The sequence below is a fragment of the Etheostoma spectabile genome, unplaced genomic scaffold (assembly GCF_008692095.1).
Source record: "Etheostoma spectabile isolate EspeVRDwgs_2016 unplaced genomic scaffold, UIUC_Espe_1.0 scaffold00007403, whole genome shotgun sequence".
NCBI lineage: Eukaryota > Metazoa > Chordata > Actinopteri > Perciformes > Percidae > Etheostoma > Etheostoma spectabile.
In genome coordinates, this window is record NW_022603489.1 from 2567 (window position 1) to 74655 (window position 72089).

The 72089-nt window shown below is 41.0% G+C and overlaps 1 protein-coding gene and 4 non-coding genes across 9 annotated transcripts; 2 read left to right on the forward strand and 3 right to left on the reverse strand.

Annotated features, from left to right (window-relative positions):
• Positions 1–24422: 24422 nt before the first annotated feature.
• Positions 24423–35972, reverse strand: LOC116678455 (NLR family CARD domain-containing protein 3). 5 transcript variants are annotated; one of them, XM_032508379.1, is made up of 12 exons: positions 35953–35970; positions 34896–35077; positions 32382–32486; positions 32060–32170; positions 31518–31625; positions 30058–30136; positions 29223–29451; positions 26885–28682; positions 26622–26795; positions 26315–26488; positions 26052–26098; positions 24426–25092 (listed from the first exon to the last, which is right to left on the reverse strand). In XM_032508379.1, exons 3-12 carry the CDS (start codon positions 32468–32470, stop codon positions 24566–24568), a joined length of 3336 nt encoding a protein of 1111 aa, XP_032364270.1. In that variant the 5' UTR covers positions 32471–32486; positions 34896–35077; positions 35953–35970; the 3' UTR covers positions 24426–24565. The 5 variants fall into 5 exon arrangements, with proteins under 5 accessions (XP_032364269.1, XP_032364270.1, XP_032364272.1 ...); XM_032508381.1 differs by lacking the exon at positions 34896–35077 and having other exon boundaries at positions 24427–25092; positions 32382–32483; positions 35953–35972; XM_032508380.1 differs by lacking the exon at positions 35953–35970 and having other exon boundaries at positions 24427–25092; positions 32382–32483.
• An 18878-nt stretch (positions 35973–54850) lies between these two features.
• trnae-uuc (transfer RNA glutamic acid (anticodon UUC)) lies at positions 54851–54922 on the reverse strand. Its single transcript has one exon. It is a non-coding gene; the product is annotated as a tRNA-Glu (tRNA).
• Positions 54923–55392: 470 nt separating this feature from the next.
• On the forward strand, positions 55393–55464 carry trnaa-agc (transfer RNA alanine (anticodon AGC)). The gene has a single exon. It is a non-coding gene; the product is annotated as a tRNA-Ala (tRNA).
• Positions 55465–57954: 2490 nt separating this feature from the next.
• On the reverse strand, positions 57955–58026 carry trnaa-ugc (transfer RNA alanine (anticodon UGC)). Its single transcript has one exon. It is a non-coding gene; the product is annotated as a tRNA-Ala (tRNA).
• Positions 58027–58504: 478 nt separating this feature from the next.
• trnae-uuc (transfer RNA glutamic acid (anticodon UUC)) lies at positions 58505–58576 on the forward strand. Its single transcript has one exon. It is a non-coding gene; the product is annotated as a tRNA-Glu (tRNA).
• The last annotated feature ends 13513 nt before the right edge of the window (positions 58577–72089 follow it).

Here is a 72089-nt window from a genome sequence, read left to right on the forward strand (position 1 = left end):
CACACACACAGAGCACAGACACACACACAAAGACACACACACAGACACACACACAGACAACACACACACACAGAGACACAGACCCACAGAGACACAGACACACACACAGACACACACACAGACACACACACACACACACACACCACACCAGTACACACACCCACACACACACACACACACACACACAGTACACCACACAGATACGACACACACCCATTGTAACAGTGTAACTTGGTAACCTCCCTGTTATTGGTCATCATTAATTTACCTGTTGTCTGTCACCCTGCAGACCCCCCCGCTGTTGGGTGTACCTGCAGCCCCCCCCACAGTGAGCAGGAAGTGCGTGTGCAGCAGCCGGGTCCCGTCTGCGGCGAACACCTCCTGGATGTAGTCCCCGGCGTCGGCCGCGTGACGCGGCTGAACCTCAGCGAGCCGTCGCTCTGCATGCGGCAGCGGCCGTGGTGGCACGCCGTCACGTTGTTCAGGGAGGACAGCAGCAGGCGGGGTGGGTCCACCGCACGTCCCCTCTGTCCTCCAGCCCCCCCCGCACCGGGGGACAGCAGAACCGCCTCCCCACTCAGGCCCTGACAGTCTCTGCAGAGGCAGCTGGGGTCAAAGGTCAGAGTCACACACACACACCACACACCACACACACACACACGGCAGAGACTGCATTTACATGGTTATACTCCACTATGTATTATGTATACTTATATCTATATGTGTATATATGTACATATATTTGTATATACATACTGTATATGTATGCATATACTATATACTGTATGTAGACATACTATATATATGTATACATGCAGGGATGTAGTGGAGGCTTATTCCACGTAAACGCCGTTTATGCACCTCTCAAAATTCTGAAATGGCGTTTCCCCACCTCCGAAGTGCGTTTATCCACCTCTGAATAGCCTATCGTCCCAAAGCCGTTCTTAATTAAGTTTGTGTTGTTTTAGTTTCATATTGTTCATTATTAGTTTCATAGGTTGTTAAACCTGAGACCAAATCTATCATATTGCGCTGCATTACTGTCAGTGTTGACCAATCTCTTGCGGTGTTCGGTGTATAGTGTAAGGTGACCAGATTTCTCAGACAAAATCCGGGGACATTTTCAGCTCAGAAGCATATTTACCTCCAAAACAAGTAATGTTTGCTGTTCTTATTAGGGGCAAGGTCTGATCCTAGACCCCCCCCTCCCCAGGTCTGATCCTAGACCCCCCCTGCTGCTATCCTACTCCACTCCACTACACCTCAAGATAGAAAGTCCTAATTTTCAAGATAAAAAATCCTAATATTCAAGATAGAAAGTCCTAATATTTCAAGATAAAAAATCCTAATATTTCAAGATAGAAAGTCTAATATTTCAAGATAGAAAGTCTTAATATTTCAAATAGAAAAAGTCCTAATAGTCCTAATATTTCAAGATAGAAGTCCTATATTTCAAGATAGAAAGTCTCAATATTTCATATGTTGTATGTTTACTGAACTACTGTCAGCTTTTGCTTTATTGCTCAAGGCTTGTTTCTGCAGCAGCTCATTGAGAATCAGATACAACAAAACACTCTGAGGACATATTTTCCTCTGACATTGATGCAGTATTAAACGAGATCGCTGCAATGTAAGTTATAGGATAATTGTCCAGGTTGTATTTACGTTCATAAAGTGCTTGTTTAGCTGCTAACAGCTCAGATTATATTCTAAGTGTCTGACAACATTATGAAAGGATTTCTAAGGAGGTCGACCTTTCTGTTAAAGATTAAGATCATTTTAACACATAAAAGTCCGCAAAATTGCGTTCGCTAAACCCCCAGACTCCATGTAAATAATCAGTGATTTTAGCATCGTAAAACACGGCTTCTAAACCTCTCTGAGCACCGCTGGCTCTGGCTGCCTGGAGCCTGCGTTGTTGGGTGTGCGATTATCGGCTATGGTTTTGTCAGTTTTTTCTTTCTTTCATTCCAATTTCGGTCTTTCAGTCACAGTGAAACCGGGGACATTTCCGGGGACAGATCCAGCCGGGACAGGTAGCCAAAATCGGGGACTGTCCCCGGAAACCGGGGACGTCTGGTCACCCTAGTATAGAGCCCCCGACTTCACCTTCAGCAGGAAAGCAGCGCTACCTGGGTTGGTTAATGGTTGGGTGCATAGACATATAAAGATGTTTATATGTTTATTATGTTTGTGTGTCTATGGTTGGGTGCATAGACATTTTAAGAGGTTTATATGTTTATCGATTTGTTGGTTTGAGTAATTTTTAAGACCAAAGTAAAAAGGTCTTTGATTCCAGCTTGTTAAATGTGAATATTTTACAAAAAATTTTGTTGTCTCTGTTTTGTCATTTAGTAAACTTCATAGATTTCAACCATATAATTCCTTCTTGAGTCTTTTTAACAAGAACTTCAGTTAATGTTTGAACTGAATACTGATTGTGCGACCTATGAGGGAACAACCATCGATAACTGACAGCCTATAGCAATGTCATCAGGGTCACATCGTGGTCCTCCTGATCACAGAATTTATAGTTTACCCACCTTTTTTTACCACTACACCTCTGTATATATGTGTGTATGTTTATACTGCATATACATACAGTGTATACAGTAAATATGTATATTTATATATATACTGTAAATAGAGTTTGTGTATATATATATATATATATATATATATATATATAATATATATATATAATATATATATAGAAATATATAACTAATACACTAAATGTTGGAAATAAAAAATCAAACCGCACTGACCGTCACTCTTCAACCTCATCATCGTCGTCAACAGGATCAATAACCAGTTCAGGACCAACATGGCTGTAGTCTGAAGCTCCGCCCCTATCCCCACCCTCGAGTGGCTACGCCCCACTGGTGACCCCGCTCCTATGATGGCTCCACCCTGCTGATGGCTCCACCCCTCTGTTGGCTCTGCCCTTGTGATGACTCCGCCCCCTGGATAACTCCGCCCCTCTGAGGTCCCTCCCTGTGAAGAGTGTTTGGGATGTGGAACTCTGTAAACCACCTTTCACTTTCTACAAGACTGGAACCTATTCAGAACAAAACCTGATCATGTGATCTCATAACTCACAATCAGCCATGCTCTGCATCTTTCTTTAAAATGTCAAACACACTTAAAGTACAATTTGCTGAAGTTCTCTGACTGTAACTGCAGGACTGGGAACAGAGTAATTGTACTTCCTGTACTTCGTGTACTTTATATTATTGCTGTATATTAATATGTGAAATGAGAGAGAGGTCCTACCTGTCTGATGGAGGGAACACCTGGTTCACCTGAAGAGAAGGACACAGTATTATAATAATAATAATAATAAGAAGAAGAAGAAGAAGAAGAAGAAGAAGAAGAAGAATACTAATATTAATAATAAGAAGAAGAACCTGTGAGAGCTGAGAACAGTTGAACTCTAAATGACGGCGGCTCAAACCAGATAGAGGAGGAAATGAGAAAAGAAACCAGAGACACACACACACACACACACACACACACACACACACACAGACACACACAGAGAGACACACACACACACACACAGACAGACCACGGGGGGGGGGGCAGTGGTTTCTGTTAGATGAACTATGTTAGAAACACTTTCATTTCAACTCTAACACCTCTATTTCTGACTGGACTTCTACATTACCTTAACCCTTATTATTAATTAAATGATTAATTATGTTATTATTACCCTATAATTATTATTATATTATTATAATTATTATTATTATATTATTACTATATAGGTATTATATTCTTATTAATTATATTATTATTATGTTATTATTAATATATTATAATTATATTATTTAATACATTTAAAGTAAGTTAGCTAGTGATGATTAACCTGGAGTCCCCGTCTCAATAATCATATTATGGGATGTTGTAGGCCTGTTGGCAGACAAAATATGAAGACATGTCCTCCATGTCCACTGTAGCCAACAGCATATGAAGACATGTCCTCCATGTCCACTGTAGCCAACAGCATATGAAGACATGTCCTCCATGTCCACTGTAGCCAACAGCATATGAAGACATGTCTTCCATGTCCACTGTAGCCAACAGCATATGAAGACATGTCCTCCATGTCCACTGTAGCCAACAACATATAAATACATGTCCTCCATGTCCACTGTAGCCAACAGCATATGAAGACATGTCTTCCATGTCCACTGTAGCCAACAGCATATGAAGACATGTCCTCCATGTCCACTGTAGCCAACAACATATAAATACATGTCCTCCATGTCCACTGTAGCCAACAGCATATAAAGACATGTCCTCCTCGTCCACTGTAGTCAACCGCATATAAAGACATGTCCTCCATGTCCACTGTAGCCAACCGCATATAAAGACATGTCCTCCATGTCCACTGTAGCCAACAGCATATAAAGACATGTCCTCCATGTCCACTGTAGCCAACAGCATATAAACATCTAGACCTGCTTGATCTGTAAAGTGTCTTGAGATAACTCTTGTTATGAATTGATTCTATAAATAAAATTTAATGGAATTATTTGAACTATTTCACCGTATCATTAACCTGTGCTGTATTAACGCCTCCCCCCTGACTGATGTCGCCTAGTTCATGTTTTGCTGCTGCTTGTTACTGCTTTGCGTGTCTGAAGGCTCGGGGCGGTGCTGCTGGGCTGGGTTCTGGGTTCTGATGCTTGCATGGCTTCTCTATTTTTATCATTCTGTTGAGGGGACATTGTTCAGACCATGTCAATAAGCTTACGGTTGATCGGATGTAACTTTATGAAATGACTGAGTATTAACCTGACCATTTTAAAGATGGTGGGATGTGATGAAAACATACTGTGTCCACCAGATGGGGGGAGGGGGGGGGGGGTGAAATAACAGGATACTCTGTGTAATGTAACATGGAGAATAATAATATCACACGTTTCAGCTCATTTTAATGAACATTTTATTTGAATACTGAAAAGCCTTCATTACATTCATCACATGACATTATTATATTATTATGCATTATAACATCACATGACATTATCATTATATCATTATACATTATAATATCAACCCATGACATTTAGGTGATGCCTTTATCCTTTAAGTTCATTAAACCATGAAGTTTAAACAGAAAGAATCACGTGCAACTAAATATGTTATTAAATTCTGCATCATCCAACCATGATACAAAGATATTCATTCCCATCCTAAGAACATTACAACCTCTCTTAATGATTTCTGATTGAAACTCTTCAATACACAAAGAGAATAAAGAAGTTGAAACAATAAAAATACAGAAAACCCAAAGAAAAGGTGAACTGTAGACTATATGATCCCATTCCCTTTAAAATAATCTTGCAAGACGTCAGCTATAAATACATTTCTTAATACAAGTCCATTACTTTTGAATCATTTCCTGTTTCCAAACTACCAAACTGTAGTTAATGTAAAGAACATTTATTTAATTTCTCATAACTCTTCATTTCATTCACATTCACATCCAGTATTTAGATATATATTATATTAATATTCTCTCAGTGTTGGCTTTGCGTTGCAGACTAAGATCCCCCAATGGTCCCAGAGTCTCCCCATGACGCCAGAGACTGAAACATGGCCCGACGAGCCCTGATGCTGCTCCCCCCCCCCAACCCTCGTCACTATTCCCACAGCTACTGAAGAGCTGGGAAACATATCGCCATTATACTATATATAAATATATATATATATATATATATGAGCACAATGCCAATAAAGATCAATCTGTTTACATTGTTAGAAAAGTCTGCAGAAATACGGTGTTAATATGAAGGAATTTTCTGGTGTATTTCCACATTTGATTTTTTTTAATTAACAGAAATGTCTGTTGAAAGGCCCCGACGATATTCTGTAAATCTCCTGGCGTTTTCAGGTTTTTGATCAGCAGAGACATCCGGGACCTTAATGGACAGGGTACTGGGACATTTCTGCCGGGACATTATCTGTTTGTCTGCTGTTCTCTTCCTTACACCGGGGTGTTCAAACCCAGCGCCTTCTCAAATACCTTCTGTCCATCGTCAGCCAGCATGTCGAGGAACATGTTAAGAGATCTGTAGGTGGAGGTAGCAGAGAGGGCCATTGCTGCTGGGTTTCCAAAGAATGGAATAAATCTGAACCATTCCTCTACTGCCATTAATGAAGAGCTCAGTAACTTCATAATAAGATCTTTGCTTATTTCCTGTCCAGCTAGTGGTGATGTCATCACTGCTCTAAGCTCATCCAAAGGCTTACCTACAGTCTGAGGAAGACGCTGCAGTCACTCACTATCAAGACCAAAGGTAACTTGGTACTCTCTAATGGTTTTAACGTCCTTGCTAAATTAAAGGGCCCCCGCCTGGATCATGGAACCCGGAGGCAAGGCAAGAAGCTTTTCTGATTTTACCCCAGACGTCCCCTACTGACGAGCTTTGGTCCCCCTGTATATGAAAAGCACTGTCCGAGGGGATCTTTACAACCAATGATTTTTCTTTAGTCCTCATGGTCAGAACCGTTCCTCCCAGGGTCCTCGGAGGCCCCTCCTTCTCGGTGGCTCTGACCGGCAGAGAGGATGGGGAAATGCACCCCCACTAGGAGATAACAGGAAGTCTGACTGTCAACGTCAGTCCCCGCTGGGTAGCAGCCCCCCCTGAGATTAAAGAGGAGTCTTAACTAACCTCGAGGGAAGGAAATCTCTGCCCTCGGACGGCCGAGGTGAGAGAGAGAGAAATTTAATGACTAAAATCAAGGAATACAAGTCTTTTGGTCCCCGAGCTCACAACGAGCTCAGGTGGTTTTAGTCTTTAGTGAATAATCAAAAACAAGATCAAAATACAGTAATAATTTTTTCCTTCCTGCCCTAAAAGCTAAAAGTGTGCCAAAGGTCACACAGCACCTATGTTATAGTTTTTAGCTGTTTTTGATATTTAGTCCATAAACAGACATCAAAGCAAAACAAATCATTTAGCTGTGGGTTACATACCACACTTTAAGCAATATATATATATATATATATATATATATATATATAGTAGCTGTTATTATTGGGTTTTGTTCAACACTGTACAGCACTTTGGTCAACGTTGGTTGTTTTAAAGCACTTAACAAATAAAGTTGGATTGGATAGATTCTCCGAGCTACTGGTTCTGGTTCAGCAACAATGAAGGTCTTCATGGTTTTAGACTGAAAAAGTCAACGCAGACCCAATCTTTCTTGATCTTGAACCAAAGAAGTCACTGCTCTGCCTCGGATTGGCTAGTTCTCTTCGTTGGTTGGATTTGTGAGGTTTAGGTTGAGGTCAGAACACCAGGGTTAGCCAATCAGAGAAAGAGTTGGGGTCCTGCCTTTGTCATAACAGGAAAAGAAATATCGCTGGAGGAAAATCTGACCTGGGTTATGATCCAAAACATGAAGTACTTTTCCTCTGAAAAATATTTATTTAATTTTCAGTGTAGTCAGTGAAACTGCATCCCCCACTGCTACTAAAGGCCTTTGCTCACCAGGGGTGAGACGAATAAAGGAAAATAATATGCAAAATAATCACAAAACTATTCACAGAGATGCAAGTTAGCGACGGTTTTCAATACAGGTTTTGGATTTTGGCCCCAGGTCATCATCAACGTTGGTGGGACGGCAGAGAGAGAGAGGAAATGACGGGAGATGCAGAGAGAGAGAGACAGAGAGAGAGACAGCCTCCGTGTTGTATGATGAATTCATTAACAACACAACGTGATTGGTTGATGTTTGGAAATGAAATTACGCGGCTTTATCATTGCATTATATTCACGTTCTTTGGGAAAATACTAAAATAACAGTTTGAAAAATATATTGACATGCCAATCATTTATTGTTGAATTAATCGCACGAAGAAAAACGCCCCGGTGTGGGAAGACCTTAAGACTCGCTCCCTCACCACTATTTAACTGAAACTAATCTATTTTATAGAGCTCAGTAGTATCTGTTTGAGTAAGAACAGTATACCCATTGCTTCTTCTATCAAGTTTCCTGAGCTTCCGTTTGAACCACTCACCGATTTTATGCCATCTTATGGCAATTTTCACTGGGATGTTTGGAGCATCCTTGAACATCTCATCAGTGTAGTGTCCTCCACCGTTAGCTTCTACCATCTGATCTATTTTATCCAGAAGGTCTCCGACCTGCACCCTGTTTCCTTTCTTTGTGTTGTCAAACACACAGAATCTACCCCCACACATGGAGACCAGGGCAGAGACATGTTGGTTGGACTGGATATTATCATCCATGGACCTTCCGCTGAGTGCGTCTCCATGAGTGAAAAGGACCATCATATGTTTAGAAGCATCTCTGGTGAACAGCTTTGTCAGAATCTTAAACAGTTTGATTTCTGCTTCAAAGATCCTACCAAACTTTACCACGATGATGAAGGCATGAGGTCCTGGACTGGCCTTTCCTACTGCCTTCATGATCTCTTCAAACAGCTTTCTTGGAGAAAGAACCTGTCCAGTGAATCCTGGAGTATCGACCACTTGGACCCGGCGACCCTCCACCCTGGCTGACTTGGAGGCGGTCTCAGTAGTGCCTGAATTAAAGCCAGCGACTGATTCAAACCATTCTGATCCCAGGATGGTGCTTCCTGATGAGCTCTTTCCATGTCCAGGGAGACCAAGCAGCACCATCCTCCTTTCCCTCATTTCCTCCCCCAAATCATCAACTGGATCTGAAACACAAAATATAAATAGAATTTAAAAATGTTGTGTCAGCTTGACTGGCTCTAGTGGCTGTAGTTCTGCACCAAGGCTTAATTTCGGGAAAGAGACTTCAGATACAGTATTAGGGGACCACTAAGGTCTATATAAAAGAGACTTCAGATACAGTATTAGGGGACCACTAAGGTCTATATAAAAGAGACTTCAGATACAGTATTAGGGGACCACTAAGGTCTTTATAAAGAGACTTCAGATACAGTATTAGGGGACCACTAAGGTCTATATAAAAGAGACTTCAGATACAGTATTAGGGGACCACTAAGGTCTATATAAAAAAGACTTCAAATCACAGCCCAATGGTCCCACTGTCCAGTGGGCGTCTGTCCCTCACTCACTGACAGCAAAACTCAGTAAAACTCTGGCAGATCAGCTGATCTACTATACACAGTCATTAAATGTTTCTGTTTGAGATCTTTACTCACCGTTTCTGAGGTGGCCTGACATCTCCAGCAGCTCTCTGACTTGTTCCTGGGTTCCATTTTTATTGTTGAACAAATTATATCTCCTTTCAAACTTGTTAACAAGCTTTTTAAGACAACTTCCTGGATCTTCATTGATGAACTCATCCAATGACGTCTTGTCGAGGTCATCTCCTCCGGTGAAGAGCAGGTGACAGTTGTGTTTCTCACAATCTCCAATGGCACTGAGAGCTGCATCCACAGCTTTCTTATGATCATTTGTGAATTGATCTGGTTTAATTACTATCAGGAACAAACGAGGTCTGGGGAACTTCAGGAGGTCCTTGCACAGGGTCTGAATCTCCCTCGTAGACCCGATTATTTCTGGTGTGTCGATCACTGAGATCTGTTTTCCAAGCACAGGTCCACTTTGTGTAGAGATCTGTGTTGTCACTGATTTGGTGGATCGTTTTGACACAAAACCTGGTCGTCCAAGGATGGTGTTCCCTGAGGCAGATTTACCGACTCTGGTTTGTCCCAGAAGCATGATGGTGAGATCTGGACGTGGACTTGGACCTGGATCCATGCTAGAGCAACAGAAAACCTGCTGCAGACAACAGAAAGAAGTTAGTAGTCTGTGAGTTAAGATCTGAGTTCTGTAAGCAGAGTGACATCCTGGAAAGAAGTTATACCAATTTAGAGAGTTGATGTGCTTCAATGGCAACATCCCCCCCCCCCCCCCCCTCTTTGGGACCGTGCTGTATCGCCATATTTTAACGTAGAAACATGATTACAAGTTTAAACCAAAGACAAGACTTTGGCGTTTATTGGGCTGAATGGAATCAGATATCAAGCACTGTTTCTCCCAAATCCCAGTTTACGTATCGTCCCGTTTTCAGACGGCTCAGATTTTCCAATGAGTGTGTATGTGGTGGAATGGAGACAGTTAGAGAGGAGCACGGGGGGACAATGATGAGAAAATATTGAACAATTTGCTCTCTCTCCCATAGTTTTCACATTTTACATCATTCAGTGTGTTTAGATGCAAAGCCGTAACCGGGGTATGGTCTGCCTCCTGTCGGTGAGTCCCGGATTCTCCCCGTTCTCCCCCCTCCCGTACATGAGTGGGGGAGAATGGGGAGGAGGGTGGAGTAACTTTACCTCCGGTACAGCTCAACCCTTTTTCTTCTGGTTGACAAGACTCGACATTACACAGACTGATCACTAAATTAGTCAAATTTAAAGGTTACGCCCTGTTACACCAACCTGTGTCTACTTGCATGGTTTAAAATCTGTGAGTGTGAGTGTGTGTTTTATGTGACCTCTACCTGTAAAATTATAGAGCGGTCTAGACCTGCTCTATCTGTAAATTATAGAGTGGTCTAGACATGCTCTATCTGTAAATTATAAAGCGGTCTAGACATAATCTATCTGTAATTATATAGTGGTCTAGACCTACTCTATTTGTAAATTATAGAGTGGTCTAAACCTGCTCTATCTATAAATTATAGAGTGGTCTAGACCTGCTCTACCTGTAAATTATAGAGCGGTCTAGACCTGCTCTATCTGTAAATTATAGAGCGGTCTAGACCTGCACTATCTGTAAATTATAGAGTGGTCTAGATCTGCTCTATCTGTAAATTATAGAGTGGTCTAGACATGCTCTATCTGTAAATTATAGAGTGGTCTAGACCTGCTCTATCTGTAAATTATAGAGTGGTCTAGACATGCTCTATCTGTAAATTATAGAGTGGTCTAGACCTGCTCTATCTGTCAATTATAGAGCGGTCTAGACCTGCTCTATCTGTAAATTATAGAGTGGTCTAGACCTGCTCTATCTGTAAATTATAGAGTGGTCTAGACATGCTCTATCTGTAAATTATAGAGTGGTCTAGACCTGCTCTATCTGTAAATTATAGAGTGGTCTAGACCTGCTCTGATTGTCAAAACAAAATTTAACAAATAAAGTTGAATTAAAAAATAAATTAACAATAGAATAGACAAAGTGCTGTGTAATTACACAGTTGTAATTGTTAAATAATTTTATCATTTGAGATAAACCAACCAACCATGTAACTAACCTTAAAGCAAAGAGGAGGCTGTTAGTCTGCTGATGTCCAGACAGAAAGTAAAAGCATTCGCTGTACTCGTCCCAGATCAGTCCCTCCCTGAACTCTCCTCCCAAATGAGATCTGCAGAGATCTGAAGCTGAAGGTCACAGGATTTCTCAGATCAGACTGCGGTTTCTGCTGACTCACGTATATTAACTTCCTGTTATATCAATAAACCCTAAAATAATAACCAAACCAAAACTAGAGACACACTTCCTGTTTCACTGCAAACCTTCTTTCTTTCTATCATTTACAAAGCTCCAACCGTTCTAGTAGTTTCCTCCGGAGAAAGGAGGAGTGTGACAGTGGCGAGGAGAAACTCCTTTTAGGAAGGTACCTGGGACACACCCAGGCTCCTGGTGGGTGGAGTCTGACGGGGCCAGGTGGGGGGGTGTAGCAGGGCATAGCAGGGCATATCAGGGCATAGCAGGGTGTAGCAGGGTGAAGCAGGGCATAGCAAGGCGTAGCAGGGCATATCAGGGCATAGGATGGCGTAGCAGGGTGTAACAAGGCATATCAGGGCATAGTAGGGCATAGCAGGGTGTAGCAGGGTGTAGCAGGGCATAACAGGGCATAGTAGGGCATAGCAGGGTGTAGCAGGGCAAATCAGGGCATAGTAGGGCATAGCAGGGCATAGCAGGGCATAGTAGGGCGTAGCAGGGTGTAGCAAGGCATATCAGGGCATAGCAGGGCGTAGCAGGGTGCGGGGAAGGACCACAATGACAACCAGGATTTAGGAGCCACCCTAATCCAAGAAAAACTGCTGGGTGGAAGAACATAAGGACTCCCCAGAGCTTGGTTAGTGACAGGCATTCTGGGACATGGAGGCACACAGAAGGGAAAGAGAGAGGAGCTCAGGACACACACACACACACACACACACACACACACACACACACACACCACACACACACACACACATACACACACACAAACACACACACAGTCACACCCCTGAGGGCTGTACCATGAAGAGATAAGTGAGACAGCAAGGTACAGTACCAGATGTGACTTCCCTGCTGTCTTTCTTGCCCCCCCCCTCATGTGTGAGACAGAGAAGAGATTAAATACAACTTCTTCTTCTACTGCGTTTTGTGGCGGGTTGCAACCATAAAATGACCTAAAACTTATATATATATATATCCTTCCTCTGTGGGACTACTTCTTCATCTCAGATATCCTTCCTCAAGTGGGCACACCTGCCACACTGGCACAAAGGCGGAGGTAGCGGTCCTGCTGCTGGGTTGTTGGCCCCCTACAACCTCCTCCACGTCTGGTCTACTGGCCTGTCTCCTAGTTTGTGTCCCAGGAGGTCTTAGTCTACCACTACGTTCTATAACCCTACCAGTCAGATTACCACAGGAGGTAATATCTTCTGCAGCTCTTTTAAAGACTCTACCATAATACCTGCTGGAGATGCCAGGTCCTCATACATGTAAAGCATGAGCTCTACCACTGAGCTACATCCCCTGAAGATTTTTAGATTTTCTGACTTTTTTCTGAGATAGACTTAGACTTATCTTTATTAATGCTCTTGGGATGACTCTCACAAAGACATTAAAATATCACTGAATAAAAGAAGAAACCTGGGTAAAACATGTAATGTTAATGTTGTATATGGCTTCAAAACCTTTGAAGCCTTCGTGGCTCGTAATCAAACCTGGGCAAAATGATGATCCAATGAATTTCTAGTCCATTGCCTTAACCACTCAGCCACAACAACCTGAAAAGTAGTGCCATACCTGTTTTGGACAAATGTTCATAAACTTTTCAATTGGTTAGTAGTAGTTACCCGACACTGGCAATCGTAGTGCATTGCCTGTGTCTGTGGATCCTCGTGGAGGCAGCTTGATTGATTGATATGCTCCCTAATTTGTACCATAACAGAGATCTAATATTTTATCAAATTGGGTTGGGAGAGTAACCTTTCTGGTTACTTCTTAACGAATAAAGAAAGTAACCACTCAACAAAAGCTACTGCGATGGTTGGGAATCAAACCCAGGTCAACTGCTTGGAAGGCAGCTATGCTCACCACTATACCACCATCACTGGACAATGCAATTGTTGTCCTTAAAGGTTGGATTTTTCCTTTTTAATTCCTAAAGATTGATTTTTTAAAATTCCTCTTTTTAGTCAACTTTATTATGGGTTCCTAAACGCATGCACACCACTATATGCATTTATACCTGCATGCATTTCAAAATGTAGGCCAAGTATGTACGTGTCCAAACTAAATGATAAGAGGAAACTTGGAAGACTACTTACTGATGTTTATATCTGTACTCACAACGCCCTGTTTTTAAAACACCTGCCAATCAAAAGTGTTACATGTGAATAATCAATGTGTGAGTAATCAGGAAGCTCACATAGAAGATAGTTGCAAGGTCTACCAAATGTTTTGACTTTGCAACCCGTAAGCTGTTGGAACCTTGGTCCACCTTTCGTCAAAATGTGAATCACTGATTTTCCAGTCCCAGACAATAAATACCAGAGCAGAGTGGCGCATTTTGTTAATGGCAAAATTGTTAAATAATTCATACAATAACACTTTTGAAGGTTCAGTTATTGACCTCCAGCTGTCAGCTACTGGTTTCTGGTGTAAATGCGCCCTCTGGTTTACTACAAGCCGTAGTAAAATAATAATAATAATAATAATAATAATAATAATAATAATAATAATAATAAAAAATTGTATTTAAAGAAGCCTTTCTTGGCACTCAAGGATGCAAGGAAATAAGTTTAATAACATATATATACAACCATAATAACAACAACAATAATTAGATCAGATTCTTTATTCATCCCATTGCGGGGAAATGTCCTTGTTACAGCAGCAAAAAAAGAAAATAAACAAACAAACAAACAAGTAAACACACAAGAAAAACAGGCAAACAACAGACAATGAGCAGAAGGTGGACTGAAAGTAAAGCGGCGTCAAATAAAGGTATTGTAAAGTGTGGTTGCCATAGTACAAGAATCAATATTGCATTAAATTGAATATGTAATTAAAGTATTAAAGCAGAAGTAGCCATAATAAAAGTTATATTTACCTGTGACTATAAATAATGTTGAAAAAAATGAGTACTTGTAATGGAAAAATATAAATACAGATAATAAAGATATACATAGAGTGTGTGGATTAGATGAAAAAAACAGGAACAGAAACTACAACATTATCAGGTGGTGCAGGTGTTGTAGAGTCTGACAGAGACCTGCGGTACCTCTCCTTCTTACACGGGGGGGGGTATCAGTCTGCTGCAGAAGGAGCTGCTGAGGGACAGTGTCATGTAGGGGGTGAGAGGTGTTGTCCATGATGGATGTCAGCTTGGCTAACATCCTCCTCTCCCCTACTTTCTCTATGGGGTCCAGAGGACAGTCCAGGACAGAGCTCGCTCTCCTGATCAGTCTATTGAGTCTGTTCCTGTCCCGGTCCGAGCTGCCCCCCCTCCAGCAAACCACAGCATAGAGGATGGCAGAGGCCACCATAGAGTCATAAAAAGTCCTGAGGAGAGTCCTGCACACTCCAAAGGACCTGAGTCTCCTCAGCAGATGGAGGCGACTCTGGCCCTTCTTGTAGAGTGCTTGGGTGTTATCAGAATAATGACAAGAACTATAACAATCATACTGGTCTGGGTCTTATTACCTCTCAAGGAACATGTCATTTATTTTTAAATAATTTTGTTCATCAACACGTTTGAAAAAAATATTCCAAGTCCTCTTGGTATTGAAAGGTAATTAGAAAGTCATCCTTTCCCTTTCCATCATACAACAGACTAGCATTAAATTAAATCAAGCAGGCAAACAGTAAAAATATCAATGAAATACTAAAATGATATTAATGATGAACATAATGGCAACAATTATGTTATTAATAGTATGTATATATTTATGTATATATATATATATATGTCATTGAGGATTGGGAGCTTGACCTGGTTACATACCCAAGTTGAAATCAGAAATAAATCAACCACATGCAGTCATGAATGCATTTAAATTGTTCAGTTTGGATAAATGGCTTGTTCTCAAACATGCTCTAATGAATGGGTGCAGTTCAGCGTCATTTCATTATTATTTGCACTTTACTGACCGAAAGGTTTTTGGAAGCTAGGCTCATTATTGCTGTGCACATGGATTTTTTTGTACAGTCGTCAACAAATTTTCACATTGGTTAAAGACTATCTCAGTAATCATGACAGCATACCTGTGCTCTTTGATTTTCACATCTACTTTTCCTGTTTTTTGCCATCTCCTCTTTAGAGCTATGTGAGTCAATAATATCCATTCATTATACAACACATGTAATATACAGTGGTGTGAAAAAGTGATTGCCCCCCTTGTTAAAACATACTATAACTGTGGTTGTCCACACCTGAGTTCAATTTCTCTAGCCACACCCAGGCCTGATTATTGCCACACCTGTTCACAATCAAGGCATCACTTAAATAGGAGCTGCTTGACACAGTAAGGTCCACCAGAAGATCCTTAAAAGCTACACATCATGCCGAGACCCAAAGAAATTCAGGAACAATTGAGAAAGAAAGTAATTGAGATCTATCAGTCTGGAAAGGGTTATAAAGCCATTTCCAAAGCTTTGGGAATCCAGCGAACCACAGTGAGAGCCATTATCCACAAATGGCGAAGACATGGAACAGTGGTGAACCTTCCCAGGAGTGGCCGGCCGCCCAAAATTACCCCAAGAGAGCAGCGACGACTCATCCAAGAGGTCACAAAAGACCCCACAACAACGTCCAAAGAACTGCAGGCCTCACTTGCCTCAGTTAAGGTCAGCGTTCATGCCTCCACCATCAGGAAAAGACTGGGCAAAAATGGCCTGCATGGCAGAGTTCCAAGGAGAAAAACACTGCTGAGCAAAAAGAACATCAAAGCTTGTCTCAATTTCTCCACAACACATCTTGATGATCCCCAAGACTTTTGAGACAACATTCTGTGGACCGATGAGACAAAAGTGGAACTCTTTGGAAGGTGTGTGTCCAAGTATATCTGGCGTAGAAGGAACACTGCATTTCATAAAAAGAACATTATACCAACAGTAAAATATGGTGGTGGAAGTGTGATGGTCTGGGGCTGTTTTGCTGCTTCAGGACCTGGAAGACTTGCCGTGATAAAAGAATTCTGCTGTCTACCAAGAGATCCTGAAGGAGAATGTCCGACCATCTGTTCGTGTACTCAAGCTGAAACGAACTTGGGTTCTGCAGCAGGACAATGATCCTAAACACACCAGCAAGTCCACCACCGAATGGCTGAAGAAAAACAAAATGAAGACTTTGGAGTGGCCTAGCCAAAGTCCTGACCTGAATCCTATTGAGATGTTGTGGTATGACCTTAAAAAGGCCGTTCATGCTCGAAAACCCTCTAATGTAACTGAATTAGGACAATTCTGCAAAGATGAGTGGGCCAAAATTCCTCCAGGACGCTGTAAAAGCCTCATTGCACGTTATCGCAAACGCTTGGTTGCAGTTGTTGCTGCTAAGGGTGGCCCAACCAGTTATTAGGTTTAGGGGGCAATCACTTTTTCACACAGGGCCATGATGGTTTGGATTTTTTTTCACCTTTAATAATAAACACCTTCATTTAAAAATTGCATTTTGTGTTTACTTGTGTTGTCCTTGACTATTGTTTAAATTGGTTTGATGTTCCAAAACACTTAAGTGTGACAAACATGCAAAGGAACAGGAAATGAGGAAGGGGGCAAACACTTTTTCACACCACTGTAATTCTCATTGAGACAATTGATGTTAAAAATAAAGTGAAGCCTTAATAATTTTATAGACACTTACATCATAGGAAAGTTTTCCAGGAGAACTTTGCACCACCATCTCCGTATTTGTTCCCCAAAACATAGTTTAGTTCTGCTCACAAAATGAGACAGAATATTTCACAATTCTGCTTAATTGTTTTAAGTTTTCAACCACACTGCCCAACAGTTTGAATCAACGATAACGTCTGCCATGTAAAACAAGACTGGAGTTATTTCCTACCAAGACAAGCTGTTACTTTCGTGTAATAGTTCATGTTATAAACATGTTTTTTTTTTGGGGGTTTTATTCCCTTTATTTAGACAGGATAGGTATGTAAGTGTGAGAGAGAGGGGGGAGCGACATGCAGCAAAGAAGCCACAGGCCGGATTCGAACCTGGGCCCGCCACATCGAGGAGCAAGCATGGGCATCCGCACAGACCACTACGCTATCTGGATGCCCGTTATAAACATGTTTAACAAAAGCAAATAAATCACATTAACAAGCTCTAAGGCATCACTGGCCATAACAAGAGTAAACCACAAGGGAAAAAACTTGTCAACAGCAACAGCTGATACAGAAACGCGCCTGCAGCTCTGTAGCGTTATGAATCGATTATTTTAATCCATATATCTCATATAACGACATAATACAATATAGACAGATCGCCTTCACACACCTTACTGTTCCTCTGGCGGTCCTACGCAATAAAACTCGCTAAAACAGAAGACCAGTTCTCACTGAAGACAGATCTCCACTGAAGACAGATCTGCACTGAAGACAGATCTACACTGAAGACAGATCTACACTGAAGACAGATCTGCACTGAAGACAGATCTACACTGAAGACAGATCTGCACTGAAGACAGATCTGCACTGAAGACAGATCTACACTGAAGACATATCTACCCTGAAGACGGAGCTACAGGCTATCATCCACACGCGAGTCAGTGGCACTAGCACCTGCACTGGTCTCGCTAGTCGCGCTAGTCCTGGGGTGGCAGAGACAAAGATGTGCTAGGTGTTGTGGATCTGAGCTCTCCTTTATCTCCTGGTTGCAGATGAATCAGAGACCGTTCATGCACATAACGACTCTAACATTGTCCTTCAATAGAAATCATTTCCACACTTTCAGATTACTTGGAGCTAGCATAGACAGTTAAAGAAGGGAGCTAGCCATCCAATCCGAACCTCAGCCTGCTCAACTTGTGCAAAAACATTAAAAGCTTTTTTAATTGTTTTTGAAAACTAAACAAATATAAAAGTCACACTGACTTCCAGTATTTACTGATTAAAAAGGGCTGTCCAAAGCGTGGGTGCATACCGCTATATTCACTCTGATATTGCAATGAAATGACAGGGTCAAATGCTGGAAAGTGGGCGGGGTTGAACATTTAACTTCGCCCACATTGAGGTCTGCGGTTCTGCAGTCAGGGGTACATGGAGCCGGCCGGGGACAGGTCACCGAAACCTGGGACGTCAGGTTACCCTCCACACTGACTTTAGCTTGTGCTATACTAACTGCTAACAATGATAACAGCCGTTGGTAACCTTTACAAACTGTATGGGTGTAAAACAATATTAAAACACACACAGACACACACACACACACGTATGTTTTACATATGTTTACATATGCTTTTTATGTATGTTTACCTTCTGTCCGGTTCAGTGAGTGCAGCTAATCATCGTCTGGTAAAGATAACTGATTCTCTTCATCATCACAGATAATGTCGTGTAGGGCTGCACGATTATGGCCAAAATGATAATCACGATTATTTTTATCAAAATTTTGATCGCGATTATTCTCACGATTATTTGTTGATTTTAACCAAAACAAATTTTATTGTCACGTAGGCTATTTATAACCGCGAGAGGGAGTGTGATGGATGCTACTCACAGAGAGACTGCTGATCATTATGAACGGGTCCAGCACGGTTCGAACGGCGGACACACACGTCGTGTGTATGAAGCTGCATTTTTATGAACTATGATATTCTGGCCATGGGTCACATCTCTGGTCCAGACTTCGGTACAGCAGCTCCGTCGCACGCTGTTACTTCACCAACTGAAGTTAGTTGCATTCAATAACTTCTTCTGTGTTCTTCGCCGTGGCGGCCGCGATAGCACAGTTACCCGCAGAAACACTGGTACAAATACAGGTTTGCCCCTCATACTTAATATACAGTGTGTTAATAAAAAATTAAAACTGTAGACTAATGTCAGAAGTGTGGACCGGCGGCCGCTGTGTGGCGGGGCGCGGAGAGTAAGAGGAGAAAGAGTAGGACGAGAGAGCGTAGAAAGATCCAACACAGGCACGGCTTTACAGAAGAAATGGGTCATGTAACGTTAAATTAAACCATATCCATATAAACAGCATTGCAGCGGATGCGAGGACATTAGCACCGGTGCGTCCTAGAGGAGCTAACAGCTAACAGACACTATCTGACTAGCACTGCTCACCGCTGTTGTCGGAAAAACAAGAGATGGGACAAAGTGTTGCGTTTACTGGTAAACTGGTAAACCTTGAAACTGACGTATTACCGACAGCTATCTGTTGAGATTTCCTCACGCTACTCTGTCGTCTAGGACTGTCTACATCTAGAAACTTAGCTGCGCGGTGCAGTGAACTACTCTGACTGGCTCATGAGCAGACGGCTTTACGGAGCTGGAGATGGGCTTTGCAAAAAACCCGGAGCGTTCTATGAAATGAAGCTTTATAAAAAATAATCGCTCGATCACGCAAATTTGATCGTGGGAAGTCCAAATCGTGATCGCGATTAAAATTCGAATAATTGTGCAGCCCTAATGTCGTGCTCCTCGTCACCGCCGAAGGCCCGCCCCTTTGCCCTCACATTAACAGCTGATTGGACGGGAAGTTAACAACAACACATAGAATTAAAGTAGGTCAAGATATTTTTAAAAACTGTATTTTATACACTGAACACATTCAAAATAAATTATTAAACGGTTACAAAAACAACGGAAAAACTACAAAAAAATATGTAATATAAAGTATACATAATTAAATCAACCTGATATGTGTGTAGTAATAACAATTTTTGCATGACATCATCAGTGTCTTTACTTTCAGTCTGAATAGACCTCAACAGATTTAAAACCACATTCAGTCACAGAAAATATGAAATGTTAGACAAAATTTATTAAATGAAATTCCACAAAGTAGGAAAACATGATGTTAAACTACAAAACAACAATAACTGGAGAGTGTACAAGTAACAATGGCCAACTTCTAGTATGTTTGTAATGATGAGAGGACTGTTTGGACCAATTTAAAAAAATATTGAATTTGCACTTGCAAAGTTTGCACTTAAAGGTTATAGTTTTTGTTGAATTTTGAGAGTTTAGAAATATATAAGGGTGACAAAAATCTATTCCTAAAATGAAAATTACAATGACTTCCTGTCAGCAAATTTTTTTTGTATGTTTCTAGAGATGAAATGAAAGTTTTTACAAAATAAAAACAGCTTCAAACATGTCTACGTTTTCCAACCAAAACATCTTTAAACATCTTAATGTTTCTCCTTTGGGCCTTCTCCTTCCCACGGTGGGTACATTGTGGTTAGGGTTGGGTACCGAAACCAGTAAATGTTGCTGGTTGTCTTTTTGTGCTCGTTTAAAAAAAAAAAAATAGATACATTTAAAAAATATAATTTTTAAAAGGATGGGTTCAGGCACTGATTCTGGTCCCTAAATGGTAAAGGGTTCTGAGGACAGGCAGAAAACAGTCCAGCTGATCCACAATAACATACATGTTGATCAGAAGATCAAGTTACTGCTGGTCAGCCTTCAATGTGGAGAGAAGATCAGAATATAACAACACAGCTATCAGGGCATGAGGAGGAGGAAACAGCTTGGCTCTGAAACATGTTCACAACGAGGCAGTGTGAATGTGCTGGTGTCTTTTAAGGTGACTACTCCGAGAAAAGGTTTCCCCACATTGTTCACAGCTGTACGGCTTCTCTCCAGTGTGAATGCGTTGATGGCTTTTTAGGGTACTCTGTACTGGGAAAGCTGCCCCACATTGATCACAGCTGTACAGTTTCTCTCCAGTGTGAACTCTCTGATGAATCTTTAAATATCCTGATGTGAAGGATTTGTCACACTGCTGACAGCGGTGACGTTTGACTCCTCTTCCTCTCCGTTTCTATCAACAGAGAAAAACCAAGAGAGTGAGTTAGTGAGGTGCCATGCTGTAGAGCTCTATCTTAAACTAGAAACAACATTTAGAGCATGTCTATGGGACATTGTTTGACTGACTCTTAATTATCTGCCAACATCACTATTATGGAGTTGCATTATGGGAAATGTAACATCCAGTGTTGGTTAGTTTGTGATAAATAAACTACTTTTGATCAATTTATGTGTGGCCTCCATTTTGTTGCCAGCCTTTAGCCAGCCGGTAACAAATGGGGGATCATCCGGGATTTTAGTGCCGGGAAAGTTGTAAATGTAACATTTTCCCACCGATTTTTAGCTCTCACTGGTATCTTTAGGGGTTACCGTGTTGTCTTCATGTTGCTGGAACAGCTATACTCCAGTAAAGTAAATTGGAACCATTGTTCCTGATAGGCATTAGCAATGAGGGCCCCAGTTGACCTTTGACCTTTTGTTTTAGGTTGTTTTTGCTAAATCAAACTTGTATAGCAAGCAGTATTGTGTAAGTAAGTAATATGGTAGTGTAATGTGGTATTGTCCACACAAGCTACATTTCCTCAAGCATTTCTGAAGCTCATCAGAGCTTTCTGCTGTGCTCTGGAATAAAACTGCTGAGCATCACTGACCCTTCTGAAAAACACAGGCGCATATGTCGTGGTCATGGATGTTTAAAAAATAGCTTTGATGTACAGTTGTGTTCAAAATAATAGCATCACTAAACTCAATCATATTTTTTGGTAAAAGTGATATTTCTACATGGCATATCATTACTAGTAAGTGTTGTAGAGTCCTAGAAAACCAACAGTCATGACATGCATGCTGCTCATTCTGTGGAATTGAATCTGTAATTGAAAGGAGCATGTTCAGACTAATAGCAGTGTTGTGGTCAATTAGTGAGCTGATTGATTCTGTGAAGAAACAGGTGTCAGTTATGGCCCATAATTAATCTATATACTGTATATATACATATTTAAGGAAGGAAGGAATCACATGTTGTACATGCTGGTTATAGTGCATTTCACACTGAAATACTCAGCAAAATTCTCAGCTTGATTAAAAAGTTGATATGAGAGGGGAAAACATAAAGAAGTACAGAAGATTATAAGCTACTCTGTGAAAATGATTTCAAATAAATTGAAATGGCATCCAACGCCTGACCGACGTGTCTAGACCTGCTCTTTATCTTTATGGAAAGCGCAAAGAGATAACTGTTGTTGTGATTTAGCGCTATATAATTAAAATTGAATTGAAGTGGCCTTTTTGTTGCCTAACCCTGGTTGGCACTCTGTTTCTTAATTAGATCAAAAATAAAAATTTGATCCCAAAAAATACCGTTGCCGTCCTTGGTGACCGCCTCCGTTAGTCCCTGTTAAAAGACAGTTAACACAACAACAAGATTGAACGGGGCTAGTGAAGTTAACACGGTGCAGTGTTACCTCCCGTCTACAGATACAACCAGTGATAAACATACTTTCTAAATCTCTGCTAACGTTACGTATATACGGTAACGGCATATAAAGAGATGAACATGCCACCGTGCATTAAACTTTACAAAGACAGCAACCTAGCTAGCTAACAGCCGAATGTTAACTGACAGGTTCAGTTAGCTAACGTTAGCTCGGGGTGTATCTACCTAATTATTATAGCAATTTGTACAAGCTTTAAAGCGTTAAGCTTGACATTGATGTAAAACATTAACGGTGATAACAAATGTACACTAAAGATACTTACATTTAAATTATAACTTCACCGTCAGCGATGCCGCTCGAACTCCCGCTTATGTCCGCTCTTTTTTCTTTTTTTTTCAACGAGCCGTCAAAGGCTCGCGCTTAGGATTGTGGGTGATTTGGGACCGCGAAGGATACACATATGCATCCTTCTCTGTCTATGGGAAATTTTCTGAATGAAGGACTCCGTCCTTGGAGGAATTCGGAGGATGCTCGACATTGGAACAATCCTTTGACGGACGTCGATGACGTAGCGTCCTCCTCCTGGTTTTGGGGGATCCTTCCGTGACTTTAAGAAACGGCTGCTGATTAATCTTCTACATCCCAACAGCATAATTTAACAGCACAGTTAACACTTCCACAACCATTTCATCCAGAGTTTTGAAATGCAGCAAAAAAATTAAATGACGCCAGCCCGCAATGACGTGCACTTGATAGCCTGTTCCATTGTACATGTTCTCCAAATGCTAAGGAGGACTCTGACCTGCTCCTGAAGGATCCTTCCTTGGTAGGACGAGTCCTACCAAGGAAGGATCCTTGACATTGAGAAACACCCGGTATCTCTCCAAGTGGCCTCTGTGTGACATATTACTTTGATACTTTAACCCTTGTGTTGTCTTTCCGTCAAAATTGAACATCAACACTTTTGTTGACTCTTGTATCGATGTTTTTAACTTTGTTTACGTCCTTGTTGCTTTTTCAACACTTTTGATGCTTTTTTTCAATGTTTATTACTTTTTTTTATGTTTTCAACACTATGTAACACTAACTTATTAACTTTAGTTTTACAGTTGTTTTTGGAATTTATGGTCAATAAACCTAATTTATATGAAATTATACCTAATGTTTGAGTTAGAAAAGCAGAATCTAGGAATTCTTTTGACTAAAATTAAAGGAATGGATGTTGATGGATAATCACAGACTGGAATGTGTCAACTTTTACTCAATACTATTTCAAAAACATTTTAATTTGTTTTCAAATGCTATAAAATTGAATAAGATGCCCCAAAATTAATGAAAGTAGAGAGATGTTCCTTTTAGGCGTTTTATTGTAATAAAGGATGGGTTTGAATGTGTGTGGTTCTGAAACAGAAATACAGGCATACATCAGTAAATGTAGATAATATGAGGTTCAAATAATGAGTATATGCCTATCAGGTATAATAAACAAACACAGTTAAGATGTTAAATTATAATGCATAATAAAGGGCTTATTACTAAATGCAAAACTTAGCAATACATTAGTATACTATATCCCGTCAAAGCTTAGTTTGCTGCACATTAACTGTAACTATACATAACATGCTAAATTCAGCTTAACACGTTATTATGAGCTGCAGAAATCCTCCTTAACAAACGTTACACATTGTGTAGGAACATAAAGAGTTCAATAGAAAATGTAAGGCTTGCAATGCAACACCTCCCTTAATATGCAGCGTTCTAAACAAACACACGGGCTCTACGAGGCTCCGCCATGATACAAAACAGCAACGTGCTGCAACATTATTGCCGTGCAATAAACACTAAGACACGGGTAAGAAACGATTAACAACATCAGTATTACTTACTGGTAGTTGCACGCACACAATGTAGGAGCTTAGCAATAATTCCAGTAACACTGTATTATTTTATCTTTCTATATATATATATATATATATATATATATATATATATCTGCACAGTCTTTTGACGTCAGCTCTCTTCCAAACTTTCCCGAAAACAGGTGGATCAGTGAGTCAGAGGAGACTGTGTAGAAGGACAGAGAACCAGCAGGAACGTCCACATACACTGCTACTCTGTTAGAGACAGAACAGGAAGTGAGGTCTGTTCTTCTCTCATTGTGCAAGACGGAGTAACCATCTTCATCAGAGCAGTTCAGAGTCCAGGAATGATCATTTTCTCCAAACAAACCGTCTCTACTCTTTCCTTTCCTTCTGATTCCTCCGTAACTCACTGATATATTAACCTCTCCTCTCCTCTCGACCTCCCAGTAACAGCAACCAGTCAGACCATCTCTACACAGCAGCTGAGGCCAGAAGTTAAATCTGTCTGGATGATCAGGATATGACTGACACTCCTCCACACGTGTCACCTTCCTGTTGTTGTCAGACAGTTTGAGTTCTCTGTGTACTGTGTTTGTGTCCAGTTCCAGTTCACAGATATCTGATGGAGAGAACAAGACACAACACAGCTGCAGGTTATCATCTGATCATTTATTAACAACTTTACTGACAATAACTGAAAGAAAACCCTTTAAACGTTGATTTAGTTTTCAGCTGTGATGGACGTTTAACAATCCAGTTCTACCAACATGAAGAGTTCCTGAACATGAGAGTCAACATGTCAACAATGTCCAGCTTCTTGTCCTCGTGTTGACCCGGTGAGAACAGCTGATGATCCAGATCTGAATAAAGTTTCACTAATAAAACTGTCCCATCTTCTTCTACTGCAGCACAGAGCACAAATATCACAATAACAATAAAATAATAATAAACTATTTTCCCATTTCCGTTTCTTAATTCTCAACTGTACGATGTAGTGTTTGAGACAGAGGGTGAATACAGGTCTATGCAGACAGACAGTAGGAGAAAATAAAGTGTGTTTTTACATTAATGGGGCATTCACACCAGAAATAGAGAGAGAAAAGAAACGAGCGATGCATAACGAGTGCTTTGTTGTTGCAGGAAACAGTCAGCTGTTCCTCAAACTCCCGGGCAGTTCAGAGCTCGTGTTTGGGGTTGTTAAACTTTCTCGTGGCAGAGATAGAAGCAGTGATGTTTCCTGTTTCCTGTAGGGGACTCTCACACCGCCTCAAACCACAATGACAAGTCTGATCTCCTGATACATGATTGGCCAGTGTGAGTTAAGTAATTCCTCAATGGAAGCACCATGCTACTGCTTCGTGATTATTCCTTTACAGTTGTTTTTGTCTATAATAACATCCACTGGTGAAGGGAGATTTAGCCAATTCACCATCAACTGCTAAACACTCAGTATCCTGTTCAGTAAACATTAAAATAGTAGGTAACCTCGTCTAATATTATACTTCCAGTGCAGGGAAGGGGTTAAACTAGTGTAACACACAGCAGAGTTCTCTTAGAGCAAACTTAAAACACACTCACACTTCCTCAGACCAGGTTTCATATTCTGCGGTCCACCATGGTCCACCCTGCAGGAAGAAACAAAGACACAATCAATATCATAAATAAAAATAAAAACAAGTACTTAATGTGAATGTACTTTGCTTAAAGTATAAAGTGAGTTGATTAGATCTTATTTTGTTAATGTCAATTGAATCGTTCCGGATCAATAAATAAAATCAGATACACCTTTACTCGGATCATCCATTCAACATAAAGCAGAGTCCCTACGTGACTGTCCATACCTGAGAGTGTCCAGTCTGTTTTCTGGATTCTCCAGTAAAGTAGAAAGCAGCTTCACTCCTGAGTCTCCTGGATGATTGTAGCTCAGGTCCAGCTCTCTCAGATGGGAGGGGTTGGAGCTCAGAGCTGAGACCAGAGAAGAACAGCCTTCCTCTGAGATCATACAGCCTGAGAGACTAAACACACACACAGACACACACCAAGATAGACATTCACATTTATCCACTATAAATCCAAGACAGGATTTATAAAAAAAATTAGACTTGTTGTTTTCAAAAATTGTTACTCAGATTCTAACTGAAAAACAACCTGAGAGTTTCCAGTCTGCAGTGTGGACTCTTCAGTCCAGGAGACATCAGCTCCACTCCTAAATCCCGCAGGTTGTTGTTACTCAGGTCCAGCTCTCTCAGACTAGAGGACTGGGAGCAAAGAACTGAGGACACAGCTTCACAGCTTCTCTCTGCCAGGTTACACTCCCTCAACCTGAAAAAACATCAGCGATACAGTACATAAAAAAATTGTTTTTCTCTAAATAAAAATGTAAATGAATCTGGATAGATATGTGCACGTACAGTGCTTTGTTGGAGGCTTTGACCACTGGCAGCAGCCTCAGAAGAGCCTCCTCTGAAGCAGAGTATTTCTTCAGGTCAAACACGTCCAGATCTTCTTTTGATGACAGTAAGATGAAGACCAAAGCTGACCACTGAGCAGGAGACAGTTTATCTGTGGAGAGACTTCCTGAACTCAGGGACTGTTGGATCTCCTCCACTAGAGAATCATCATTCAGTTCATTCAGACAGTGGAACAGATTGATGCTTCTCTCTGCAGACAGATTCTCACTGATCTTCATCTTGATGTACTCAACTGTTTCCTGATTGGTCTGTGAGCTACTTCCAGCATAGGTCATCAGACCTTGTATGTGTCTCTGATTGGTCTGCAGGGACAGACCCAGGAGGAAGCGGAGGAACAAGTCCAGGTGTCCATTTGGGCTCTGTAAGGCCTTTTCAACAGCACTCTGGTAGAATTGTGATGAACCAACTGCTCTGGTTTCAGTCTTCTGGGACGTTGATTTATCTTCTGCCAGCAGGTTGACTCCAGAGTTGGTGAAGGTCAGATGGACATGAAGAGCAGCCAGGAACTCCTGAACACTCAGATGGACAAAGCAGAACACCTTGTCCTGGTACAGTCCACTCTCCTCTTTAAAGATCTGTGTGAACACTCCTGAGTACACTGATGCTGCGCTGATATCGATGCCACACTCTGTCAGGTCTGATTCGTAGAAGATCAGGTTTCCTTTCTGCAGCTGTTCAAAAGCCAGTTTTCCCAGAGACTCAATCATCTTCCTGGTCTCTGGACTCCAGTGTTGATCTATTTCAGATTTCCCATGATATTTGACGTTCTTCAGTTTGGACTGAACCACCAGGAAGTAGCTGTACATCTCAGTCAGGGTCTTGGGCAGCTCTCCTCCCCCTCTGGTCTTCAACACCTTCTCCAGAACTGTAGCAGTGATCCAGCAGAAGACTGGGATGTGACACATGATGTGGAGGCTTCGTAATTTCCGAATGTACAAGTTGATTTTGCTGGCCTGCTCCTCGTCTCTGAATCTCTTCCTGAAGTACTCCTCCTTCTGAGGGTCAGTGAACCCTCTGATCTCAGTCACCATGTCAACACACCCAGGAGGGATCTGATTGGCTGCTGCAGGTCGTGTGGTTATCCAGAGGCGAGCAGAGGGAAGCAGATTCCCCCTGATGAGGTTTGTCAGCAGCACACCCACTGAGGTGGACTTTGTAACATCAGTCAGGACCTCCGTGTTGAAGAAGTCCAGAGGAAGACGACACTCATCCAGACCGTCAAAGATGAAGACAACCTTGACCTCTTCAAACCTGCAGATTCCTGCTTCTTTGGTTTCACTAAAGAAGTGATCAACAAGTTCCACCAAGCTGAACTTTCTCTCTTTCAGCACATTCAGCTCTCTGAAGGTGAATGGGAATGTGAACTGGACGTCCTGGTTGGCTTTGCCTTCAGCCCAGTCCAGAGTGAACTTCTGTGTTAAGACTGTTTTCCCGATGCCGGCCACTCCCGTTGTCATCACGGTTCTGATTGGTTCATCTCTTCCAGGTGGGGTTTTAAAGATGTCTTCACATCTGATTATTGTTTCTGGTCTGTCTGGTTTCCTGGATGCTGTTTCAATCTGTCGGACCTCATGTTCTTCATTGACCCCTGCAGCCCCTCCCTCCATAATGAAGATCTCTGTAAACATCTTATTCAGAACGGCTGGGTTTCCTGCTTTTGCAATCCCCTCAAACACACGCAGAAACTTCTTCTCCAGGTTAGACTTGAATTTGGGGCGGCATCCAGCAACACAAGCTCCTGAACAAACAGTAAACTATATCAGAGGATCTGAACATTTGTATCTGTCTGTATCTGTATCAGTTTCAAGAAAAATAGCCTCTGATATGATGCAGATGTTTGCAGTATAAAAAAATCCCCCTCTCACCCCTTGTTTGAGGGTTCTGCGCAGTATCTTAGCTGTTCCTAGGACAGCACTCTTCTGGACAGAGACCTCTGATGTTTTACCTGGAATCTGTGGTAATCTGTGATAAAAGTTGCAATCTGTGATAATCGGAGCTCTGGGGGCTGTGACCCCTAAACTGGAAGAGTGGCTCCAGCAGATACCAGGTAAAACATCAGAGGTCTCTGTCCAGAAGAGTGCAGTCCTAGGAACAGCTTAGATACTGCGCAGAACCCTCAAACCCCCAGGCCTCTGGTAGAGGACCCGAGCTTGAGGATGACACATTCCACCCCATAAGGGGTGAGAGGGGGATTAGTTTTTTTTTTGTTTTTATTTTAGTTTTTCCTATATTTAGTTCCTTTCCTCTTTCCATCATGTTCAATTTGAAATCATCTTACTGCTCTGCAGACAGTCAGCCAGCTCCTCCTGCTTCATTCTCCTCAGGAAGTGCAGTGTGATCTTCAGAAATGCTTCTCTGCTGCTCCTAATCTGCTCTTCATCCTCGCGGTCCAACACACACTCACCCTTCTTCTGGCCCTCTAAGAATTCTGCGTAATCTTGATTGAGAGCCTTCTGGATCTTCTTCAGTTCATTCTTCACAAAGGTGACAATGTTCTCCTCCAGCAGCTGGAACAGAACAATAGGCTGAACATTTAATGTAAAGAACTAGGAGTGTGACGTCACACACGTATAGTATCAAATCATAACAAGAGTTATCTCAAGACGCTTTACAGACCCAACAATACCTACAATTTCCCCAAAAGCAAGCATCTGGTGCAGTAGTGTTGAGGAAAAATGTCCTTTTAGGGAGAAACTTTTTTATATTAATAATAATCCAAAAACAACATAAATGCGACCAAACAACAGCATACCATATGTGGCTCCTACAAACACTTCTGTCTTGTCAGTAAGCAACTTCCACCTGTCACACAAGTTACGCATGAAGGTACAGAAATTTGGCAACGATTAAGTTAAAGTAAATTGGTCCTCGGTAGTACCGATGCAAGTAATTCTGCACTTGTTTCATGATATCACTAGACAACTTTTAACCTCAACTAGACATATCTTAACGTTTTAATCTTGCGCACACCTCTATAAAGAAAACAACATATGATTCATCAGGCTGAAGGCATGCTGGTCTGATCAGAGCAGCATGGACTGTTGGGATCTGAATGGTAGTTTAGCATGTAATCTGTAATTAATAGTAAATACTGAGTTTGCAAATGTACACACCATAAATATGGAATCCAGGTCTGTTTGATGCCGCTGGGCAGATTGACAACCGAGGCCCTCTGAACTCTCCTGGTGAATTCTGTGGAGTAAATGTCAAGTGTAAGAACATTTAATGAGTAAAATCTGGAACCTACACAGATGGCTGGGTCTTCCTCCAGCCTTAGCAGCATAGAAACTAGATGGAAGGAGGAACATTCTTCAGCTTCCCAAGACAAGCCTGAAACAAAGAGTTCATTAACTTCAACACAAGAGGTTCTGCATAACCTGGAAACCCATGACTGATGAATATGGGGTACAGGGACTGCTAGACCATGTTGATCAGCCAGGTGGGAGGAAAGTGTCTGGTTTGATGACCTCAGGATTGCTTCTCTGCTAATTGCAGATTTTGTGGTTCTGTTGGCTTCTTCAGACTGTGATCTACAGCGTGTGGAATGAGGTTCCGCACCTCCAAGAACCTCCTTGGGGTCCCCAGGAGCAGCTTGAAACCGTAGCTGGAGAGAGGGACGTCTGGAATACCTTTCTTGACCTGTTTAGCAGATGAAAATGGACTTGTAACTTTACTTGGACCAGTTAATCAAGACTGACTTGATATCCTCCCAAAAGCCTCAAGGTTTATAATGACCTTATTATTCATTATATTCTTATTGAAAAGTAAGTCACCTCTTCATTTTCCGGAAAACATCAGGGACCTCATGTATAAACTTTGCCTTCAGACAAAAAGGTTGGGTATGCTGGTTGTCAAGCACACGCTATCAGGAAGAAACGCAGCGATCCTGTGGACTATGTGTAAGTAAGTGAACAAGGTAATTAAATTAAGTAAAATAACCCCATCCACTGAACACTGGACCAATGCAGCAGCTTTACAGTGCTGTTTGGGTGTCATAAACAGAATAAGTGAATAAGTGGCAGGATAACTGGCAAACATGTTTTAACCAGGTCTTCCAAGGATTTGCTCATGTTTTAGAACGTTGCTTTTTCATTAATCTTGCACATATTTCTACGTATATACACAGTACATAAATGTGGTGTTTTGGTCTCTTTTTGTAGTGTTATTATTATTAATATTACATCCAAAAAAGGTTCTATGTGTGCTCTTCACACGTTCTCATAATAGGCCGCTCCATCCCGAAGTCCCGGGACAAATTGTTGTCCCAGTACATCCCTGAAGACCACCATTGTCCCTGTCCTGTCTGCAAACAGACCAAAGCCCTCTGCCTGGATGACTACCCAGTAGTCTCACATTGCCAGACCTTCCTTCACAGGGCTGCAGAGGAAGGTCTGACTAGTCACTAACACATTCTGGAATGGAAAAACCTTCTTTGTCTTTGGTGGCGCTAACCTGACTGGTGGTTCTGGTCCCGGTATAACTGGGCATCAGATTAAAACCACATTATGTCAAACCTAGACCATGAAGCTCTGAGAGAGTCTCATAATAACAAGGTTCACTTTTAAATTCTTACCTTCCATCAACATCTTGTCCATCTTTAAAGTTATAAGGAGGCTCCATAGACCAGTCACTCTTCATGGACACACAGCTGGGTCGAGGTCCAGGTTTCTGCTGCTGCATCCTGATACAAACAAAGACAATGGATGAGTTACTATTGTGTGCTCATCTCAACTCATTCTCAAAAACCAATGTTCGTGGCTGGTTAGCTCGGTTGGTAGAGCAGGCGCACATATGTAGAGGGTCAGGGTTAGAGTCTGACATGGGGCGGTCTTCCCCCTCTCTCTCCCCTTTCATGATCTGTCCTATCATTATAGGCAGTATTGTCCATCAAAGAATCTTTAAAAAATAAAAAATTAAAGTAATCTGATCAAAGATGCTGACTCATCTCAGTCGTTGGCTCTTATTTGACAAATAAAGGAAGAAGTTGTAGGCATACACTGTGATGTCACTGCTGACATGATATACTGTTGAGTCCTACATGAGACTACAAAGATCTGGATCCAGACCTGATTCTTCTTCTCAGGAGGGTCATTAAATTAACTTTTAAATTCTTACCTCCCACCAGCAGCACCTTGTCCATCTTTAAAATCAATAGGACGATCCATAGACCAGTCACTCTTCATGGACACACAGCTGGGTCCAGGTCCAGGTTTCTGCTGCTGCATCCTAATGAACAAAGACTGTGGATGAGTTACTATTCACCAAAATGTAATCTGATGAAAGATGGCGTCTCATCTCAGTAGATAACCAGTGGTTGGCTCTTTGTTGTGTATTCTATTAAGAAGTTCTTATTAACTAGATATTGAGGGTGAATCCTGATGGAGGAGTGATGTGAGTGCTGAGCTCTAACATGGAGAAGAGTCCATCATCATCTCACCTCTGAGCTTTGGTCTGGCTGTCATGGTCCCCACACAGAGTGGTTTTTGAGGGAGGGGCTCCCTCCTCTCTGTCCTCACACTGACTCATAGCAGAGGCACACCTGCTGGGAGACATCACCTCTGTTACTATGACAACCTTTTCATCACAGGACACATTAGTCTCTCATTCCTCTCTATCATGTCCCCGATTCTGTAGAAAACAGTGAGTCAGCTGATCTTTCCTTCAGACACACACAAACCAAGTCGGTCTCAGTAGTTGGAAGATGGCTGTGGTTTGAATGCAATGCATCATGGATCTAAGTTATTTGACAAGTTCTGACACATCCTTCATTTTTCACCAATGATTTAACCCTCCGGTTGTCTTTGGGTCAAATTTGACCCCTTTTCAAAAAACATTTATATCAGAAATATGGTTTTCTTTCCAGAAATGAACATGGATGGTTCCATGTAACCCTCTTCTCTAGTAAAATGAAGGATCTGTACACTACTTTCATTGGATTTTGGTTGTTATATTCAGTTGTAAAGCATATTTCAGGTTTATTGACCCTGAATTCCAAGAACAAGTGTAAAACTCGTATCAGTTGGTAGTAGTGTGAAAATATTGAAAAACCATAACTTAAAAAAAAAGCCTAGGGGAAAATTATTTTTGATGAAAGTGTTAATTTCTTTACCTGGGAGGACAACACAAGGGTTAAGCTCACCCATCAGATGACGAGTTCTACTATTTGTCCACTAGATGGGGCTAACTGACCATCTAATGAGCTAAAGATCAGCAACATCAACTCTCTGCTGCTCACTTGCCATGTCGCGTCCTTGTGATGTTTCCTGTTACCAGAGACTGTAAAACAACAAGCTGTTACATAATGTCTAGGGCTTAGAAGAAATGGAAGAAGAACTAATGACTGTCAAAGATAAGGTGACCAGATTTCTCAGACAAAATCCGGGAGGATTTTCAACTCAGAAGCGTTTATACCACCAAAACACGTCATGTTTTTATTTTTGTAAAACTTAAAAGGGGGACACTAGACCCAGAGCTGTTCTCATTATGGGCTGAGCCCCCGCCCCCCCCCAAAGGTCTGATCCTAGACTCACCCCTGCTGCTACTTCATACTCCACTCCACTACACCTCAGAGAGGAATGTTTCAAGATAGAAAGTCCTAATATTTCAAGATAAAAAGTCCTAATATTTCAAGATAAATAAAATCCTAATATTTCAAGATAGAAAGTCCTAATATTTCAAAATAAAAGTCCTAATATTTCAAGATAAATAAAATCCTAATATTTCAAGATAGAAAGTCCTAATATTTCAAGATAAAAAGTCCTAATATTTCAAGATAAATAAAATCCTAATATTTCCAGATAAAAAGTCGTAATATTTCATAATGTTGTAATGTTACTGAACTACAGTTATCTGACAGCTTTTGCTTTATTGCTTCAGGCTTGTTTCTGCAACAGCTCATTGAGAATCAGATACAATAAAAACTATTGAGGACATTTTTTCCTTTGACATTGATGCAGTATCAAACGAGATCCCTGCAGTCTGCAGCAGAGAAACAAGCTACAATGGAAGTTAATAGGATAATTGTTCAGCTTGTATTTACGTTCATAAAAGTGCTTGTTTTGCTGCTGACAGATTCAGATTAATATTGTAAGTGTCTGACAACATTATGGATAGGATTTCTAAGGAGGTCGACCTTTCTGTTAAAGATTAAAATCCTTATTTAAAGCCCCAAGGCCCGTCAAAAACCCTAAGGCCTGTCAAAGGCCCCAAGGCATGTCAAAGGCCCTAAGGCCTGTCAAATCTGACTCCACAATTCAATAATAATTCCTGCGTCTTCTTTTATCGGATTTACGTTTGCCAGAACACATGGTTTAAGTTACATAACACAAACAATCGTGGGTACACCGTCCAAAATGTGTTCCCCAAACTGACCATTTCCCTAATGTTTGATACTCTCTAGCTTGAAGGATCTCCTCCTCTCCCTCCTCTCTCCCGGGAGATGTTCCTCCAGCACACACACATGATCCAGCCTCCCCATGTCATGCCTTCATGCTGCATAGTGGAACTTTCCTGGACTAATATGGTGATCATGCTTTCTGTGTGTCTTGGACTATGGTGTACACATACAATATTATAATGAGAGTACAGTTTACACAAAACACATTCCTTTATATGGGATTCCCAATTTGAACTGACTAACTAAATGTCGGCCTATACATTGACATAGAAAAGGAACATACCCTCCATTTCTCATGACATTTCACAGACTTTAATACTAAGATTCACACATCTAGACTTTCTCCAGCTTTTACTTTGATACAGTTAATGCATTTAGCTCATAATACTTGCGTAGTTTTATCTCAGTAGACCTTTAACTTGTACTGTTCTGACACACAGCTGTTGGGATTAATCACTGTTACAGTTAACCCTAACCAAGCTCAACTCTACTCCCACAAAACACATGTTTACAGTTTAATGAAAGATCAAAAATCAGCTGAAAAGTGGAACTTACCAGATGTTTAACGTGGGGGAAACATGTGCTTCACAACAAGACAAAGTAAAAGGAATAAACTACTGCCTCACAAAGAGCAGGGCGTTCACCAGTGAGAGAGAGAGGAAATGAGGGGGGACGGAGATAAGCTGGATTCTGTTCCACAGTCTGCCACATAGTTTAACTTAGAAGCCTGTAGAAGCCTACAAATAAAACAGCAACACAAAATATCAATATATGCTATAATACAGTAATACAGAACACCTTCAGTCCTGTCTCACTTTGTCAGCAGAGCTACATTTGACTTCTTAACCCTTGTATTGTCCTTCGTGTCACGGGGACTTATTTAGTTTATTTAACAGGTTTGAGTGGAGGACGGGTCTCGGGACCCTGGCCGAGGCCAGAATAGCGGAGAAATACGACTGAATGCAGGACGGGTCTCTGGGACCCCCGGAGGACAACACACGGGTAAAATGTGGATTTAGAATTCACTCCATCACGGTCCGCTCCTGTTAAAGTAGATGGTGATTGTGTTTGTGTTAACCCTAACACCCCTAACCCTACCCCCCTAAACCCACTAACCCTAACACCCCTAACCCTAACACACCTACACCTAACACCCGTAATACCCCAAACCCTAATCAGTTTGATTTGCTAGGTATGTATGACACATACAAGGAATTTTTCTTTGGAACATTGTTGCTCACAATGTGCTTACACATACAAAACAACCAAAACAAAATATACACACTAATATATACATACTCTAAACAGAAACACTAGACACACACCCTAATCCTATTCCCCTGACCCTAACACCCCAAACACCGCTAACCCTAACACCTCACACACACATCTAGAGTTTCTACAGCTTTTACGTTGATACAGTAAATGCATTTAGCTTATAATATTTGCATAGTTTTAACTCAGTAGGCCTTTAACTTGTACTGTTCTGACACACAGCTGTTGGGATTAATCACTGTTACAGTTAACCCTAACCAAGCTCAACACTTCTCCAACAAAACACATGTTTACAGTTTAATGAAAGATCAAAAATCAGCTGAAAAGTGGAACTTACCAGATGTTTAACGTGGGGGAAAAATCTGCTTCACAACAAGACAAAGTGAAAGTGAAAAAGTACTGACTCACAGGCAGGGGGTTCACTAGTGAGAGAGAGAGGAAGGAAGGGGGAGGGAGATAAGCTGGATTCAGTTACACAGTCTTGACCAGAATGCATTGCAGTAATCTCATATCAAGTATTAAATCTCACAGGGGACATTTTACTGCCCTGAGAACTCTTACATTAATACAGTATGTCAGTATATAGAGTATAGAACAGTGTAGCAATAAAACATAGTTTAACTTCAGATATCATTTAGAAGCCTACATCATAAAACAGCAACACAGAATATTAATATCCAGGGGTTTACTCAGTGCTTAATAAAGTCTATCCCCCGGTTACAGTTACCTGGAGAGAGCCTGCAGCACTGGTCGTGGTGGTGGCCTCGCTGTCAAACACCGACAGAACTTGGAGCTGTTCCCCCTCCCCCTGCAAACACTTTCCTTATTTGAATCCCTTGCATTTAAATGTAAACCCCCCTTCCCCATGACAATGCTCCTCATCTACCGGCCCCCCAAACCCAACTCAGCTTTCATCTCAGACATACACGACCTTTGTCCCTCATGCCATCAGACTATACAACTCCTCACTAGGGGGGAGGAGGAAATAGGGCAGAGAGGAAAATACATACATACATACATACATACATACATACATACATACATACACACAGTACACATACATACACACAGTACACAAACAGACATACATACATGCACACCTGGACTTCTTCCTCCTGGTTCTGGCGAGAGCAGTCGTGTTTTTCCTCCTCTCCCCTCTTATCTTAGCTTGGCTCCTATTCTAGTTGTCTACCTTGTTGTGTGGAACTTTTTCTCCTTTCTCTTTGTCCCCTGCCTGCGGTTTTCCTGGAACATTCAACATGGAATTGATTAACTGGTCACTCAACTGGTCGCTATTGACAAAAAAATTTCACTCAAGCATGCCTTACCGGGTGGGCTGATCTGCCCCAGTGGGACATTCCCTACAGGCTACGCTCGTGATTCCTGGGAGAATTGGCAAGCGGTCTGCGTGGACGCTCTCACTGTGGAAGACGTTATTTGGATAATTGGAATTCTGTTGGTGGGGCTCCTGATCATCGGCCTTGGGGTCTCGCTGGCCTATCGTAAAATTGGTAAGACAGCCGCCAGCAAATTCACCCACCAGCTTTCTGGGGAACTTAAAGAGTGCCTACATGGAGTGATTGAGAGGATGAAGGTTTTACATCTAAGGGCTGACCAGACCTGTGAACTGTCTCGCAACATCTCAGACCGGTCTGGGGAAGCGCAGAGGGCACTTCATGAATTAGATGCACGTATGACGCTGAGGACGAGTGTAATTGATTGACGGACATTGATTTGGACAAATTTAGCCAAATCAACCTAAATTGGAGTGAAATTGTGGTCTATGCCCCCCCCCCGTCCTTCACCCGAGCGGATAAACAGCCGGCAGCTGCACTACTATCAACTCCTGTGCATTGTCTTATCTCCTCAAGGCCGAATGAACTGAACTCTCTAACAACTTGGACAGTCTGACGCTTCATATTACACACTTACACACACACACACACCTCTCACTCCAGCAGCAGTTGCAGTGCTCCGTCTTTGTCTTCTTACTACTGGTGCTACTGTGACACAGAGTTTCCCTTTGGGGATTAATAAAGTATTTCTGAATCTGAATCTGAAATTCACACCTGGTCACTTTATCACTTCAACCCTGGACTCAACACTGACACTTTAATAATAATTTATGGTCTTTTCTTTGTTTATTTGACGAATGTTCTTATTGTTGTTATTATTATTATTGTTATTTTGTTGTCTTTATACTGTCTTTTTATCTATTTTTTAGAAAAACTGCTGCTGGAACTTTCAATTTCCTCGCGGGAGTCATCCCAAAAGGATCAATAAAGAGAAGTCTAAGTCTTCTCACAACACTCTGCACCACTTCTGCCAACATTATTTTACTTGCAGATATTAAAATTCATGTTGACAACACTTCCTGCCACCTTGCAGCTGAGTTTCTGCAACTATAGGACAGCCTCAACCTCCAACAACATGTCGATGTCCCCACGCACTCCAAGGGGCACACACTGGACCTGGTCATTTCTAACTCCGCCCCCATTAACAACCTTCTGGCGTATGACCTGGGTGTGGCTGACCACAAGACCATCTCAATGGAGCTGTTACTCCTTCCCCACACACCAAAGACAAGCGTCAAATCTGCTATAAGGACCTATAAAAAATTAACCCAGACACGTTGACCATTGACCTCCAACATCTCTCCTCTGTTGATTTCTCCTCAGTCACAGAGTCGGTTGACTTCTACAATCAATCTCTGAGCAGTCTCCTAGACCTCCACGCCCCTGTCAAAACTAGAACTGTCAGCTTCTTACGCTCAGCCCCCTGGTACACCTACGAAATCCGGCAAATAAAAACAGCTGGACGTGTCCTTGAGCGGCGCCTCAAGTTCTCAGGACTCACTGTTCAGAGGCAGGCCTACCGAGAACATCAGAAGTCCTATGCAAGGTCCTTGAGAGATGCACGTTGATAGTTCTATTCCAACAATATCAACAAGAGCCCTGGCAACTCCAAGCAACTTTTCTCTACCATACATGACATCCTTGAACCGCAAACTCACTCTCATTCAGAAGCCGCAGAAGAGAGGTGCAACAATTTCATCACTTTTTTAGAAAAAAAGTGGACCACATTCGCTTCCTGCTATCCAGTTTCTCCACACTGCCTGTCCTGACTGCTGACCCACAGCCTGCGATTTCCCAACCTCTCTTCTGTTTTTTGGTCATCTCACAGCGAGAGGTTGAGGACATCATCAAAAAAATTAAACCATCCACCTGTGCCCTAGACCCCTTCCCCACAGCCCTGGTAAAATCCAACCTACATGCCATAAGTCCCCTCATCACAAAGGTCATTAACTACTCCCTCCAGGCAGGCCATGTACCATCAACACTAAAAACAGCTGTTATCAGGCCATTTCAAAAAAAAAAAAAGACACCCTAGACCCTGAAGTGTTAGCCAACTACACGACCATCTCCCACCTTCCATTCTATTCCAAGGTGCTGGAAAAAGGAGTTGCCGCACAGCTTCAGGACCATCTCAAACAAAACAACCTTTTTAAATTTCAGTCCGGTTTCCGCCCTGACCACAGCACAGAAACAGCCCTGGTCAGGGTCACAAATTACCTTTTACTTCTCTTCTCTTCTCTTTTTACTTCTCTTCTCTTGCTTCCTGCTTCTTACAGTGCAGACGCTTTTGCTTCTTGCTCCTGCCTCTGCTTGCATATTTTTGCTGATAATCTTGCTTTTCCTCTGAGAGAAACTATGAGCAGCGGCTCTTGGATACTTATAAATCACTGGACTTTACATTTTTTGTGGACATAGTAGGCTATTGCCATATTTTAACATTTTTCTGCGTGAGTGTGGCCTACCAATAGCTCAAGCCTGTCCTACAGTGACTGTAGCTAAAGCTAATTAGCAGCAAGATGCCTCCTTTCTCCGTGGATGACTACTACAAACTCCTTCAGAAGATTGCACTTCTGGAAACCAAGGTTCACCTACTAGAAGTTAACGTGGAAGTTAACGGATCTTGTGGAAATGACACCACTTTACCATGGACCCATAACAATGGACAAAAGCATGCTAACACACGGCTAATTAGCACCAACAAAGCTACAAAGAAACAGGAGGGCTATAGAACGGGTAACAAATCAACAAGTGGCAGTCCTCCCTGGAACTCTTGTGGTGCGAAGCCTAAGACTAAATCATTTTCCTGGGAAATGGGAGGACGACTAACGGGCAGGGCACAGCGCCCTGAGATTTGTGATATGACCGGCTGGCCTGCATTATCATCCGGGCAAAGCGCCTCTTCAACCCCTCTACCTAGTAGGACACAGCCGTGGATAACTGCAAAAGGGAAAATGAGCAACAAAATGCCCCCCCAACAACCTGGTGTGCAACTGGATAACAGATTTGCTCCTCTGCTGCAGGACGCTGGACAGCCATCTGAGGATCGGGATTGCGTCTCATCACCACACAGCAGGGTAAGGACTGAGTGCAATTCAAAAAGTAAAAAGCTAACAACTGGGCCTCAAAACCTGATTGTGGGTGACTCTGCTGTAAAAGATTTAAAAAACAGTAAAAACACCAAAATACTCTGTTTTCCCAAAGACATGGTGTCTGACTTTACCCAAAAAATCCCAGCTATCATAGCAGAACACCCAATTGTGAAGAACATTATTCTGCATATAGGGTCACATGATGTTGTAAAGCAACAGTCTGAATTGCAGAAACTGGACTTTAAGGAACTGCTGGACACCGTCAGCCCCTTTATCAGTGGCCCTATACCGTCAGTCAGAAGAGGAGATGAGAGATTCAGCCGACTGTTGGCACTAAACAAATGGCTTTCAACTGAATGTACCGTCCACTCTCTGCAGTTCATTGACAATTTAAACATTTTCTGGGAGCGCAGACATCTTTTTAAAGCAGATAGACTTTCCCTTAACAAGCCAGGAGTAAAGCTGTTCACCTCTAATCTGCTTTACTTTCTGCGCTACACATCTGCCAAGGACACGAGACAAGACAAATCAAAACAAAAGGAAGACACAACAAAGTGTGGCAGTGATCCACCACAGCCCCCACCTGAGCAAAGATTTGACCCTGGGACACCACAGAGCAGAGATACAAAACATCAACTCCTCTTTTCACCCGTCCAGTACCCCTCTAACCCTCTTACCAACCCCGAATCCTTTGAGGAGCCATCGCTGTCGCCACTCACCCTTTCCCCTCTTTCCCCTACCCCCATGTTGGAGTTCACTGACCACATGAATCACCTGGTAGATGCTGGAACCAAATTTACACCCCTTCCTTCCCCCATCTCTCAACCCCTGGCAAAAATAAAACGCCGGGTTCAACCCCGGTTAATAGTAAAACGCCGGGCTCCTCTGCCAGGAGGTAAACAAACTCTTTCCACTCAGACTGATAAGGACGCTTGTGTGCAAAATCCAGTAAGCATGACCTGATATGTGCCGGGCCTTGGCTCCAGGCCTAGAGACACTCATGACTTTTTCCAAGACAAGCCCGGGCCCTGTGGATTCAACTCTTCCTCAATTTATGTTGTGATAGGTAATAGGAAAAGAATGGTGAATAAGCACTTAACTGCAAACTTAGCAAATTTAGCATCCATTCCTCGTCAGCTACAGCCTGTCCCAAAAAATGAAAACACACTAACACTAGCCTTACTAAACGTCAGGTCTTTGGCAGGAAAATCCTTTTTAATCAATGATTTTATTATCAAACACAATCTAGATTTTATGTTTTTAACTGAAGCCTGGTTAGACCATAACAACAGCGCTGCTGTTCTCATCGAGTCAGCTCCCCCTAACTTCAGTTTTATGAGCGAGAATAGAGTGAATAAGAAAGGAGGTGGAGTCGCCATTTTGCTTAATGACTCATTCCACTGTACGCAAATATGTTATGGAAATTTTGCTTCTTTTGAATATGTTGCTCTTCAATTAAGATCTTCCCCTCAAGCGATGTTTCTAAATATCTACAGGCCACCTAAATATTGTGCAACCTTCATTGATGACTTCACTGAACTGCTGTCTATAATCTGTATTAACTTTGATTGTGTAATCATTGCGGGTGATTTTAACATTCATGTTGACAACCCCCAGGACAGGGGGACCAAAGAACTGTGTTGTGTTTTTGAGAACTATGGACTGACTCAGCATGTGACAGAGCCCACTCACAATAAGGGACACACTCTGGACTTGATTGTCTCAAAGGGTCTGAACATTTCCAAGGTTGTGGTGACTGACGTTGCTCTCTCTGATCATTCCTGTGTTTTCTTTAACGGCACTATCTCTGTGCCCAAAAGTGTCCAAACAAAGATAATCAGAAAACGGTATATCACTGAAAACACCAGTGAAACATTTATTCAGCTTTTCTCCTCCACACCCGCCCTCTCTGGGCTCTCAGTCACTGAGCTTGTAGATAATTTCAACTGTAAAATTACAAATGTTATTGATGCCATTGCTCCCACTAAGGTCAAAGTTGTCTCGGGTAAGAAAAGATCTCCATGGAGAAATGTCCTACTGGTGAGAACAGAAAAAAGAGAGTGTAGGAAAGCTGAACGAAGGTGGCGAAAAACAAATCTCCTGGTCCATTATAACACCTATAAAGAGAGACTTCGCATTTATAATTTGGAACTGAGGAATGCAAGAAGGTCCTTCTTCTCTGATATTATCTCTAGAAACAATAATAATTCACGTGCTTTGTTTGCTACTGTTGATAGGTTAACAAACCCTCCAGTACCAGTAGCATCTGAACTTTTATCTACCAAGGCCTGCAATGACTTTGCCTCCTTCTTCAAAGACAAAATTCAGAAGATATCCATATCAAGTTCAGGATATGTGTTGTCACAGTGTTCAAGCAAAACTAGTTCCAATATGACAGAATTTCACACGATCAACCATACAAACCTGGAGGACATTATTCAACATCTGAAAACCTCGACCTGTTGCCTTGATATTCTACCAACAGGACTTTTCAAAAATGTTTCCAATTGTTTGACTTCTGATCTTCTACAGATTGTGAACACATCTCTTCTTTCAGGTATCTTTCCACAGGCCCTGAAAACTGCAGTAATCAAGCCACTTTTAAAAAAGAACAACCTAGACAAGTCACTAATGAGCAACTATAGGCCAATATCAAACCTTCCGTTTTTAAGGAAAATCATTGAAAAAGTAGTCTTTCAACAACTCAACCATTTCTTGTCACTAAGCAACAGTTTTGATACCTTTCAGTCGGGTTTCCGACCACACCACAGCACTGAAACGGCTCTTGTCAAAGTCTTTAATGACATCCACCTTAACACAGATAATGGAAAAATTTCAATCTTAGTATTACTTGATCTCAGTGCTGTATTTGACACGGTCGACCATGACATATTACTAGACCGATTGGAAAACTGGGTAGGACTTTCTGGCTTAGTACTAAACTGGTTTGAATCCTACCTAAAGAATAGGGATTACTTTGTGTCTATAGGTAATTATGCATCTGAGCGTACAAATATGACGTGCGGAGTTCCGCAAGGCTCCATTCTGGGGCCTCTGCTGTTTAACATCTACATGCTTCCACTGGCTCAGATAATGGAGAAAAACAAAATAAGTTACCATAGTTATGCGGACGACACACAAATTTACATAACCTTATCGCCAGGGGATTATAGTCAAATACAAAAACTGACTAAGTGCATCAAACAAATTAACGACTGGATGTGCCAGAACTTTCTGAAATTAAATGAAGGAAAAACTGAGGTAGTTGTTTTTGGAAAAAAAGAGGAACGATTAAAAGTCTGCGCTCAGCTTCAAACAACAATGTTAAAAACAACAGACAAAGCCAGAAATCTTGGTGTAGTCATGGACTCAGACCTGAACTTTAACAGCCATATTAAGACAATTACAAAGTCAGCCTACTATCACCTTAAGAATATATCAAGGGTTAAAGGACTTATGTGTCAACAGGACTTGGAAAAACTGGTCCATGCTTTCATCTTCAGTAGACTTGACTACTGTAACGGGGTCTTTACAGGTCTCCCTAAAAAATCAATCAGACAGCTGCAGCTGATCCAGAACGCTGCTGCTTGGGTCCTCACTAAGACCAAGAGACTGGATCACATCACTCCAGTTCTGAAGTCTTTACACTGGCTTCCTGTATCTCAAAGAATTGATTTCAAAGTACTCTTGCTAGTTTATAAATCCCTTAACGGTTTAGGTGCAAAATACATTTCTGATCTGCTACTACACTATGACCCCCCCCAGACCTCTCAGGTCATCTGGGACAGGTCTACTTTCTGTCCCCAGAGTAAGAACTAAACAGGGTGAAGCAGCTTTCAGTTTCTATGGTCCTCATATCTGGAACAAACTCCCAGAAACCTGTAGATCCTCTGCTACTCTCAGTTCTTTTAAATCAAGGCTGAAGACCTTTCTTTTTGATGCTGCCTTTCTTTAAATGACTGCTCATTTCTTTAAATTTCTTATATTGCACTGTAACTTTTATTCTTGTGTTTTATGTGTCCTAATGTTTCTATTTTGTTTTTAACTGTCTATTCATGTGTTTTATTGGTTTTTAATGCTTATGACTTTTAACTGTTTGTACTTGTGTTTTATCTGTTTAACTGATTTTGTGTAAAGCACTTTGAATTGCCCTGTTGCTGAAATGTGCTATACAAATAAAGCTGCCTTGCCTTGCCTTGCCTTCCTTACACAGACTTTCCATCTTAATACTGAATGCAACAATTTCCACTCAACTCCACCTTCTTTTTTATCAACTTTCAGTGGTCTTGTCTATTGTAAGTAATGAATGGCTTCATGAATAGACAACCATCATCCCAATGTATGCCATTGACAGTCTATGAGTGGTCAATTAGAGCTCATTCAGCAATAGAAAGTACCAGTTAGTGCTGCATATCTATTCCAAAACCCCCATTCTTTTATTTATTTGGACAACTACTGAAATGTACTTGCTCTGCATGTGTTAGTGTCTGATGATGAACTCACAACCAAGGCAACCCCAAAGAGAAGCACTTATGAACCCAATAATCATCAGTGTCTCCATTTGAGATGATCTGAATGTGATTACAATGACATCCATCTTCATTTACAGTCTCTAGCATTGTCATGTTCAACTGCCCCAACAAGTAGCACTTACTGAATTCAACAATCAAGTCAATGCTAAAGTTAGGGTACTAGGAATGACTTAGAAAACATTTCAGCATTTTTCAACCAGTAACCAGGGAGAATATCCTTTTAAACATTTTTTTATGGAGGAAATCCTGGACTTCATAGGTCAGCAAAACCCCAACAAGTAGCACTAACTGCATACATAAAGTCAATGCTTGTGTTTGAGGTAACAGAGGTAACCTTCTGTCTCCGACCCCCTGGTGTCTTAGACTAGACTCAGAGAATAGAAAGTTGACTAACTGTATTTTTGTCAGAATGTCTCACTTACATGATAATAACCTTTGATCTGTGTCTGAAAATGACCCCAAAGGGGCGGAGTTAGAGCATGTCCTTCCTCATTGGACAGCAAATAAACCAACAAGACTCGTCCTTCATGTGACAATGCCAACGAAGAGCCAATAAGGACGGGTTTTACTCATGAGGGTGGGGAAGGAACCGCCCCTGAGGGAAAAGGAAGCAGCAGCATGGGGGAGGGTACAGATTGTGGAGGTGAGTGAGAGGGTGGGGGGTCATGCCGTGAACAGATACAAGTATGTTGGCGGGGGGGTGATGGGGGTTGGGCAGGCCATTGTGGCAGAAGCAGGGCAATCAAAGCTGTTGTAGAACTGGTTGAGTTGGTTTGCCCCCCCCCCCCCCCTCCTTCCAGGAAGACCAGGACTAGGTGGACACCAACACCGAGCACATTATCAGACCCTGTAGATGTGAGGAAAGCATCTGAATATCTCTGCCTGCTTTGATTTGTACTCAACAGAATACAGAGTGAGTCCAGCTGCCACTGTGGAGATCTGCTGGATTTCAGTACAATAGAGGAATGGAAGAGGAACAGGACCCGGAGCAGTGGACCAACCAGGTCCCTAGAGGACCAGCAGCAGGCCCGGCCTATGGTACCAGCCATGTTCAGGTCAGTGTTCAGGACACAACAACCAGTCTAAACTAAGAGGCCTGTTCACAATACCTAGATAGTGGATTAGGCCGGGGTTTTCCAGGGTTTCTGGATGTATAAACAAGGCTAACAGCTAGCCTGCTCCTGACCAGGCTAACAGCCAGGCTAACAGCTAGCCTGCTCCTGACCAGGCTAACAGCCAGGCTAACAGCTAGCCTACTCCTGACCAGGCTAACAGTCTTTGTTCACTCAGCAGTGCTTTTACCTTCTTATTGTTATTATTAGCCTGCATTAATATACAACAGTAGCCTTCTGCTGTTCAGTTAAGTCCTGATATTATTTTAACATTGTGATCATTATTTAAATAAATATCCATGCGACAGTCATCGGTGCTGTTACGTTGCCTTTATGAAGACTAATAAACTGCCGGTCATATTGTTGGTAGAAGTCTGGTGGATATAGTCTATAGAAGGCTGATACAGTGCTGATCCCCTTTTTGAATTTTGTAGACGTGATTTCCCACATTCTGGTGCATTTTAGGGTGACCAGCTGGAAGTCCCACATCATTCACAATGATCAATTCATGTGTTAGTAAATTTTAATGTTTCCCACATATCAACTCATATTTGTTATTTGTTATTTCATGTAGGCCAATGAAGTAAAAACAAGACATTGTGAGCTGTTGATGCAGTTTTAAAACAGGTAGTTAGTCCTACACTTTGACTAGGCTCTGATTTATTCATTTAATGATCATAAATTGTGTTGAGATATGTCTTTTGTTGTAGACATGATTATAGAATATCAGCAGTTAAAGTTATATGTGGCCACTATACAAAAGAAGCTGTGTGCTGTCAATTGAGGAAGTGGTTTAATGGGAAGCCACTGATGCATAGAAGGTTATGGTTGCTAGAAGTCCCCCCCCCCCTCCCTGTGAGGTTATGGTAAATGTTTGAGGGAGAGAAGAGGGTGTGGTGCCATACGGGACGTTAAAGTTGAAGTGTACTATGATGATTGTGTGGTAATGTGTGAGAGGTTTAATGGCAGGAAATAGTCAAGTAGTGATGTGTGTTTAGGTGCTTGGTTAAAAAGGTCACAACGAGTAGGGAGGGGTTTTTGTCACCCCCCATTCACAGAATGAACAGACTCCTGCCATCCTGGGGTGAAGGGAGAGGACACTTCAATGGTTTATATATATTATTACATTATGCTATTATATTTAGCTGTTTTAGTTGATCAATTTCATTGTTTTTATAGTTTCTATATTTCAGAGTCCAAGAGAGTTAGAGGGAGGTATTTAGGCTATGCATCACATTCTAGCATTGTAGATACGTGTTTTTATTTTATCTTAATAGTAATTTCCTGAGTAACATTATCTTCTGCCAACTTTTAAAGTGCTCATATTTTATTTGTAGACTGCTTACGCATTCAGGTGGTCCACCATCATCTGCCACACTTTCTTGTTTCATTACTGCGTTGCAGTTGTTTCATTAAAGTTTGCCTGAAAGATTTAGAATATTTCAGAGCATGAAAAGTGCATTTGCTTTCATTAAAACATGTTAGCAATATTTTCCTTAATTTTGTCATAAATTATTGAATGAAGAGTTAAAATTGTGGGAAAGAGAAAATCCAGGGTTTAAAGAAGGTTGTTCACAAACTCTGTTTGTCTGTTGCTATAGAAACGGAGAGGCAAGGGACCCAAACGTCACCGCTGTCAGCACTGTGAGAAATCCTTCACAACATCTGGATATTTAAAGATTCATCAGAGAGTTCACACTGGAGAGAATCTACACAGCTGTGATCAATGTGGGGCAGCTTTCACACAACCGAGTAATCTAAAAACACATCAACGCATACACACTGGAGAGAAACCTTACAGCTGTGAACAATGTGGGGCAGCTTTCACACAACAGAGTACCCTAAAAACACATCAACACAGTCACACTGGAGAGAAGCCGTACAGCTGTGATCAATGTGGTGCAGCTTTCACACAGCAGAGTGCCCTAAAAATACATCAACGCATTCACACTGGAGAGAAGCCTTACAGCTGTGATCAATGTGGGAAAAGGTTTTCTCTGAGGGGTAACCTTGAAAGACACCGGCGTGTTCACACTGGAGAGAAGCCGTACTGGTGTGATCAATGTGGGGAAACCTTTTCTCACAGTAGAAACCTTAAAGATCACCAGCTCATTCACACTGCCTCGTTGTGAACATGTTTCAGAGCCAAGCTGTTTCCTCCTCCTCATGCCCTGATAGCTGTGTTCTTATATTCTGATCTTCTCTCCTCATTGAAGGCTGACGAGCAGTAACGACCATTTAAGATTAGGAAATATAACGTGTTTGCATTAAAACACTACCAAAGGAAACACATTCTTCTGCTTTGAATTAGGCAGACTAGTTGCTGCAATAGGGTATTGCTGCCCTCTACTGTTTGTTACCAACATTCTCATAAATTATTAGTTTTTATTACAAAGTCCACAACTGAAAAAGTACACCATCTTAGTGAGAGTAATAAACATTATAAATTGAACAGTCAGCCAAATTAAATGTTCATTTAAAGCTTGGATCCCAAACTTACATACAGTGCCCTCGAGTCAACCTTGCACAGTGTTCCAGACTCCACTAATCCACACCTGCTGAAGCGCCTCGCATGGATGTCCCTTCATCATCTTTATCCAGCTCCCGACAGAACATGTCTACATTCTTGGCTGTAGTGAATGTGAGCGTTCTTCCTCGCGGGTCTCTTTAAGGGTGGCCAGATAAATAAGAAAGTTTTAGACGCCTTTAGCATGTAATTTACGCTGTACTCCTATACATTCCTGGTGCTGCTGGACGGCGAAAGCACTGTAGCCAGGCTTAAAATGTAGCTTCCTGCTGCCCCCTGAAGGACTGCTTGACGGTCCTGGTATCTCAGACACCTTAAAATCAGCGTATGTATCATTGTACCCTTGCCGTTGATTCTGTATGCTCTGTCCATGTTGATGGTGTCTGGTTCTGTAAGGATGGAATCCAAACCAGTAGCTGTTTCTGCAAGAATCCCACTGGGTCGTCTTTTTCAGTCCAATAATGCGAACATTGTTGTATCTCAATCTGTCCTCCATTTTGGCTAGCTTAAACTCAAATTTCTTCTCGTCATCAATGCAGGTTTCTTATCTGCCTGTTGTCTCCCTGCACCAGGTCCAGTACTGTAGCTTCCTGCCTCTCAAGCTCTGTCCTGATGTGTTGCAGCAATGCTTACTTCACTGCGTTGTGGACCGCTTACATTGTTGCTTTTCCAGGACCTTTTTGCGCCTGCAGACATTCCACTAAGTCACGGTGGTAACAAATAAAATGACTGACATCGAATGAGAGAGAATGACCTGTTTTTTATTGTGAAATGCAGAGGAGGATGCAGGGCCTCAGGTCTGAGCGACCCTTGCAAACACCGGTCACGTGATCTTTTCTATAATTTAGAAAATACATGTTTAAGGACTTTAGGATGAACAGAAACAGCATTGTTCAGTATAGTACTTCTCCGGGCTGCTTTCTCATTTGGGCCTTGACGTGACATGGCTGCTTTAGGGCTATTAGTTTTAACCTTTGAACACACTTTTGAACCCTTTAAATATCAAAAACTTCCAAATGTTGGAACACAAAAAGTTTTAGCATTGTGAGACTACACAGCGATTTGGTCCATGATTTAACAACCAATGTGTGGAAGGCCTGAATTTGGACTTCAGCTCAAATTCAGTTTAAAACCTTTTAAAGTACACTCTGCCTGAACAGTGTAATTGATTTTAACTAGGTGCCCTTTAAGTTGTATGTCTGCATTATCTTAAGTTAAGTGTAATGTCTTGTTTGTGTTGTAGTATCTATAGAGATTTGTGGTGTAGTATGGAACCATTGTCCTGTCTTTTATGTATTATGAAACTTATTGCCGCCTGTCTTGGCAGGACTCCCTGGAAGAAGAGTTACTGTAGCTCAATGGGATTGTTCCTGGTTAAATAAAGGTTAAATAAAAATAAAATTAATCTGTAATTTGTCCAAACATTCCTCTCTTCATTACCGACATACTGGAGTCGGCCATGTTTAATTGGATGCTCTCCAGTTATTGTTGTTTGGTAGATTAACATTATATTTTCCTACTTTGGGGACTTTTTCATTTGATATTCTTTGTCTGACATTTTCTATTCCCTGTTTGTATTTTCTGTGACTGCATGTGGTTTTAAATCTGTTGGAGTTTCTTCAGACTAAAGCAAAGACACTGATGATGTCATCCAAAAGAAACATAAAGGACAGCAACCTGTCTCCAGAGGACACTAAAGAATGACGGAGCAGCAGGAAACAGAGCAGCTCAAATAGCAAACAGCTGATTTATTCATCTGACTCGTAGAATAACGCCAGTGATTGACTTGTTTTAAATGTCTGGGAATGTGGAACAGCTCCATGCTGACTACCTGAAATAAAACAAGGCCACATGCTGATTATTGGGGACTTGATTTGATGGATTTATTCTTCCTGTTGTGTCTCTGTTTAAACTCCTAATTTAAAGGTAAAGTCAGCGTCCACTAAAGGTTGTGTTGTTGCTGCTGACAGACTCAGATCATTATTCTAAGTGTGTGACAACATTATGGGATGGATCCCTACAGAGATAGACCTTTTAGTTAAAGAGGAACATCCTTTTAGTTTGGATCCTTTAGTTTCCAACCAGACCAGAGTGGTGATTGTAGGAACAGTGGAAAGATGAACCAAGACGGCTGTTCACATATATTTTTTTTCTTCTTTTGACTATAGTTGTGTTTGTTATTAACGGAAATCAACCCATCAACATTTATATTCATCATAAAGTTCCAACGTTAAGTTTTTTACCGCCAGTTCAAAATGGAGCTGAACCCGGAGGAGGATTCCTCCCTAACGGCCGCTCTGCTCTGCTCCGTGCCCCCGCTGTCCGGTAATAGTTAAAGCAGATAAAAACCTAAAGAACACTCAAAAGCTTCACTTAAGAAGCTTCTTAATTCACGTTCAAGAGAAGGCCTGTTTCCAGCCAGACTATGAATTGATTCATGAAATCCCTGTTATTAACATGTAGTCAGTCCCATATGGTTAGGATTCCTGGTTTTCACCGAGGTGGCCCAGGTTCAACTCCCGGTATGGGAATTGTTGTTTAGCCGGTACAGGTCTGCAGCAAGGTCAGTATGAAGACATTTCACTTCAGAGACTTGCAGTAAAAGATGCTTTGTTAAACATCAACAGACCGGAAGTAGATTTAATGTTAAATACAAGCATGCAAAGAATTAGCATAGGATCGATTCGATGTCTTCCTGCGTGAGTGGTGGGATTTGAACCTGCGCCTCCAGAGAGACTAAGGCTGAATCCCATTCCTTCCCCTTACCCCTACCCCTTGGCCCTTCCCCTACCTTTTGCGCGTTCACGCGGCACCTAGTGCCGGTCCAATACGTATTACGAGCTAGGGGTAGGGCATGGATCAAGGGCTGTATACCCCTACGGATCTAGTGTGGACGCGACCTCACTAGAAAACACACAGGCAGTGTGTGGCTGCTGCATCAACCAGAGAGACACATGAATGTAAGTACTTTCAGCTTTAATAATTGATTAAAAAGTTACGACAGTCTTGTTTTGTGGTCTATGCAGTCCTGTACATGTGTACCCATGTTCCTAACTGAAACTTTTTAAAAATCGCTAGCTTGCAATGCTAACGCTAATCGCTAACGCTAATCGCTAACGCTAACGTTGAACAGTCCCACATATTTCTGCCTTGAATGGACTGTATAGATCGCATAGATTGTATAGCTATATATATATTAACGGTCTATGATACATCGCTACGTGCTTAACATATACCGCCCTGTCTCACACAGGAGGACACAGCAGCTGATCCAGGTTGGGGCTGCAAACGAGCAGACTTTCCTAATTCATATGTTCATGTTGTACCCATTCATTATTGCATTGGTAGCCTACTATTATTGTAATAATATTTAATTAATTCCTGTTCATTGTTCATGCACTTGTTATATTGTTGTTGGTTTTGATATGGGACACTGATGATATGTGAGGGGGGGTTACTGGCCAAAAGGCTCCAGACTGGTCTGGAATATCAGAGCAGCTGTAGCTACAACAGTGTAGTGTGTGTGTAGTTTGTTTGTGGTCTTGTGTGTATTTTTTTAGTTTTACACATGAGTGCCTTTTATTGTGTGCAACATGTTAGTTATGGTTCTAATAGTTGACAATGGTTCTGTAACATTATTTTATGTAACGTTTTTGCCTGTTATGTTCAATTTATCACCAATAAAGACAGATTTTGTCAACAAAATGTTTTTGTGAACATCAATGACATTCAAAACGGTGATAACTGAAACAGATATACACACACCATGTATACAGGGTGTATATGTATGTATATGTACACATGATGCATGTGTATACACATTTGTATTGCAAACAGACCTAAGTACTACACAGATAAGTACTCTGCACTACCAAAGTGAACCTAAAATAACTATAAATATATAACACTGTTGTCCAAACCCACACAATCAACAGACCTAGACGGCATCTTGGAGGTTTGTGATCAATACTGTATGGTGATGTCACCAAGTGGTGTCCCAATTCATAGGGGTATGTTTTCACCCCTTACCCCTACCCCTTGGTTTCAAGGGCCAAGGGGTAGGGGTAAGGGCCAAGGGGTAGGGGTAAGGGGAAGGAATGGGATTCAGCCTAAATCCTCCGCCTTATGGCAGTTTTCCGCAGGGTGGGATCTACCCGCCTCGAGTCTACTTGCCATTTTTGGTTTTCCATTACAAAAAAAAGTCCCTGGGACCTGCTACCAGGTACTTTTTTGTGAGCTGAGGCGATACCAAAAGGTGACGTGGAAACCTGCAGACTAATGGTTGGTCGGAGAGAATCGTCACTTATCACTGCATTTTTAGCAGACCAGAGTGCGGAGTGTGTGTCCAGAACAAACGCGACATTTAAAAAAAATCGAGCCAGACACCGACAGATTATCTACTCTCTGCACTATTCTCACTTTTCAGCTGTTCAATATTAAGGGCTACTAGAGTTTTTTGCATGTCTTTTCCAGTATTGCACACTTTTAAAAAAGACAATGTATCAAAGAAAAGGTTTTATTCAACTTTTCAAGTAGCGCATCAAACGCTCCCATACATCCTGGTCTTCTACCTCTGCAGCCTGTGACAGTGCCCCCCCCCCGGCTCTGCTGTCCCAGATGCATCCCAGTCGTTGTCATAAGCCTCTCCATGACTCTCATAAAGATTATACGAAGCATAGCAGGTCAGAACCAGAGATCTCACCAGTCGGACCACGCCCACCAGACGGTCTGCGGCAAAGATTTTGCAAAGCGTTAATGCTCTGAAACACAAATGGTACACAGCACACATGTTGGTGTGTAATCGTGGTTGCTAAAGTTCATGTACTTTATATAACGCTAGCGTATAGTAAATACTGACCGGGGCCCTAACACATGCACATGTTAGCTAACGTTACCAGCAAACGTAACTTACCCTTTTGTGTCGGCGAACAACGTGCTTTACATATACCGCCCTGTATCACACAGGAGGACTGCAGCAGCTCACAGCAGCTGATCCACTTTGGGGCTGAAAACAAGCAGAAGTTTCCTAAATCATGTGTTCATTCATTGTATTGGTACTGTGTTATTGTAATAATTTGTAATTAATTCCTGTTCATGCACTTGTATATTGTTGTTGGTTTTGATATGGGACACTGATGAAATGTGGGGGGGGGGGGGGGGAGTTACTGGCCAACAGGCTTCAGACTGGTCTGGAATATCAGAACATCTGTAGTTAATTTGTTTGTTTGTGGCCTTGTGTGTATTTTTTTTAGTTTTACACACATGAGTGCCTTTTTATGTGTGTGACATGTTAGTTATGGTTCTAATAGTAGATACTGGTTCTGTAACATAATTTTATGTAATGTTTTTGCCTGTTATGTTCAATTTTTCAGCAATAAAGACAGATTTTTGTTAACAAAATGTTTTTGTGAACATCAATGACATTCAAAACGGTGATAACTAAAACAGATATACAACACACCATGCAGACATGTGTATACAGATTGCAAACAGACCTAAGTACTACACAGATAAGAACATCTGCCTCTGCACCACCAAAGTGAACCTAAAATAACTATAAAATATATAAATATATAAATGCATATGCCACTGTTGTCCAAACCCACACAATCAACAGACAGAGACGGCATCTTGGAAGTTTGTGATCAATACTGCATGGTGATGTAACCAAGTGGTGTCCCATTTCATAGGGGTGTGTTTTCACCCCTACCCCTTACCCCTTGGTTTTAAGGTCCAAGGGGTAGGGGTAAGGTCCAAGGGGTAGGGGTAAGACAAAGAAATGGGATTCAGCCTAAATCCTGTCCACTTCCGGGTTTGGCCCCGCCAGATACAGATACAGATAATTCATATGGTTAACAGATACCGATACAGATAATTCATATGGTTAACAGATACAGATACAGCTGTACTTGCTCATCTTTATTAAACACTTCTTGAGTTAATCTTCCACTTTTTTGCCTTTTTACGTACGTAACTACAGCTCTGATTTAATAGAGGACCAATGTCAGAGATCATACAGATCTTTATGCAGACTTTCACCAGCTAAATACCAATTCCGATACCGGGAGTTGAACCAGGGCAACCTGGGTGAAAACCAGGGTTTTCCTTACTATTAGAAGTCTTTAAGAGCAGAAACCAAGACCTTTTGGACACCACTTAGGCCAAATGAATGTAAAATCAAACTAACTGAAAGCTTTCTCAGATGTACTGATTGTAGTCTCCAGAGGACTCCCTAAGAATGTGTGTAAAGGTTATTTAGGCAGAATCCAGACTGCTAGACCCTATGGGACTGACACGTTGAATAATAACAGTGATTTCATGAATACATCCATAGATATGCCAGGAACAGGGCACATAAACACATACATCACTTGTTGATAAAACACAGCAAGAAGTGTGGTCTGGCAGTCAGGATTCAGGTTTTCACCTTTTCTCCACCACCATGTCTAGTTAAAGTTTCACCATAGAGACATACATTATGTCTATTTATTATCATTACATGAGTTAGGTTTGGGAAAATGCATATCAGGGCATATGGTTAATACAGCTCTCATTTAATACAGGACCAATGACACAAATCTTACAGATCTTGCTGCAGACCTTTACTGGCTAGATACCAATTTCCATGCCGGGAGTTGAACCCGGGCCACCTGGGTGAAAACCAGGAATCCTAACCGCTAGACCATATGGGACTGGCTACATATTAATAACAGGGGTTTCATGAATAAATTCATAGTCTGGCTGGAAACAGGCCTTCTATTGAACGCGAAGAAGCTTCTTAAAAAGAACTTTTCTTGAAGCTTGTGAGTGTTCTTCAGGTTTTTATCTGCTTTAACTATTACCGGACAGCGGGGGCACGGAGCAGAGCAGAGCGGCCGTTAGGGCGGAATCCTCCTCCATGTTCAGCTCCATTTTGAACCTGTAAGCTCACTTCTAGATGTGGAAAGTTGAAAGGTTGATCTTTTTCACCTGTGCTGTGGCTTAAAAACAGGTTCCACTGAGATTTGAAGTCAGATTGCTGGATTCAGAGCCCAGAGTGCTAACCATTACACCATGGAACCTTTAAATGTGTTGCTGGTGTTTGCTTGGCAGTTTCTTTCATAATATCCACATGTGTGATATTGAAGGCACACAACAATCACAACAAATCTGTGTGCATTCAGGGGATGTAGCTCAGTGGTAGAGCGCATGCTTAGCATGTATGAGGCCCCGGGTTCAATCCCTGGCATCTCCAACACATGTTATTGTCCTGACTGTAAAAGAGCTAGAAGAACTCTTATTCTGAAAGAGAAAATGAAATAATCATCATCAGCAGGAATTAAAAGACAATAAAGTGCATTTTTAACTTAAAAAGTGTCTACCGACTTTGCATTTTACCCATGTCCTGTTTTACTCAACAATTGACAAGGATTTGAGCACACTGTATAGCACAGTGTTGTGGGTTGTAGTGACCTCCTTGTGTTTATGGTAATAATTAAAACAATTCCATGTTAACCTGAGGTTCAACGATTGTTGAAACCTTCCTTTCCAGCACTGTGAATTATCATGATTAGAATATTGGCCATAATTGTGCAGCCCAAAGAGATCTAATGTTTTATCAAACCAGTTTTGGCAAGTAACCTTTCTGCTGACTTAAAATAAAGCAAGAAACATCACTCAAAGAAAGCTACTGCGATGGCTGGGAACACTGGCACTAGCACAAGAATGGAATTTGTCATTCTTTGGTTATTTCTGAGATTGATACAATGAAAGGAATTATTTAATGAAAAGGGTTATAGAACATATGTGGTATGTCCTTGGACAACCTATCCAAGCAGGGAGATGAGTACAGAGATTTGGGTGCTAGCAAGATGGATCTAGGTTGCCTTACCAGCAACATTGTTTTGATACAAACCTGCTTGAAAAACAGCCACAATTCCTTTTAAAGACCTATACATGGAACAGAAATGATATGGCAGTGTTCAGGCAAGTCAAAGGGACAACTTATCTAGCAGAATGTGTAACTCTACGCCTGAACAGGGACTTGAACCCTGGACCCTCAGGTTAAAAGTCTGATGCTCTACCGACTGAGCTACACAAGCTTCTGAAACAAAGGGCTGTGGAAAAAACAATCTCCTGAACTACAAATTAAAGTTCAAGTAAATGAAGACCATTAAGCTGTTGCCATGATCACAATCTTCTGGACAGCAGGAGGGTAGACCACGATTTGCACATTGCCTGAGAACACCAATTGTTATTGCACAAACTGGTTGAAAATTGGCTAAATTGACCAAAACGGTTAAAAAGCTCAAAGTCACAACTCATCATGGCCACTAGCAGACTGTGAACATCCAGTAAACCTGCATGACAGATAGCGAGCACTTGATACATATCCCAGAATCGTTGTCCTCACTGTGTTATTGTTTGAAAATGGAAATAATGCAGCAGGATTTAAAAGACAATAAAGTGGATGTTTACCTTAACAAGTGTCTACCAATTCTGCACTTTACCCATGTCCTGTTTTACTCAACAAGTGAGAAGGATTTGAGCATGTATAGCACAGTGTTGTGGGTTGTAGTGACCTCCTTGTGTTAATGGTAATTAATGCAAAAATCAGTCTCAATGACCAGATGTGTTGCAAGATTTGCAGTCAACACTGCATTGTCCAGTGATGGTGGTATAGTGGGGAGCACAGCTACCTTCCAAGCAAATGACCGGTGTTGGATTCCCAGCCATCGCAGTAACTTTCTTTGAGTGATGTTACTTTTTAACTTTGATTTATACAATAGCAGTGGTTTGATTTCCAGCCACCACCAGGTTTTGAAGCCATATACAACATTAACATTACATATGGGTACACCTACATGTAGGGCTACGAGATTGTAATATAGATTCTGGTAAACAGAAGAGGACCTGTGCATGAAAACCATCTTAACAATCAAAACCATAAGTGCAAGAGTGCAAAAGAATTGGAGAATTAAATGTGAGAGCCGGACACTCGGCTGAAACGAGTATCCGGTACGGATAAAGCACTTTTGCCGAGTACGAGTATTATACAAGTAATACGAGTCAATATATGTGCTCGGATTGAATAAAAATCCTCGTTTGGTAGCTGACTGTCTCCGTTCTGTGATAGGCTAGTCCAGGAGTCCAACCTTTACCACTCAAAGAGCCAAACACTGGGAGCCACAAAACCCTTTTGAAATTTTAAATGAAATAACACTGTATATAAAGTTTTTTTTTTTTGCCTTTGTGCTATGTATAAACAAACTAGGCCTATACTGTGTCACATTCATGAACGACTGCAGGAAAATGAATTTCTGCATGCAACAAAACATGTTTAACTCCAAAAAAAAGACATTGGCTTGAACGTTAAGTTAAGTTAAGGTTGGGAATCCAACACCGGTGATTTGCTTGGTCATTAGCTATGCTCACCACTGGACAATGCAATGTTGACTGCAAATCTTGCAACACATCTGGTCATTGAGACTGATTTGCATTAATTACCATAAACACAAGGAGGTCACTACAACCCACAACACTGTGCTATACAAAAATGCTCAAATCCTTCTCAATTGTTGAGTAAAGCAGGACATGGGTAAAGTACAAAGAGTTGGTAGACATTTTATGTTGGACATGTTAAGTTAAACATCCACTTGATTGTCTTTTAATTCCTGCTGCATTATTTCCATTTTCAGAATAAGAGCTCTTCAAGCTCTTTTATAGTCAGGACAACAACACGTGTTGGAGATGCCGGGGATTGAACCCTGGGCCTCATACATGCAAAGCATGCGCTCTACCACTGAGCTACATCCCCTGAACTATCATTGATCTGTTGTGAGATTTGTGTGCCTTCAATATCACACATGTGGATATTATGAAAGAAACTGCCAAGCAAACACTAGCAGCACTTTTAAAGGTTCAATGGTGTAATGGTTAGCACTTTGGACTCTGAATCCAGCGATCTGAGTTCAAATCTCGGTGGAACCTGCTTTTAAGCAACAGCACAGGTGAAAAGGATCAACCTTTCAACTTTCCACATCTAGTTTAAAGTGAGCTTACAGGTTCAAAATGGATCTGAACACGGAGGAGGATTCCTCCCTAACGGCCGCTCTGCTCTGCTCCGTGCCCCCGCTGTCCGGTAATAGTTAAAGCAGATAAAAACCTAGAGAACACTCAAAAGCTTCAAGATAAAACTTACATAAGAAGCTTCTTCATTCACGTTCAAGAGAAGGCCTGTTTCCAGCCAGACTATGAAATGATTCATGAAATCCTTGTTATTAATTTCTAGTCAGTCCCATATGGTCTAGCGGTTAGGATTCCTGGTTTTCACCCAGGTGGCCCTGGTTCAACTCCCGGTATGGGACTCGGTATCTAGCTGATGAAGATCTGCAGCAAGATCTTAGTCATTGGTCCTTTATTAAACGAGAGCTCTATGTACCCTATTCCCTGATACGCATTTCCCCAAACCTAACTCCTATAATGATAATAGATAGACATAAAATATGTCTCTATATCAAACATTGTAAAACTTTAACTGAATCCTGACTGCCACTTCTTGCAGTGTTTTATCAACAAATAATATATGTATTTATGTGCCCTGTTCCTGGCATATCTATGGATGTATTCATAAAATCCCTGTTATAATTCAACATGTCAGTCCCATATGGTCTAGCAGTCTGGATTTTGCCTAAACAACCTTTACACACATTCTTAAGGAGTCCTCTGGAGACTACAATCAGTACATCTGAGAAAGCTTTCAGTTAGTTAGATTTTACATTCATTTGGCCTAAGTGGTGTCCAAAAGGTCTTGGTTGCTGCTCTTAAAGACTTCTAATAGTAAGGAAAACCCTGGTTTTCACCCAGGTGGACCTGGTTCAACTCCCGGTATGGGAATTTGTATTGAGCTGGTGAAAGTCTGCAGAAAGATCTGTACAATCTCTGACATTGGTCCTTGGTTACGTGCATACCCTATGCCCTGATATGCATGTCTCAAAAACCAGCCTATACTAATAACTATACATGATATACAGTCCCTAACAAAAGTCTTGTCGCTTGTGTACAAATTGATCTGAAGTGCCGCTGAAATACATTTCTAATCAAGATTTATTTACAAGAAATGGCTCATTTTAATCCCAACAGCTTTTGTAATAATGTTTCAGTGCAAAACAAAACTGTCAAAAAGTATTCTAATATTCACCGCTTGGTCAAGCCCATTGAGTCAATTTTTGCAAAGACATAAGTGTTGTTGCCTTGTCATATGAGCTTCACCTGGGACTAATAATGGATCAATCAGGTCTCAGGTGTGTATAAAAACAACCCCAGTACACTAGACCTTCACATCAACTGCAAGTAGATCTCTGCAAACATGCCTAAGATTCACCCTGAGACTAAAGTTTTGATTATTAAGAAGCTGAAGACCAGATCCACTGCTGATGTGGCAGACACCTTCAATGTGTCTCAGCGTCATGGACAGAGGATTAAAAAAACATTTGAAGACACTGGAGACGTTTTTGACAAGCCCAGATCAGGCAGACCCCGCAAGACAACTGATTGTTGGCTTGAAAATCCAAGGCCAGCCCATTTTCCACTGCAGCAGAGCTCCACCAGACCTGGTCCCCTGAAGTCCCTGTGTCAACCAGAACAGTTTGTCGGATTCTGTCTCGAAATGGCCTCCATGGTCAAATCAGTGCCCAGAAGCCAGCACTAAACAAAAGACAATTGAAAAACTGTGTGGCATTTGCCAAGGCCCACAGCTTGCTAAAAGGATGGACGCTGGAGAAGTGGAAGAAAGTGGATTTTTAATATGAATCTTCTGTTGAATTACACCACAGTCGCCACAAATATTGCAGGAGACCTACTGGAGCCCGCATGGATCCAAGATTCACCCAGAAAACAGTAAAGTTTGGTGGCGGAAAAATCATGGTGTGGGGTTACATCCAGTATGGGGGTGTGCGAGAGATCTGCAGGGTGGAAGGCAACATCAATAGTCTCAAATACAAAGAAGTCTTAGCTACCTCTTATATTCCCAACCATAAAAGAGGCCAAATTCTCCAGCAGGATGGTGCTCCATCGCATACTTCCATCTCCACTTCAAAGTTCCTCAAGGCGAAGAAGATCAAGATAATCCAGGATTGGCCGGCCCAGTCACCAGACATGGACATCATTGAGCATATGTGGGGTAGGATGAAAGTGGAAGCATGGAAGAATATTGATGAACTCTGGGAGGCAGCATGACTGCTTTCCTAGCTATTCCTGATGACTTCATCAACACATTGTATGAATCCTTGCCAAACCGCATGGGTCCAGTCCTTCAAGCTCATGGAAGTCATACAAGATATTAAATTTGAATCTCACAGCACCACTATTTAATTTGCTTACATATTTTAGTATTTGCAGTAAATTTGTGTATATGCGACAAGACTTTTGTCTTGCCAAAATTTGACCTTTCTGTCTTGTTTAAATTATAAATCTTTTTTCAGTGAAACTAATTTATTTTAGTGCAATGAACATCATTTGGGAGGGTTTTAGCTTTTCATATGAGCTATTTCTTTTAATTAATTAAAAGTCAGGTTAATAGCAGGTGTTTCTACAAAATAGATAAGCGACAAGACTTTTGTCAGGGACTGTACTGTCAGCTGTTGTCAGAGGACGCAGGGGAGGGAAACAAGAAATAAAAACACAAACTCTCAAAACCCAAACTGCAGATCCGCTCACTGACAGTCATGAAGTCGTTTCCTGTATATCGGTAGTTTAATGTAAAAGAAATGCAGACACTTTATGATCCATTTCTGTGTGAAAGGGCCGCACACACCTCGTAAAACACACAAACTGTTGTGTTAGTCCGCTTGTAGAGCAGATAGTTAAGTTCCGGCTGTAATAGGCCTGTGTGGTTAACTCAGCTGCAAACGCCAGTAATAGATCTCTTTGGTTGGTCTGGAGTCCGGTCACGTCTACCCGGCAGCACCAAAGCTCGGGATGGGATAGGAGCGACAACCCTCTAATACGCACCCCCCCGCTGCTCTCTGGTCGCTGTCGCCAGTTTGGTGATTCTGGTGAAGCGTAGTGTTGAACATCAGCTCCTCTTACGTTATGCGTGCAATGGAGCCGGCCTGCAGAGTTCAAATACTTCTATTGGAGGATTATAATATATGGTCTATTGGTAGAGCATCATTAATCACTTTAAGGGGGGGGGCACATTTTGTCCCCACCGGGCCTAAAATAATTCAGCAGAGTCAGGGACATGTAAACCAGAAAGGGGGTAATCCCATAGACCGTTAATAATAATAATATAATCAATATCTATACAGTCTATGGGTAATCCCACGCATCCCCTTTATTTCTTTCAGCTAGAATATAAAGTGCAGCTTCCAGCACGAAGCGTATCCCACAATCCACTGCAACATGAGGTCACTGAGGTGGGACGCTGCCTGTGCTCCAGTGACCCGTCGACAAATGTGAGTAGACATTAAATTTATTTCTGCGCTAGTCAGGAGAAAGATGCTTTTATTGTTTTAATTTGGAGATATTCTTCTCACCCAAGAGGGAAGAAGCGGTGAATGTAAAGGTAAATGTCAAGCAGTGAAAAAAAAAGTACTAAGGTAGTAAATATTAACAGCTAAATGTACTTAAAGTATCAAAGTAATATGTGACACGGAGGCCACTTGGAGAGATACCTGCTGCTGTACAAGTTGCTGATCTTCAGCTCATTAGATGGTCAGTTAGCTCCATCTAGTGGACAGATAGTAGAACTCCATCATCTGATGAAACTCAGTACACAGAGACCTCAAACTGTCTGACAACAACAGGAAGGTGACAAATGTGAAGGAGGATCAGTCATATCCTGATCATCCAGACAGATTTGACATCTGGCCTCAGCTGCTGTGTAGAGATGGTCTGACTGGTCGCTGTTACTGGGAGGTCGAGAGGAGAGGAGAGGTTAATATATCAGTGAGTTACAGAGGAATCAGAAGGAAAGGAAAGAGTAGAGACGGTTTGTTGGGAGAAAATGATCATTCCTGGACTCTGTTCTGCTCTGATGAAGATGGTTACTCCGTCTTGCACAATGAGAGAAGAACAGACCTCACTTCCTGTTCTGTCTCTAACAGAGTAGCAGTGTATGTGGACGTTCCTGCTGGCTCTCTGTCCTTCTACACAGTCTCCTCTGACTCACTGATCCACCTCCACACCTTCAACACCACATTCACTCAGCCTCTCTATCTGGTCTGGCTCCTCAGTGTCTCTGTGTCCTCTGCAGGACTGAGAGTCTCTCCTGTGGACAGAAACACTGACTGAAGATCAGCTGCTGAAATCAAAGTTCAGTCTGCTCACCATCACACACACTCTGCACTGTGAAGGAGATCTGAGACTCAAACACAAAACATTCATCTGATTTCATCTATGATTATCAACATTTGAACTGTTTGACTAAAACACTTCATGATATGTAACATCTAAAAATAATCAACTGTTATTGGTCACTATTATGTCCTTTATATATTAAATCATATTGCAATATATTTAAAATGTGGCAAACAAATGTTTCTATAAACAATCATCATATAGTCTAATGTTTCTAAATGTTTTTAATAAAATCTATACGTTTCATCATTTGGTCATTTGATCATATCATGATTTCATTCATCAGTTGTCTCTCTTTACTGAGATTGATACACCCCCCCATAATTAAAAACTATGTACCTCAGTGCAACCTACTCCAAATACGTATTATATTTACTTTGCATTCATGGAGACATTTGCACCATAAATTAATGCAGAAAAGACACAAATTGTTGCAGAAAATGAAGTGCCCCCCCCCCCCCCACATGTTGAACCCAAGGTTGTGTCTGTGTTTCAACTCCTAATTAAAAGGTAAAGTTTCCGTCCACTAAAGGTTCAGTTGTTGTCTCTGACAGACTCAGATTATTATTCTAATAACATTATGGGATGGATTCCTACAGAGATAGACCTTTAGTTAACGAGTAAGATCCTTTTAGTTTAACATGAAACAGCCTATCACTATTTTTAGCGTGTCTAGAGCAGCATATCTCCACCATAATCCATGTAAATAATCTGGGGTCTCATTTATAAAACTGCAGTTAGGATCCTTGCTGAAAGTGTACATACACCCAAAAGCCAAAAATAAATCAGATTTATAAAACCGTGCGCATGCACATCTGTATGTAATATTCTGTTTAGATATCACATATTACCTACAAGTGTGCACATGTGAATCAGCCTCTTATCCCTCCCTGTACACGCCCATTTTTAATTTTAATACTATGTTGATATTTAAAGTATAACTTGTGTATATTTCAACCTGGAATCTATCCCCCGTGGTTCTGAATATGCAGTAGTATTTTGAAATACATTCTTTGAGGGGCAGGAAAACAGTGTAAAGACTTTTGAACTGGAGTGATATATACATATACATTTATCATTACTTAAACCATAATTTCATACAATCATAACTCAAGAAATGTACTCACGATATTAACACATACAGACACACACACACACACACTTACTTTCTACATTTTCAGGATTTTAAATACTAAAATAATGTTTATGAAAGATAAGTTCAGTTATTGTTATTACTACACACATGTCAGGTTGATTTAATTATGTATACTCTATATTACATATTATTTTGTAGTTTTTCCGTTGTTGTTTTTTGTAACCGTTAAATCATTTATTTTGAATGTGTTCAGTGTTACAGTAAAAATACAGTTTTTTAAAATCTGTTGACCTACTTTAATTCTATTGGTTGCTGTTAACTTCCCGTCCAATCAGCCGTCGATGTGAGGGCAGAGGGGCGGGCCTTCGGCGGTGACGAGGAGAACGACCGTTATCCGTGATGATGAAGAGAATCAGTTATCTCTACCAGACGCTGACTTACTGAACCGGACAGAAGGTAAACATTCATACATTCATTCATTTCCATATGTAAACATATGGAAAACATACATATGTGTGTGTGTGTGTGTGTTAATATTGTTTTACATCCATACAGTTTGCAGGGCTGCCAACTTTTCCAAAAACCTTGGAGTGAGATTTGGGGGGGCCAACCCATATTTTGCCGCGTACAAAGCAATTTCTTTGGGTCTTTATCCTTTAGGGTTTAAATTGGGATTTGTTATATGTGGGGGGATGGGGCTCTCCCTAGGGGGGTCTGGGGGTGTGCCCCCCCAGGAAAAAAAAATTGAAAAATAAACCATTAAATGGCACTTTTTGGAGAGTTTTTTTGCAAAAAATATGGAGAAATCAAGTCTTACATGATACGTGCAAAACTGTAGGGTTAAGAACCTTTGTGTTATTGTAGTATCAATAGGTATTAGGGCATTCAGCATTTACATTATTAACTTCTTATAATATAAGAACTGACCCACACAATGTGCCAAACATAATGAACAACATGAAGAGACTATCTGGGTCTGTGGTGAACAGGTCCAGGGGTCCCTGGTGTAGGGACCAGGGACCCAAAGTTAAATTAATGATGAGGGATCAACTAAGACCACTGAAATTCTAAAGAATGAGAACCACTGTTTTACATAAGTTCTATTCCTTTAACCTTTGTGCCAATGTTCAGTAATGTTTGGCCCTCATCCTCTCTACCCCACTTAATGTTTTTACTTTTTTGTGAAAATAAAGACTATTTGTTCATTTAAAAAACATCAAATTAATTATTTACAGTTACATTTAGAGATGCAGAGGTTAGAGATGCACAATAGTGGCCCAACGTTGCAGTATTGTGTGTGTGTATATATATATATATATATATATATATATATATATATATATATATATATATATATATATTATAGTACATATAGTATAGCTCAGATGTGTTTCACCAGATTTCGGCTCATATTTACAACTTTGTGCACATTCAAAATATAACTCCTTCCATCTCTGTTGTCCGAGATTTGGAGAGTTGTATTAATATAGTCTGCTGTGCATGTCATTGCTCCGCTGATATGATGGATCTCATTCAGACCGTCTGACAGACACAGAGGCCCATTTGGGTCTCTGGTCTCGGACAGAGTTTAGAGGTGGCTGTACGCTGCTCTTCATCGGAGGACTACACGGATGCAACGCGTCACTGCCCCCCCTAGAGCGAGTCCACTAACATGAACTGAAGTTGCTCCACTACCAGCCGCGCTGCTCACCTCCATCTTTACAGAGAGAGTGGACACGAAGCGACGGACGGTCTGTGATACTCAGAGCTCATACCTGAAGCCGGGGAAATGCACCTGGGATGGATCGTGAAAAAAATATTCTCATTTTGCAACAATTTGAAAATTCCACAGACAGGGAGCGCTCTTGAACCCCTCACAGTCTCTGAAAGCACAACTAGTTGATCACGAGGGGCTCAACAGGTAGATCTATAGATAAACTCATCTTTCAGAAATTTGACCGACCGGGCTGACACTTCAGCGTGAGAAATCGGGGGTGTGGCGTGTGCGCGTGTGAAACCAGTCAAATGCGTGTGTCTCACGGCCAATGCGTGAGAGTTGGCAGCCCTGCTATGTCTGTTAGTACTACAAATCGAAGTTAAAAACAAACCTGAAGCTGAAGAAACCCTAAACGTTAACGGAACAGATCCGCAGACCCGACTGCCTGCGTGATGGAGCGAGAGAGAGAGAGAGAGAGGGAGAGAGAGAGAGGCCGAGGGAGCGCATTTCTCCATGTTCTGTGTGTGTGTGATTGATCCAAGCGGGTTTGTAGGCGGGGGGGGGGGGCGCTGTGATTATCACAGAACGCTGCGCGGCCAGTTGAGGAATTGTATTCAATCCGAGCACGGATATTGACTCATATTACTCGGATAATACTTGTACTCGGCAAAAGTGCTTTATCCGTACCGGATACTCGTTTCAGCCGAGGGGCAAACACTTTTTCACACCACTGTATTTGTCCACTTTCTCATCTTCTTTTCTCACCAATCAAACTCAAAGCTCCCTTCCATTTTTTGCCAATCCTGAGAGACTTCATATCCATTTCTTGTCAATCAAAAAGGCGCCTCCTCTTGGCAACGCCCATCTCCATTTCCCACCAATCCAAACGCATTTTCTGCTTAAGAGAGACTTTGCATTTATAATTTGGAACTAACGAAGGCAAGGAGGTCTTCTCTGATATTACCTCTGGAAACAATAATAATTCATGTGCTTTGTTTGCTACTGTCGATAGGTTAACAAACCCTCCAGTACCAGTAGCATCTGAACTGTTATCTACCAAGGCCTGCAATGACTTTGCCTCCTTCTTCATAGACAAAATCCAGAAGATTAGACAAATAGTCAGTGCCTCCATATCCAGTACAGGATATGTGTTGTCACAGTGTTCAAGCAAAACTAGTTCCAATATGAAAGATTTTCATACGATCAACCATAAAAACCTGTGAAGCATGCACGCTACCACTGAGCTACATCCCCTAAAGATTGTCAGATCCAGGGGGGCCCCGTGTTATCACATTCACATTCACAGAATGAGAAGTGCGTATGGCTATGGCAGCTCCCTTCCCGGAACGTATTTGTCCACTTTCTCATCTCCTTTTCTTACCAATCAAACCCAAAGCTCCCTTCCATTTTCTGCCAATCATGAGAGACTTTACATCCATTTCTTGCCAATCAAAAAAGCGCCTCCTCTTGGCAACGCCCATCTCCATTTCCTACCAATCAAAACCCATTTTGTGCTCAATGGAAGCTTTGCCGCAATCGCAAGAGAAGATTACTCATCGCGGTAGAAAATATAAATAGTTAGATTGTACTATGCATACAATACTATGATGTAATGTGATTTATATGTTATGTGTGTTTTACTCTTTGTACAGAAGTAGTTTGTTGATTCTCTTATTTTCCTCCCTGGTGTAAAAACCTTTGTATAGTCAGTCATTTCTTGTGCTAAACAATATTTATTTGTTACCTAAAGACATATTGTTTTGTTGAGATCAATAATGTAATAAAGTTGGCATGTATTATATTAATTGGCTTCATTTCAAGATTATTCCAAATTATAGTGTACACACTGCTGAGCATATGACTTGCCTTTATACACCCTACTTCCCTGCAATGATTACTGGAAGACATACTAGCTTTTAGAGAAAAGAGAAGTAAAAATGCTTGGTTTTACCTGTCATACATTGTTTAAAGAAAAAGAAAATTATTTATTACTAAACAATACTTGTTATAAAGACTAACTTTTAATATTGACCAAATATAGCACGATTACTAAATGTATGCAGTGCTAAAAACAGATATATTGTTCAAAAGTCAATCTAAACGTGATAAATTATTTGTTTAAATTGGTTCCCAACCTTACTAATATCTTATTCCTCCAAAACTTTGTTTAGTAGAACAATATAGTTGTGGACAGTGTAATTGGATCTTCTGGCACTAGGTGGGGATTGAACCTAAGATCTGGTGCTAGGTGGGGATCGAACCTGTGACCTTTGAATCTACGTTAAACTTCCCTTATTTCCCAGAAACATTCCAATTTCAGCAATTAAATTAAAATCTGACTTAATAGAAACTATACAACTCTTACACTTTGTGGGTAATTTAGCATCTTTCTCATCTTTTCTCTCATTTCTTCTTTTTTCCTCCTTTTTCCTTTTCCTCTTTTTCCTTCTTCCCTCCCTCTTCCCCTTTTTCCTCTTCTTCCCCCCCCCTTACAGACTATTGTTCCCCAGCTTCCCAGCTTCCCGGAACGTATTTGTCACTTTCTCATCTCCTTTTCTTACCAATCAAACCCAAAGCTCCCTTCCATTTTCTGCCAATCATGAGAGACTTCATATCCATTTCTTGCCAATCAAAAAAGCGCCTCCTCTTGGCAACGCCCATCTCCATTTCCTACCAATCAAAACCCATTTTGTGCTCAATGGAAGCTTTGCCGCAATCGCAAGAGAAGATTACTCATCGCGGTAGAAATATAAATAGTTAGATTGTACTATGCATACAATACTATGATGTAATGTGATTTATATGTTATGTGTGTTTTACTCTTTGTACAGAAGTAGTTTGTTGATTCTCTTATTTTCCTCCCTGGTGTAAAAACCTTTGTATAGTCAGTCATTTCTTGTGCTAAACAATATTTATTTGTTACCTAAAGACATATTGTTTTGTTGAGATCATAATGTAATAAAGTTGGCATGTATTATATTAATGGCTTCATTTCAAGATTATTCCAAATGATAGTGTACACACTGCTGAGCATATGACTTGCCTTTATACACCCTACTTCCCTGCAATGATTACTGGAAGACATACTAGCTTTTAGAGAAAAGAGAAGTAAAAATGCTTGGTTTTACCTGTCATACATTGTTTAAAGAAAAAGAAAATTATTTATTACTAAACAATACTTGTTATAAAGACTACTTTTATATTGACCAAATATAGCACGATTACTAAATGTATGCAGTACTAAAATCAGATATATTGTTCAAAAGTCAATCTAAACGTGATAAATTATTTGTTTAAATTGGTTCCCAACCTTACTAATATCTATTCCTCCAAAACTTTGTTTAGTAGAACAATATAGTTGTGGACAGTGTAATTGGATCTTCTGGCACTAGGTGGGGATTGAACCTAAGATCTGGTGCTAGGTGGGGATCGAACCTGTGACCTTTGAATCTACGTTAAACTTCCCTTATTCCCAGAAACATTCCAATTTCAGCAATTAAATTAAAATCTGACTTAATAGAAACTATACAACTCTTACACTTTGTGGGTAATTTAGCATCTTTCTCATCTTTTCTCTCATTTCTTTCTTTTTTCCTCTTTTTCCTTTTCCTCTTTTCCTTCTTCCTCCCTCTTCCCCTTTTTCCTCTTCTTCCCCCCCCTTACAGACTATGTTCCCCAGCTTCCCAGCTTCCCGGAACGTATTTGTCCACTTTCTCATCTCCTTTTCTTACCAATCAAACCCAAAGCTCCCTTCCATTTTCTGCCAATCATGAGAGACTTTACATCCATTTCTTGCCAATCAAAAAAGCGCCTCCTCTTGGCAACGCCCATCTCCATTTCCTACCAATCAAAACCCATTTTGTGCTCAATGGAAGCTTTGCCGCAATCGCAAGAGAAGATTACTCATCGCGGTAGAAAATATAAATAGTTAGATTGTACTATGCATACAATACTATGATGTAATGTGATTTATATGTTATGTGTGTTTTACTCTTTGTACAGAAGTAGTTTGTTGATTCTCTTATTTTCCTCCCTGGTGTAAAAACCTTTGTATAGTCAGTCATTTCTTGTGCTAAACAATATTTATTTGTTACCTAAAGACATATTGTTTTGTTGAGATCAATAATGTAATAAAGTTGGCATGTATTATATTAATTGGCTTCATTTCAAGATTATTCCAAATTATAGTGTACACACTGCTGAGCATATGACTTGCCTTTATACACCCTACTTCCCTGCAATGATTACTGGAAGACATACTAGCTTTTAGAGAAAAGAGAAGTAAAAATGCTTGGTTTTACCTGTCATACATTGTTTAAAGAAAAAAAATTATTTATTACTAAACAATACTTGTTATAAAGACTAACTTTTAATATTGACCAAATATAGCACGATTACTAAATGTATGCAGTGCTAAAAACAGATATATTGTTCAAAAGTCAATCTAAACGTGATAAATTATTTGTTTAAATGGTTCCCAACCTTACTAATATCTTATTCCTCCAAAACTTTGTTTAGTAGAACAATATAGTTGTGGACAGTGTAATTGGATCTTCTGGCACTAGGTGGGGATTGAACCTAAGATCTGGTGCTAGGTGGGGATCGAACCTGTGACCTTTGAATCTACGTTAACTTCCCTTATTTCCAGAAACATTCCAATTTCAGCAATTAAATTAAAATCTGACTTAATAGAAACTATACAACTCTTACACTTTGTGGGTAATTTAGCATCTTTCTCATCTTTTCTCTCATTTCTTCTTTTTTCCTCCTTTTTCCTTTTCCTCTTTTTCCTTCTTCCCTCCCTCTTCCCCTTTTTCCTCTTCTTCCCCCCCCCTTACAGACTATTGTTCCCCAGCTTCCCAGCTTCCCGGAACGTATTTGTCCACTTTCTCATCTCCTTTTCTTACCAATCAAACCCAAAGCTCCCTTCCATTTTCTGCCAATCATGAGAGACTTTACATCCATTTCTTGCCAATCAAAAAAGCGCCTCCTCTTGGCAACGCCCATCTCCATTTCCTACCAATCAAAACCCATTTTGTGCTCAATGGAAGCTTTGCCGCAATCGCAAGAGAAGATTACTCATCGCGGTAGAAAATATAAATAGTTAGATTGTACTATGCATACAATACTATGATGTAATGTGATTTATATGTTATGTGTGTTTTACTCTTTGTACAGAAGTAGTTTGTTGATTCTCTTATTTTCCTCCCTGGTGTAAAAACCTTTGTATAGTCAGTCATTTCTTGTGCTAAACAATATTTATTTGTTACCTAAAGACATATTGTTTTGTTGAGATCAATAATGTAATAAAGTTGCATGTATTATATTAATTGGCTTCATTCAAGATTATTCCAAATTATAGTGTACACACTGCTGAGCATATGACTTGCCTTTATACACCCTACTTCCCTGCAATGATTACTGGAAGACATACTAGCTTTTAGAGAAAAGAGAAGTAAAAATGCTTGGTTTTACCTGTCATACATTGTTTAAAGAAAAAGAAAATATTTTACTAAACAATACTTGTTATAAAGACTAACTTTTAATATTGACCAAATATAGCACGATTACTAAATGTATGCAGTGCTAAAAACAGATATATTGTTCAAAAGTCAATCTAAACGTGATAAATTATTTGTTTAAATTGGTTCCCAACCTTACTAATATCTTATTCCTCCAAAACTTTGTTTAGTAGAACAATATAGTTGTGGACAGTGTAATTGGATCTTCTGGCACTAGGTGGGGATTGAACCTAAGATCTGGTGCTAGGTGGGGATCGAACCTGTGACCTTTGAATCTACGTTAAACTTCCCTTATTTCCCAGAAACATTCCAATTTCAGCAATTAAATTAAATCTGACTTAATAGAAACTATACACTCTTACACTTTGTGGGTAATTAGCATCTTTCTCATCTTTTCTCTCATTTTCTTCTTTTTTCCTCCTTTTTCCTTTTCCTCTTTTCCTTCTTCCCTCCCTCTTCCCTTTTTCCTCTTCTTCCCCCCCCCTTACAGACTATTGTTCCCCAGCTTCCCAGCTTCCCGAACGTATTTGTCCACTTTCTCATCTCCTTTCTTACCAATCAAACCCAAAGCTCCCTTCCATTTTCTGCCAATCATGAGAGACTTTACATCCATTTCTTGCCAATCAAAAAAGCGCCTCCTCTTGGCAACGCCCATCTCCATTTCCTACCAATCAAAAACCATTTTGTGCTCAATGGAAGCTTTGCCGCAATCGCAAGAGAAGATTACTCATCGCGGTAGAAAATATAAATAGTTAGATTGTACTATGCATACAATACTATGATGTAATGTGATTTATATGTTATGTGTGTTTTACTCTTTGTACAGAAGTAGTTTGTTGATTCTCTTATTTTCCTCCCTGGTGTAAAAACCTTTGTATAGTCAGTCATTTCTTGTGCTAAACAATATTTATTTGTTACCTAAAGACATATGTTTTGTTGAGATCAATAATGTAATAACGTTGGCATGTATTATATTATTGGCTTCATTTCAAGATTATTCCAAATTATAGTGTACACACTGCTGAGCATATGACTTGCCTTTATACACCCTACTTCCCTGCAATGATTACTGGAAGACATACTAGCTTTTAGAGAAAAGAGAAGTAAAAATGCTTGGTTTTACCTGTCATACATTGTTTAAAGAAAAGAAAAAATTATTTATTACTAAACAATACTTGTTATAA

Bases quoted from the DNA above. Each gene is read 5' to 3' on its own strand.
- LOC116678455 (XM_032508378.1), bottom strand. From the start codon at position 32,497: ATGTCTCCCAGCAGGTGTGCCTCTGCTATGAGTCAGTGTGAGGACAGA. The intron at 29,452-30,057 runs GTGTGTACATTT...GTTCTGTTCCAG, and splicing joins ACCTGGATTCCATATTTATG to CTGCTGGAGGAGAACATTGT. The intron at 28,683-29,222 runs GTAAGATGATTT...CTGTTTGTTCAG, and splicing joins GGCTGACTGTCTGCAGAGCA to GAGCTTGTGTTGCTGGATGC.